This window comes from Rattus norvegicus, chromosome 4, assembly GCF_036323735.1.
Source record: "Rattus norvegicus strain BN/NHsdMcwi chromosome 4, GRCr8, whole genome shotgun sequence".
Lineage (NCBI taxonomy): Eukaryota > Metazoa > Chordata > Mammalia > Rodentia > Muridae > Rattus > Rattus norvegicus.
Genome location: NC_086022.1, coordinates 36,873,283 through 36,945,371, shown reverse-complemented (window position 1 = coordinate 36,945,371; position 72,089 = coordinate 36,873,283). Strand labels below are relative to the sequence as shown.

The window sequence follows — 72,089 nt, the reverse complement described above, 5'->3', positions numbered from 1 at the left end:
TTGTTGCCATCAATGACCCCTTCATTGACCTCAACTACATGGTCTACATGTTCCAGTATGACTCTACCCATGGCAAGTTCAATGGCACTGTCAAGGCTGAGAATTGGAATCTTATCAACAGGAAGCCCGTCATCATCTTCCAGGAGCAAGATCCCTAACATCAAATGGGGTGATGCTGGTGCTGAGTATGTCGTGGAATCTACTGGCATCTTTACCACCATGGAGAAGGCTGGGGACCACTTGAAGGGTGGGGCCAAAAAGGGTCATCATCTCCGCCCCTTCGGCCGATGCCCCCATGTTTGTGATGGGTGTGAACCATGAGAAATATGACAACTTGCTCAAGATTGTCAGCAATGCATCCTGTACCACCAACTGCTTAGCTGTCATCTGTGACAACTTTGGCATTGTGGAAGGGCTCATGACCACAGTTCATGCCATCACTGCCACTCAGAAGACGGTGGATGGCCCCTCTGGAAAACTGTGGCGTGATGGCCGTGGGGCAGCCCAGAACATCATCCCTGCATCCACTGGTGCTGCCAAGGATGTGGGCAAGGTCATCCCAGAGCTGAATGGGAAGCTCACTGGCATGGCCTTCCGTGTTCTTACCCCTGTGTATTCACTGTGGATCTGACATGCCGCCTGGAGAAACCTGCCATGTATGATGACATCAAGAAGGTGGTGAAGTAGGCATCTGAGGGCCCACTAAAGGGGCTACACTGAGGACCAGGTTGTCTCCTGAGACTTCAACAGCAGCTCCCACTCTTCCACCTTTGATGCTGGGACTGGCATTGCTCTCAATGACAACTTTGTAAAGCTCATTTCCTGGTATGACAATGAATATGGCTACAGCATCAGGGTGGTGAACCTCATGGCCTACGTGGCCTCCAAGGAGTAAGAAACCCTGGACTACCCACCCTAGTTCAGCAAGGATATTGAGAGCAAGAGAGGCCCTCAGCTGCTGAGGATCCCCATCCCAATTTGGCCCCCAACACTGAGCACCTCCCTCACAATTTCCATCCCAGACCCCCATAATAACAGGAGGGGCCTAGGGAGCCCTCCCTACTCTCTTGAAACCATCAATAAAGTTTGCTACACACACACACACACACACACACACACACACACACACACACACACACACACACACAAACAGTCAAAGCTAAACTACTATTATCAAGCATGTGGCTTTAATATACAAATTGAAGTGAATACATTTACAATGTTTATGCTGTGTTCCACATGTAGCATGCCATGCTCTACTGATTTGTTTACATGGCATTGCCCTGGTAAATTATCTGTTTCAGAGGGGTCTCTGAAACTTCAAGATTCAAGCTGAGCCTTGCTCTCTGGTCCACATTTTAAGACTGACTTTACTGACTGGGACCAGTCACAGTTTCTCTCATCTGTAGCTTTCTGTGAATTTAAGTCAGTTAAGTATGCAACTGAAGCTCTCTGTAGGACAAAGAATGAATGATATTAAGCTTTCTCAGCTCCTGTGTTCTCAATTTAATTTTGGAGTCCACTGAAGTATGACTGCTTAGAGATTAAATGTATGTTTATCCTCCCTCTTAAGACCATAGAGTTCAGCGCATCCCCAATTGTCTAAAGTGTGAAGGATTTTTCCTGGGCTGAATACTAACCAAGGTAAATGAGTGTTCTCCCCATTGCAAGAATAAGAGTGGGCCTTGCTTTTACTTCATTTGTTACCATGAGGACAATTTTTTGCTGAGTTCTCTCTAATTTCACCATGAAATTGGTAAGCAAAAGTCAGATCTCGGGCTGTCAGTCATATCACGCCACGGCCACAGAACTTTGAAATGTTATGTATTATGGAAAGTACATATTACAGCCTCTGTAAGATAGGCTATTGGGGTTTTTTTTCTTTTCTCATCAAAGGGTTTCTGAGAAGTATAATATTCCTGCCAAAAGACAGCATTTAACCCAAAATAAAATAGGAAAATACCAATGAGTACCCAAAGAAATAAAAGACAGGAAACTCAGCAGTAAAAGATCCTGCTGATAACATCATTTACATGCATTCTATGATTTTATGCTTAATATTTCTTATGCTTAACATTTTTTATATTTTTTTATTTTATTTTATTTTATTTTTTTGGAGCTGGGGACCGAACCCAGGGCCTTGCGCTTCCTAGGCAAGCGCTCTACCACTGAGCTAAATCCCCAACCCCCTATGCTTAACATTTTTAAGGGAATAAAAATTAAGATGAATACCAGCAGAGACCTTAAGATAGTTTTTGAAGTATTCAAATGGTATTTCTGTGCTTTAAAACTTAAAACAAGAAACAAATAATTCAAAAAGGACTTTACAGTAGACAAGCTTTGCCAGGAAAACTCTATGACAAGTCACTGCCTGGCCTCCCTTAGGGAGAATGAGGATTTTTTTTTTTTATATTTGAATCATTCTTTGCTTCTAAGCCCTGGCCCTAGTTGCTCAGGCTGGCTTGACATATTAAATAATTCTCTCCTTGAGTTGAAGGACTCATCTCTGGGCATGGAGTTCTTGGAACCTTAGCCTTCTCTCTCTTTTCAACCTCAGGAAGGGAGATATCCTGAGGAAAGGAAACATTCATTTATATGGTCATAAGAATGACAACTGAAAAGCAGAGGGAAACTGAGCAAAAGATTGGTAAGAAGAACATCAAAGAAGCAAGCCTTGCAGTATGCATCCCACACAATTGTCTCCTGGGTGTGGCTTTGCCTGACATTAAAGCTGGCAAAGGAAAGCAAATGCTTGCTAACTTGTGACGTTTGGATATTTGGGGTGGATCTTGGGTGGAATTCCTGTTGAGAGTCTGAAGAGACAGTGACACTAATACCCTGTGATGCCATCATGCCAGACCATGCGCGAAGTTAATCTTTAGTGCTTTAAAAAGAAAATGATTTAGCATACTGTCACATAACACAGAGTCTGGGGAAAAGCTTTGTCAGTTCAAAGGAAGCTCCTACTTCAAAAAAAATCTTATTAAAAATTGATGATCTCATTGATGCTAACAACAGTGCTGCCGGGTGGAAGTCACTCCTAACATGTTTTGCAGACTTCTCTTTCCTTGGCTTCACTTTTTTAGTTTCAGTAGAAGTAGGAGGTTTGAGTAATTCGGCATCAAAATCTTAAATTCAGAAAAAAAAAAAGGTAAACTTATTTGTGATTTTTTTAAAAAAAAGTTCCAAACATTGTCCTAGAAGAATCAGAGAACAAATTTAGAAAACTCTCCGAAAGCCTGGTGTCTGTAGACTACGGAGTGGGTAAGAATCCAAGCAAACCAATTTCTACTGCTTACCATAGAGTGAATTTATATATTAAACTACTAATTTGCATTACCACAATGAAACTGGCTATGGGTGAAGTTATTTGTGATTGCACATTGAAATATAAGGTCACAGTTTTTGATGGTGTTACACTCCCTGACTTACATAGTTTCCACCCCAGAGAAGACTGGGTTCTGCTTTGTTTTGAAACCTCAGACTCAGGTTAAATTTCTGTTTCGTTCTGCACCATGGCTCTCACTGATTCTCCCAGCATCTGGGTGCCAGCTTTCCATGGGGCAGGGTTCTGGGAGGATTTGTCCAAGCTGACTGATTGTGTCTAAGCAGAAAAAGACACATGGACTCGAGGGCTATCTTGGTAAGGATGGTGATTTCCACACAGAAGAATACCGTTTATCTCAGAAATTGCTGGTCCTATGTCTAACTTAGGCTCACTTTAAGAGGGTGATTTCCCTCATGCTTGCAACTGACTTTTCCCCTTTCCCTTTTTAATTATTTGTGTGTCTGTGTGTGTGTGTGTGTGTGTGTGTGTGTGTGTGTGTGTGTGTGTGTGTGTGTGGTGAGCTGGGCATGGCTTTGTCAGTTCCAATGAGACACAGGCTTACTGGGAGATTTTTTTTTTCTCACAGAGAACATAAATCCAAACCGTAGGGCACAAATGTTTTCGATGTTGGCCTCACAGGGTGAGGTTAGATTGTCAGCAGGAACGAGGGCTGGGATGAGAGGACATCTTCAGTACGCTTGGCAGGCCAAATTAGCTCAGCATCTGAAGATGTGATACCTGGTCTGTTTCTGTACTGAGACAGATGAACAGCTACTCAATTATCCGCTACTCTAGAAACAGATGGCGAAGAAAGTCAGGAACCAACCTGATACTTGGCGACTCTCATAAGGGCGTACCTGGTTTCTTTCCCTACTCTCTGGAATGATCTGGAAAAAAATGTAACTATATTGAGGTAGAATGGGGCAAAAATGGTTTTTCCCCAAGGCCACGCAAGCTATAGGATAAAGTTACCAGTTGAAGATTGCATGCCATCCTTATGGCTGTTACCAGACGGACAACCTGGGAGCTAGGTGAGACAGCAACATCTGTCTGGATACAAATGACACTGGGACTTTCTCAGGTCAACACTTTTGGTGGCTTCCTTTGGTAGGAATACTGGAAAGAGTTCAGGGAATGTCACAGTCTATGACATAGTCATGTATATTGCCTGCACAACATTATTCTGACTATTGTTATGACTCTGAAAACTGTGGTATTACAGAAGAAATAGGCAGGGGAACAGCAGTTCACATATACTCTTAAAAGATGAAGTCATATACGGTGCTAAGTGTTTTCAAATAAATTTTGAAAGACTAATAAAACAATTTGAAAGAAATAAGGAGCCACTTTCTAAAATCTTCTCCTAAATTTCCTAAGTTTAGAAGAGAGAAAGAAAAATATAAACATACAAAATCATATATGCATGAGTAATGGATGGAAACATGAGATTTGTTTTTCTGAGATTTCCTTTCGTAACTACACTGAATTTACATGATTCCCCTTCCCCCTCCACTGCCCTAGGATTCATAACCTCTTTTTCTCTAACTACTGTTACATGCGTATAAAACCTACCGAATCCATGCTGTGTTGGCTATTTTTAGGGCTGAGCACTTGAAACTGGCAAACCTGTCAGGGGACTCATCCCTAGAAAAGACTGGTTCTCCCTCTCTTGGCATCCACTGTCTGCCCATAGGAGTGGGGCCTTGTGAAGTTTCTCCATTCTAGTCAGTACACTGACTGACATAATCAGTGATCAGGTTTTATTTAGGTGGCCATATCGTTGTAATTCATAGGTGCAAGTTCTCTGTCGTATCTAGAAGACACTATCTTGCAGCAGGCTTCCTGGTTCTTTTGGTTCTTACGATCTCTCTGTCCCTACCCCGACCATGTTTTCTAAGCTTTAGGTCTAGGGGTTGTATTGTAGATATACAAATTGGGGTTAGGTAACTTACACTCAGTTATTCTCTGCATTCTGACTAGCTGTGGAATTCTGTAGCAGCCTTCTCCTATAAAAAGAAGCTGTTTTGACGAACATTGAAGGCTATTCTTACCGAATGTGTATAGCATAGTCAGGTGTTTTATTGATTGAAAAGAAAATGGTGGTAGTTTCTTCTCTAAGATCCATGAATTCTCCAACCCTGGGTAGGGTTTCTATCCATTCCCCTGGTTCTCCACTGCCTTGGGATTCATGACATTTTCTTCTCTAATTACTATTACATATGTATAAAACCTACTGAGTCCCTTTTGTGGTGACCTAGTCACATGGTTTTAGGGCTGAACACTTGGACTTGGCAAACCTATCTAGGTTACAGTACCAGGCATGAACTGTATTGAGCACTTCTAAGTTCTATTAGAACTTAGATGTTGGTTCCCCTCAGGAAACAAGCATCGTTATTAACTCCACTGGGGATATCTTACCTAACTGGACATTGTTGTGGTTCACAGGCTTAAGAGCTGGGTAAGTCTACTGATTGTCTTTTATCTTTGGCACCTTGAATAGCACTGTTGGTGCTGAGGAAGACAGACCCCAGGAAGGAGGCTCCCAGGTCAGTACCAGCTAGATACCCCCAAGCCTTGTGTCTAGAGAGTGCCTCAGCTAGAGGGTCTTAATCTTCCTTTTTTTCTGCTCTATATTCTTTTAATATAAATATAATGGTTTTTGCCTGGTGGTGGGTGTGTGGAAGCTCAATTCTACATATTTTGAAGTAGAAAACCTGTTTGAGGGATCCCTGCAGTCATAAAGAAGATGTTTGGGCTAGACAACTCCATATATTTGGAAGAGAATAAAGTAGGGATTACACATTAGCCTCAAAACTTTCTTTAGAGTGACAGGGTCTCATAGTTTATTTCTACTCATATACATGTATGTATATTTCACATTATTTATCATACAAAATGGAAAAGAAGGTATCCAAACCCTGCCCACACAGGACACAACATTCTCACTATATAATTTAAACGCTAATCACTTAATTGGTTTTTCTCTGAGTAGTGACAAGGGAAGTCTGCGGAAGAAAGCAGTGCAATACTGAAGAGAACATCTGAAGAGAGAATGGATTCTGGAAGGACACATGTCTAAGAGTCAGCAAAGTGGGGTTTCTGGGCTGCAGAGTCAGCCAGGAAGGGCAGCCACTGTACAGCATGTTCTTCATCATTCCCTAGAGCTTGGGAGTCATGCCTCCAACTGAACCCTTTAATGGCTGCTTTCCAGACCTTTTGCAATAAGCTCTATTTATTTTCAACTGCTGTAAAACTAACCACAAACTCGAAGACCTAAAACAACAGAAATTTGTTTGCTCATAGTTCTGGAATTCGAAAACGCGAAATTAATGTGCTGGCATGGTCACACTGTCTCCAAACGTTCTCGATGGAATCCCTTCTCCTCTGGCATCTAGTGGCTCCTTGCATTCCTTGGCTTGTGGGAGCTTATCTTCACTCTCGACTCTGTGCTCATGTGGCTTTCCCTGTTCCTCTCTATGTGACGACTGTCCTTCTCTCCTCTTTGGAAGGACATCAGAATTATCTCATTTTGAGAGCCATAGTTAAATACTCCAGGATGGAACTAGAAAATAGCATCCTGAGTGAGGAAATCCAGACCCAAAAGGACGCATGCATGCATGGTATATACTCATGATAAGTGGATATTAGCTATACAGTACAGGATAACCAGGCTGTAATCAACAGAACCAACGGAGCCAAACAACCAGGAGGGCCCAAGGGAGGATGGTTGAATCCTTCTCAGAAGGGGAAATAAAATAGATATCAGAAGTAAATGGGGGAGGGGACTGAATGGGGGAGGGGATGGGGGAGGATCTGGGTAAGAGGGTGCTATGAGGAGGGGGGGTCCTGATACTTCAATGTAAAGTGAATAAATACATTTTAAAAAAACGTCTACAGCTGTCCTCCACCACAGGCAGCTATAGCACCCGTGACTGAGGGCCAGGAGCTCCTTTCTCCTCTTAAGCAGTCTTTGCTCTCAAAACATAATTAAAAACAAAACAAAACAAAAACTGCAGAACATAACATGCCAATTAATCTGCTTCTAATCCTAATACATTTATGTGTGGGGGAGGGGCTCACATGTGTGTATGTGTACCTTTACGTATGTCTGAATTCTGTCGTCAACTTACTCTTTCCCTTTTAAATGTGTTATCCTTTGCCCCATGGCCTGTTAGCTTCATGTTTGCATTTTAATAGTTAAGAGGCTTACATTTGTGGCTATTTTGGTAATTTTATGACCATTTATTTAGCATATTCTCTTTCTGTTTCTTGAAAGATATATTTCACAAAATTTCTAACTTCTGAAACTTCAAAGCAATTAGGGCCTTCTTCTCCATCTTCAATTATCTCAATTTTTTTTTTTAAAAATCAAGACTTACAATTATGTTCTGCTATTTTAATTTTGTATTGAAATAATGGGACAACCAGCACACACCCTTCATCTTTTGTCCACTCCTCGTTTTAAATGGGTATCATCAACCAGTTTTCATCACCATGCCCCCTTACTCTTCGCGCTTGCCTTTAAGTTTGGGATCCAGTATGGCTCTCCTTGGGAGAGTGTTAGGGAGAACTCTAAAGGCGTCTGTTAGCCCTCTGTCCATTCCTTCCCTCCACATATGTGACTTGAATCTGTTTGTTAGATCTTGGGCTATCTGCGCTCTAGATCAACCGGCAGGTTCTCAAGAACTCTATTTTAAATATATGTATAATATAGTAAAATAGTGTTAACTATACATTTAGGCTACTGGTCTACTGTTCTGTTATTGATGCATAATAGATTCTGAAACTAGTTTTAGATAATAAAATTTAGAGTTCTATTGTTTGAATTTGAATTTGAATTCTTGAACCTTAATGTCTAATTTTTTTAAAAAAATTTATTGACCTCAAAATTTACTAAATAGATTTACTGACCCATGGGTGGCGGGGGGGAAGGGGGACTGCCAGGGAATATGTAAATGGTAACACAATTTACTTTTGAGATGGTGGCTAATTTCTTGACTTATACCCTTCTGACACAAAGGAGAGGGAAGCATTGAAAATGTTTTAAGAAAAAGCATTTCTTAGATAGACTTCACTTCCCAGTCTTGACAGCTTGGATGGAATGTTGGGTAAGCCAGAGAATCAGAATTCCCCTCTCTGGGCATCCAGAGTCAGGCTAGTTTGTAAGCTCACGCTTTCTTGGTGTTGTGAGGTTATGGTATAAAAAGCACTGAGTGCCACAGAAGGAGAGTTTTCACAGAGTCGTCACATTTATGGCTGGGTATGGGCAAGAGGGGCTCCGGGGATGCTGCTCAAGGGCCTTACTTATATTCTGTTTCTGTCTTTCCGATGCAGCATCTTGTTCTTTCAGTTCCCTGTTCATAAGTGCTTCCCAGTTAGCAAAGAAAGCACTCAGTTCTGGTCCCAGAGATTCTTTACTAAGTCTCATTTCCAACTGAGGAACTCCAATAGATAAGACTATCGCCACTGGAAAGCTCTTGTCTCTCAATGAATTTCCAAGATGTTCTACTATTATTGGATGAAGAGCTCAAATGTGTCGATGACCAATCACTAACTTCATTGCATTCTTAGGTCACCCGAACTTGTGGGCTTCTGCTCAACTGTTTGTAATACTCATACAAACTTTTTCTTCCGCATTCTGTGGTCATCTAGAAAACACCTTATTTTAGGCATGTCAGGCTGTAAAATCTGGGTTAAAAAGATCACCCCAGGAGGAGTCAGGAGGAGTTACAAACTATTCGGTAAGATCATCTGTGAGAGACAAAACTGAAGCCATGACTAAACTCCACAACTGAGAGTAAATTTATTTTATTTTTAAAGGATTTAGAAGAAAGTAAGTATGCACTGATAGGTGAAGTAGGACATTTTTCTGCACTGGTCACTAACAAGGCACTGGGTGTCCCTTCCAGTGTACCAAGACCAGCAGATTCTCTCAGAGAATTCTATTCACCAGGACATATGCTGTACCAGGCTGTGACTCTAGTGAAATAGCAAGGGTGAAATTTTGATGGAATATTTTATTAGTTGGTTTAGATCCTGTATGCTGACTTTCCTTTCCCCACCCCCCCCCCGGAGCTGGGGACTGAACCCAGGGCCTTGTGCTTGCTAGGCAAGCGCTCTACCACTGAGCTAAATCCCCAACCCCGTGTGCTGACTTTCCAAGTACTAATGTACCAATGTCATATCAAAACACAGAATATGGCTGAGAAGAAAGAAACTTCTTATGACTATTGATCCTTATGGCTATATGGAAGAGATCAGATTCATTTACTAAAACCCAGACAATAAAAATGGGCACAGTCATTGCATAGAACTTACCAGAAAGAAATAAAACAAAACACGCTCAACTGGCTAAGAGTTATTTTTCTGCTCTTCCTTTTTTAACCTTACAGTACATAGTAGTGATAACTGACCTATTTTATTGACGTGTTGAAATGTTGATACTGCTCTGTCATTCATATAGACTTGGATAAATTACTTCAACTATAAACAGGTTATAACTACTGCCAAGATTATGATTATTCACTCAACAGAATAATATAGTGTAAAGTAGCCAGCACACTCACCACCTTGATATCTATAACCTAGTGTATTTAACTACCTTTAAGTTATTTTCACTTTATACCTCATAAAAAGTGAGATCTCTGAGACCATCAAAAAATTCATTTACCTATTATATAGCTCTGTGCTTTACTTGAAATAGGTACTCAAGTACTTGTTAAAATGTTTGACTGGAAGCTGAATGTGTGCTATTAAATATTTGGTTAGTATGTATCAGTAAACAATAAAGGGATATTGGTATGATCAGGCTGTTGGGGACCACAAAATCTTAAAATACACTGAAATTCAAGAGGTGGTAACAGAGCTGGGCCTGGTGACATAAGCTTATAATTCTAGCTACTTAGGAGACTAGGACAGGAGACAAATTCACACTCTGTCTAGACTACAATTTTATATTTCTCACTTGCCTCCTGCTCAACATAGGGAGAGCCCATCTCAAAATTTTAAGGAGAGATGGTTTGGGGATATAGTTCAATGGCAGGACTTATAGGTGGCAGGCTCTAGTCTCAACCTACAGTGAAAATAAAATGAAGTGATAGAGCAATGAACTTTGGTGTGGTGGGCTATTTTAATACTGTACTGAAACAACTTTTGTCTACAAAGGTGTTTTTCTCTCAACTGAGGTGAATTAATACACTTATTTCTGTCCTTTATACCAAGAGATGTTTTACTCTGTGAAATACGTATTCTTTTCTGATTGTTTGCCAGTTCTCCAAATACTCTAAGATTAAACCTAAGTTGCTCCATAATGTTAGAGGTCCAAGCATCTCAAAGAGATGACAATACCCTAGTTAAAAAAAAAATCTGAACCAATTTAACGGATACGTAGCTCCTAAAGACCACTTACTTTAGGCTAATACAAGATTCTGAATCTGCTTCTTTTGGGTAATTTCACATATCCCTTCCCAATGCCTTGCCTCTATATTCCTCAATCCACCTGGGATTAAATCAGTTAAAATGCCATTTGTAATACCCAGGAGACAACCTCAGGTCTTTTGTTACCTTCCTACCCTCTATCTGAAGGAGCAAGTCATGTTTCATCTCAGCTGGGAAACAATTGCTTCTCAAAATAACAGGGTTTGAAGTTTTGTTTGCCAAAAATGGTTGTCAGCGTGCCAAGAAGTGTCACCTTCCTGAGACACCTGTTAAGAACGCTAAGCACTATTTTCCACAATGGTGTGAACCTCCCCTCCAGCAGACCGGAAGATATTCAGTCTCATTGTTTCAAAACAAGTGGGAAAACATGTCTGATTATGTTACTAAGACATTATAGGCTAAGACAGTGCCAGTCCAAATCTCAAGTGCCAGTTTTGCCAAAGAAGATAGTATCGATTGTAGTTGTAAATTAAGTTTATCTCACTGGGTAGTATGAGTTTACATACAGAAATTTTACTAGCTTAGGTTTTAGAAACATTTGTGTAGGGAAGAAAAATTCTAGGTCATGTTAACATGTATTTTCAGTCATCTTCTTTCAGTAACATATAGGAAATGGCTAAGATTAACTGAGAACTGAATTTCTCTTTTAACTATCCAATAAGGTATAATTTCAAAACAGTTTTTCCAAATGTGGAAGTAAGTTATAAAGAATATTAGCAATGAGAAGACAACAATGGTGTGAGTGAAAGTGGAAATAGGCTGTGAGGTTTGACAGAGCAGAAACCAAAAGGCAAAGGGCAGAGAAATTCAACTGGGCAAGCAGTTTCTAAAAGTTATTTTATAAGCCAGAAGTCATCTCTGTGACTAATTATTCTAAGCACATACTTTCACCTCACTGAGAAAGCTGTTTATATTCACCATAAAAAAGGTGAGAGTTTTAATGAGAAATGGAATCATTAAAACTATACCCACATTTTTGGTGGTTTGAAAGAGAATGGCCCTCATAGCTTGTATGTTTGAAGCTTTTGACCCAGTTGATGGAAATGTTAGTGAAGGATTAAGAAGATGTGGCCTTGTTGGAAGTATGTCACTGGGAGTGGGTTCTGAAATTTCAAGACTCCTGCAAGATTCCTAGAGCTCTCTCTGTTTCTATTGTACCAGGAAACTTTGAACCCCCAAAAGACCACCAAGGAGCCAAATCTGATGCAATCACATTAGGGTCTCTTTATTCAAACTTGAGTTTGGGTTCCCTGCCAACCTTGACACAGCAAGAGGGTAGAGTCCTGAGCCTAGTTTTAGGCAAGCATTTATGGGAGCAAGAAAGGGTTATCTAGATAGCCTGGTACCACGATGGACTCTATCCCTCTGAAACTAGAAGCCAATTGACACACTTTATGAGTTAACTTGCTCATTTGTGTCAATTGCCTAGGAAAAATACTGAGTCAATTTTGATTTATATCCTAAATATACCAGATAAATCTAACATTACCAGACCTGAGCACCAGATGAATTGAGACTACAAACACCAAATATCCCAGCCTATCATCAAATTTCAGTGAGTTCATATATGTGCCCAAAGCATGCTTAAGCAAATAAAGTAGCCTGTTTTTATATACCAAGAACAATGAACTTCAGAGGCATGAATGGCTTCAGAAATTCACAAAATGTCCATCATTCTGGTCAAAGTTACCTTCTCAGAGCTCTCTGACGCACTGTTCAGAAAATTGCTGTTTCATAGGGCTTTATTTTCCTAATATCACTTCCCTTGGTAAATGTTCACTCTACTAATGAATTTCCTGGCTCTAGAATGACAAACTGGATGACAGTGAGTCCTGCTTGCTACTATATTTCTAGCTGATGCTTATTGAATAAACAGATTCCTCAGTTTATGGAAAAGATAAAAATAACAAACAGGACAGCAATCTTTCTTCCCTTTCCTTGTTTTTCATTATCCCCCCTCCCTTCTTTCCCTATTAGCCTTCTCTGTAGGACTGTAATGAGTAGCTATTCTAATTTTATATATGCATTATTGTAAGTCACATGTGGGACACTTTGTTTCCTTATATAACATATATTCTAGAACAATTATGAAAAGTTATACAAACAGAAGGTTTTGATAGAGAAAATCCCCTCAAACCCTTACAGCAGTTAAACAACACGCAGATGAAGCAATTTTTGAACATGGTAGTTTATTTTATGCAGTTGTTTGAATCAATTGTTTAAAAATTCTCAAAAGGCACTTTAAAAAACATTTAAAAATACATTTTTTCTGACTTAATGGTGATCACTTAAAATAAGCAAGTCACCAGACATTTTTAAACCCTTCATTGACACTACTACTTTAAATAATTTTTAAATTCCCAAACACAAACATTTACTGTATAATACAACACACTGCTTAGCAGTAAGATTAGTTTCCCTCTAATAATACACTTCATGTAGATCATTAATTTATAGAGCCCTGCAAAGTTACTCAAACTTAATTAATGTAACTGAAAACTTTAATGTAACTGAAAACTCAAAGGAGGTAAGGGAGTCGAAATGAAGTACATTCAACTCTGATGCTGATTTTACAGTTGCTTCTCTAAAGAGAATCTGTACAAAGTTCTCACTTCCATTGGTGTTAAAATGTCAATACAGCTGATATAGAACTGTAAATCATTTTTAATCAAGAGGTTACATTAGTGTAAAATATACCACAGCTTGTCTCCCATATTTCTCATGATGTTTCTTTAAGTCCTAATACAAAACAATAGAAACGAAGGCAATGTGTTTGCCTTTTGCTTTTAAGAGGGGGGGTAAATAACTTTGCTTTCTTAATTATAGATGTAGAATTGTTTTAGGTTGTACAAGTTCAATTAGGGCAAATAGCCTGAGAGTCAGCAGACTATTGTTGGACTTTTAGTCTCATGGGAAACCTGTGCTAGGTATAAAACTATCTTAAAGGATAAACATTCTGATCACCCAAATCAACTACTCCAAGTAACTAGAAGTTAAGCATGAAGGAACTATCAAAAACAGAATGAAACTGAAAGTGCAAGAACAAAGCTAGGTAGGATCTGACAAACCAAGTGCAGATGTCTTTCAAGTATAACAGGGCCTCAATCTAGCAATACAGTTTGACAGGCTAAGAGTGTAAAAACAAAACAAAAAACAAAGCAAACCTCAAAAAACAACTATGAACACAACCAGTTAGCAAACACTGTAATGCTCAAACCCAATTACCATATTCAAGACATAGTATGAACTGGTCAGTGATTTATTTTTGAATCCTTTTGTAGTAACAAACTGATCTGTGAAATTTAGATATGTTCAAACAGCCAAAACTCTGGGGTAAAAACCTGCTTCGTATCTATGAGCTGCTCACTAGAAAAACACAAGCATATTATTAATAGATAACATAAGACTTTACTAAAAGTCTTATGTCTTCTTGAAACCACACTACAATCAATTATTCATGTGACAGAGATCTTTATCTAAAAGATAGTGAATTAATCATTTCACCATAAAATCTTGTTTTATGTGCTCTATCAAATATTTGGGAGAATTTTTTTTTTTTTGCTTCATTAGATCACAGGATAGGTACATAGGTTTTGAAAGTGACAAAACTTACTTATACTGACAATATAAATTAGCAGAAAATACTTGGCATATTATAAAGTAGCATTTTTCTATTTCTATTGGAAATTTCAGTAACTAGTGGACATTTTTTTCATGATATTCATTTACATATGTTTTAATGAATTCATATGTACATATTAGTACTCACTGAACCCTTTCTACTCAGTGTGAAATGACTAAACTTGTAGAATTATAGATTTTTTTTAAGGTCCTGGTAATAACAATTAGAGTGAAGGGAAGAATTTTGCCAAAACCAATGATGCATGGACCCATTAAACTTTATAAGATTTTTTTAATATAGTATGATCCTGGACTACACTGATTTAACACATATTTCAGAGTCTTTGAAAAATGCCTCTCTCCTGGGCAGAAATCCTGAGTGTGTTCCAAAGACTATTTGCACCAAAATCGTGTAGGTAAACAGGCAATGGTTCTCAACATAGGATTAGTAAAATAAACCTTCAGAGCTTTTTCAAACCAAACTGACTTAGGTCTGAGCTGGGGTGAAGAGAAGAACAAGCTCCAACAAGCTCTCGGCAGTGCTACTTTAATAATTCTCACTAGAAGTCATCTGGTAAGAATGCATACTCTAGGGCCCCATGCTAAAAATCAAACCTTGAGATGTTCATCTCGACAAACTTATAGCTAGAGTACGAGAATCACAATTTAACAATCAGCATGCCCATTTAGCTGTCTGACCAATGTTTACTATTGCTGGCCAAAAGTTCCAGAAGTTACGTACTATTCATACGTGTATGTGTGTGTAATTATTCCACATACTCATGTGACTAACCCTAAGGCTAACATAATACAAACAACACACAGGTTTTGATTACAGATCCCAGCCTTCTCACTTACTAGCTTTGTGACAGTGGAAACATTACTTGAATTCTTTGAGCCTCAGTCTCCTCACCTATAGTATGGGACTAACACCCAATTATAAGGATTAACACAAACATACAGAATAAGACCAGCATCTGGCACACAGCAGGTACTAGATGAATACTACATATTACATATTGTAAGAAATGTGCAAACCATTTCTTCAGATCTCAGTTGATAATTTCATCCATCTAAATCAAATTACTTACACTCCAAGGTAACAGAATAAAACTGTATACTTAAAAGTCATGCCCTTTTCTGAGCCAGTGTTCTAATAACTTTATGTATATTCATTTATATGATCCTCATTAAAATCCTGTGAGGTAGGTAGTATCATTATCCCTAATCTATAGATGAGGAAATGGAGGCACAGAGAAATTAAGTAATTGTTCAAGGTTACATAAATAGTGATGGAGGAGGAACTTAAAAGCCAGGCTGCCTGGCTTTGCAGCCCAGGATTCATTGCAGCGTTCACTTGCTATGAATGAATGTTAAGAATTTTGGATGATTATGATAAATCATTTACTCTGCTAGTAAAGAAGAGTAGCCCATATGGAATACAGACAAATTCATATCCAAACCATGGTAAAGAGCTGTGCAAAAAGCAGACTAGAAAGTAGGATACTGGTAGATGGCACCACCATAAGAACAACGTAAACCAAATTAAATCTGTAAGTTGGACTTTGTAGTTTCATTACAGGGACAGCGTAATCCATAACTAGCCAATGAAATACATATCCTGCCAAGCAGATCACCTATAAAGGTTATGATTTTGGCACCATAAGTATAAATTATATTTATTATTTAGCCAAGATATAGACTCAGTGGTGTATTGATCAGGCAAAATTAGCATGAGGAAATGTAAATCATTAACAGTTAAAAACAATCTTATAGGAAATCTGTAAAATATTCTGCTCTACATTCAGTGTTGATGATGACACAAAAAAGTTAAGGTTCTATCCTGTCGGAAGCTCTTTAAGCAGCCAGTCAATCTGGAGTGGTACAGACTACCTGACAGCAGACTGAACGGGGCTGACTCTGCTCGCTCTGACGGAGTTACTGCTGGCAGGACCTATCCCCAAATCAGAAGTCAGCAGGAAATATGTCCGGATTTCTAAACAAAGCACTCGACGTTTTAGCTTCTCTAAGTACCCTTTACTTGCTCATGTTTTAGATTTATTCTGGCCAAAAGCTGCAATTAAAAATTTTTGACGGTGTTACCTGTCACATCAGACATAAAAATTAATTTTAAAAGTGCTTTAAACAAGTTATGAAAGGCACAAACAAGTCTCATCTCCACAGGGTGAAAATAGAAGAAACAATTATGTAGTTGGGAAAGACTTCTAAATAATCAATAGTTCCTGAGCGTGGTGCCAATACAAGAAAAGTTTGTCCAAGCAGCATTAAATTCAACTGTTACCTACAATTAACAATGGATGAATCTGGGAACAAAATATTTAAAAATGCATTATTTTACAGAATGCTGCCAATGCTTTGAGTAAATAAGTATTAATAATGAAAATGGTATTCAAGAGTCAAACATTTCAAAAAGAGACAATGGGGACTTGGTGTAAGACTGATTATATAGAGAACTAAGTATGGAATGCAGTCAAGGCCCATAATTATCAGAAATGTGGTTCATTAGTGCACTTTGGGGTAAGTGCCATTTTTACTCTATTTTTTCTTGCGGAAACATTGCCAATTATAAGTTTTCATCCAGCAATTGGAAGGCTGGTTTGTAGCATATACATATTAGCTGAGAAACAATACTGAGCAATAGTATTTCTTTCTTTTTTAAGGCAGATCTGTTCAGCAGTGTGTTCTAACTTGTGTGGTACAGAAGGTGACTACAAACTAACCAACTTTAGTGGAAAACCACATACACTGTCAGGAACAGTCAGTCTTTCTAGCTCTTCTGTCACCATTTAAAAACACAAATTCTTCATATAGATTTATTTATATTTATATATTACTGTATCAAAACACATTTTAGCAAACTTCACAGCTCTTTAAATGCTTCAGTTTATAGTCATCCATTTGAAAACTTTCTATACGGAATGTCCACTTCAGATGAGTTCCTCACTGGGATTTCAGTGTTCTGTCACAAAGGCAGGAGTCCTTCAGTGCAATGTAGACCATTTGACCACAGTCCACTCCTGGTCTGCTTTCAGGGGTTGCCTAATTTTATTTTTGTATCTTCCTTTTTGTTTACTTGATTAATTTCTTTTAGTATATTCTCAGGTAAGGCAGGTTGATATCTATATAAATAACCATATGGACGAAGATGATAAACGAGGTATTCTAATTCATACATAGTTGTAGAATCAACATAGTGAAAAGAAACTGCAATATCAGAACAGCAACCAGGACCCTAAAAAACAACAGAAGGGGACATTGTTAATGAGTGGCACACAGCCCACATTTCGCATATTCACACTAGTTTTAAAATACGAAGCCATCGAAGCTTGAGGAGAAGGCCGAGGTATCTAACCCATGAGATGGTGTAAGAAGCCAATAGTTCTTTCAGGTCCTAGGTATTTAAACCAAACCTGCAGCCGCCAAAGCAACAGCAACTGGAGCTGTATTTTCTTATATATATTCTTTATTGCTCAACCATGAAAAATTTTGATTTCCTGCACCCAGAGCCAGGGCTGTCCTACAGCCCTTGAACACAAAATCTGCTTCTCTTCCAGGAGCGCTCTCCCTCCTAAGCACACAGCCCACAGGTGGAACCCCACTTTTTCTTCACTGACTGTCCAAGGAGAAATACACCAGGAGCACTCTAGGCTCAGGAGTCGCAGGGCGGCCTAGGACAGGATCCTTCCAGTCTCCATCTGCATCCAAGGTGAGGCTTGGGCACAGCTCTAGGACCTAAAACCTGCCCTGAGAGACCTGGTCTCCCAGGAGCCCTCTCACTCCTAAGATCAAAGGCTCAAAGGAAGGACAAGCTCCAGTCAGAGACAGCAAGGCCAACTAACATCAGAGATAAGCAGATGGCAAGAGGCAAGCACAAGAACCTAAGCAAGAGAAACCAAGATTACTTGGCATCATCAGAACCCAGTTCTCCGACCAAAGCAAATACTGGATATGCCAACACACAGGAAATGCAAGGTTTGGATTTAAAATCACGTTTCATGAAGATGACCAAAGGACTTTAACAAGGACATAAATAAGTACCCTACAGAAATACAGAACACAGGTAAACAAGTAGAAGCCCTTAAAGAGGAAACACAAAAATCCCTTAAAGAATTACAGGAAAACACAAACAAACGGGTAAAGGAATTGAACTACACCATCCAGGATTTAAAAATGGAAAGAGAAACAATAAAGAAATCACAGAGACAACTTTGGAGATAGAAAACCTAGGAAAGCAATCAGGAGACACAGATGCAAACATCACCAACAGAATACAAGAGATTGAAGAACGTATCTCAGGAGTAAGAGATACCATGGAAAACATCGACACAATAGTCAAAGAAAATACAAAAAGCAAAAATCTCCTAACCCAAAACATCCAGGAAATTCAGGGCACAATGAGAAGACCAAACGTAAGAATAATAGGTATAGAAGAGAGCAAAGATTCCCAACTTAAAGGGCCAGTAAATATCTTCAACAAAATTATAGAAGAAAACTTTTCTACCTAAAGAAAGAGATGCCCAAGAGCATACAAGAAGCCTACAGAACTCCAAACAGATTGGACCAGAAAAGAAATTCCTCCTGTCAAATAATAGTAAAAACACCAAATACACAAAGCAAAGAAGGAATATTAAAAGCAGTAAGGGGAAATGGTCAAGTGACATATAAAGGCAGACCTACTACAACTATACCAAATTTCTCACCAGCTATACCACTCCTGGGCATATACCCAAAAAATGCTCCAACGTATAACAAGGACACATGCTCCTCTATGTTCATTGCAGCCTTATTTATAATAGCCAGAAGCTGGAAAGAATCCAGATGCCCTTCAACAGAGGAATGGATACAGAAAATGTGGTACATTTACACAATGGAGTACTATTCAGCTATCGACTACATGAAATTCTTAGGCAAATGGATGGACCTAGAAAATATGATCCTGAGTGAGGGAACCCAGTCACAAAAGAACACAGATGGTATGCACTCACTGCTAAGTAGATATTAGCCCAAAAGCTTCAAATACCTAAAAGAAATTCACAGATCATATGAAGCTCAAGAAGAAGACCAAAATGTGGATGTTTCAGTCCTTCTTAGTAAGGAGAACAAAATACTCACAGTGGGAAATACAGGGACAAAGAGTGAAGCAGGAACTCAAGAAAAGGTCACCCAGAGATTTCCATACCTGGGGATCCATCCCATATGTAGCCACCAAACTCAGTCACTATTGGTGATGCCAAGAAGTGCTTGCTGACAGGAGCCAGATATGGGTGTATCCTGAGAGGCTCTGCAAGAGCCTTACTGATACAGATGAGGATGGTTGCAGCTAACCATTGGACTGAACAAAGGGACCACAATGGAGGAGCTACAGAAAGGACTGAAGGAGCTGAAAGGATTTGCAACCCCATAAGAAGACAACAATATCAACCAACCAGACCCCATCAAGGCTCCCAGGGACTAAACCACCAGCCAATGAGTATACATGGAGGGACCCATGACTCCAGCCACATATATAGCAGAGGATGGCATTGTCCAGTGTCAATAGGAGGAAAAACCCTTGGTCCTGTGAAGGCTCGCTTCTCCAATGTAATGGAATGCCAGGATGTTGATGTGGGAGTGGGAATATCCTCATAGAAGCAGGGGAAGAGGGAGGGGATATGGGAGAGGTGGGGAAAGGGATAACATTTGAAATATAAGTACATAAAATATCCAAGAAAAATAAAATAAATGTTAATAAAATTCAATGTGTAAAAATAGAAATTTGTAAGATGTCTAAGGTATAATTTGATCTTAAAATCTGCAAAACAATGCTGACTTATTTATACGCATGTCAACATGTAGGGAAAACAAAAGCTTGCAATGGTAATGAATAACATTTAATTCCTGGAAGTGGTGGTTGGAGGAAAAAGATAAGAGAACTAGATACAAGGGCACACAGCCCTTGACTGTCTACAATACTTTTATTCTGAAAATATTTGAGGCAAATGTGGCGATAGTTTTAAACTTGGGAAAGTTAGACGTATACTTTTGAGACAGATCATAGATATCAGTTCTGATTTAATGTACATTAAGATACAAACTAGAGTCAAGCTTGTCATTAAATACTGTCCTGGACTAGACTACACCGTAATTACAAGTAGATGAGAGACAGATCATATCCATTTTACAAATGAGAAGCTGAGACTCAAAGATAAGCCAGATCTTGCACATTAAGATCATCCAACTACGAAATGGAAGAACAGTAGTTGAATCTAGTCTTTCTGAACCTTATTTTTGTCCTGATAACTATAAAACTCATTGTCTAGATCTTACACAGCTTTCTGGCCTTACCCAAAGTTTATTCAATGTCACCTCCTTAATCACCAAAACCATGGTAGCCTACTCCACCTCAAGTCACACTGTTTCACTGGTTTTCTTTAGAACAATGGTTCTCCTTCTTGATGCTCTACTTTTTAATACAGTTCCTCATGTTGTGGTGTGGTTCTCCCCGCCCTCATGGATCATTTGGCTGACACAGTCCACATGGGCAAAGGGAGCAGAGATGATGATGAAGGGTGAACGAGTGGAGGGGAGTTTGGAAGTCCTGTGAGTATGTATGGTGAATAACATACCAGGACCAGCTGGAGGGAGTCATATCAATTTTACTTTGGGTGATTCAAGTCTTATGAAGTTTGGGAGGTGGGTAGAAACATCCAGGATAGGGTACCAAAATGCCTCATTACCATGGGGAAGCATTTCAGGATTCTCAGATGCTACCTGAACAGTTTTGTATCAGGAGACAGGAAGTTGATCCTATAATCTACCTGAGGCTATAGTAACATTCCTCAGGTAGAGGCATGTGTTGGAGCTTAGGATTCCCCAGACAAGGTCAGAGAAGGAAAGTCCAACTAACGAAGGACGTCTACCATTGTGTGCTGAGCCTCAGAGTCTATCTATCTGGTCAGTGGTGGATTTCACCCTTAATTAGCAGAGTTTTACTACATTTGTGGTGATCCCTAAGCCTAAAATTATTTTGGTTGCTAATTCGTAACTGTAATTTTGCTAGTTATGAATCATAATGTAAATATTTTTGCAGTTAGAAGTTTGCCAAAGAGTCATGACCACTGGTTTAGAGCAGCTGCTATACTCTAGTCACTTCTTTATAATATGCTTATTTATCCTGTGCCGCCTTATGTAGAACATAAAGAAACTCTAAGTTGACTGTATTAACTTCTTTATGTCTGTGACAGTATGCTAGTGGCTGGCCTACAGAGGTATCAACTGATAGCTACTAAATGACTGGCTGGGGCCCCTGTTCTCATCTGCTTTGTTAAACTGTCAGGCTATACATTAAAAAGAAGGAAAAAAAACAAGCTCTAGTCATTGGTACTAATGAAACATATACATATTAACTTTTTTTTTTAATTTTCAGGTAAACAAAAGTCAGTCCCAAGTAACTTCTAGACTTACCTCTACGGGAGGATAGTAGTTGTAATTCCAGTACCAAAATGTTTTTGGCAGATAGCCTTTGATTAAGTGGTGTTCTGGTACAAAGGGGTGGAAGGTTTCCTTCCCAGTGGGATCTCTGGAATCTCCAGCTTCTACCTTTATAATCTCCATGCACCTTCCCAGGGCCAAGTCTTCAATGGAGGAACTGTGCGTACATTTTTCTGTTTTAAATGCATCCACAAATCTTCTCAAGGCTTCCTTGCTTAGGACATATCCTGCTCCTCCACTCATGTATCCCTGCTTCACATAGGGCTTAAATCTTCTCCCAAAGTAAATGGGCTGTTCAGGGTTATACTTTGATAGAAGCCATCTCAGATTGTCCAGTATGACATAGGTGTCATCGTCTGCTTTCATAAACCAGTCAGCATCTTCTAAGTAATGGTCATGTACGTACTGAAACGCTTTAATTGTTTTCCAGTACAGTTGCTCTCTGCCTTCTTTGGTTTCCAGCCCCACAGTAGGGAAGTCTTTATTTTCTTCTGAACTCATAAATAACACTTTATTACAACGCTGGGCCCATGTAGCTTTGACGTGTTTGGCCTTTTTCTCTAGATTTTGAGGGCTTGTCATAACCCAACAAAGAACTTTAACTTTCTGATAGAGGTTCTCAGCAACGTCTGTGTTCTCATCTATCAAACAAACATTTTTACAAGTTACCTTTACACAGATGTAAAGCCCAAATAAATCACACCAACGAAACTTTTTATAAATAACTTCCAAGACTCAATTTACCCATCATCATTAATGACTTTTAGAAAAGGGAACAAGCTAATATGACTTGACACTCTAATTTCCTGTCAATCTTATCCACAGATCTTTAAATCATCGCCAGCTCCTAAGTGCTTACTACCTGAACTGACTCAAAGTATCAAGAGCACTGGAAATCTGTTAGCACTGAGGTGTGCTAAAGGTCCCACCTCAGACCTCGCAATTCAGCTTCACATCCTATCTTACACTGTCTCTCCTTGCTACTTAATACTACAAAGAAAGCAGTAATTCCCAATATCCCTGGGAATTTCACTGTTGTGAAATGTTTCTAAAAGACAGAAGAATAAAAAGGAAAACAAATCAGGAAAACCATGCTGCTAAGTCCAATTCGTTATTTTTGAAGCCCAGAAGCCAATTGTTGTAAATTTGTACAAATACTCTAAGGTGTTCTTGAAGACTTTCACAATAACATCAGTTCAAGTTCAAAGCAAAAGAGTTAATGAAGACTTCAGAGTGCTTGGACAAAACTATATTCCTCATTCCAAAATGCAAACCCAGCAGTTAGAAACAGAGCAGAGCAATGGGTAGAGGTTGGATTCCTGAGATTCTCTAGAACAATGCTTCTGTAAACTATCAGTTTGTAAAGAAATAGGAGGTTCATGTCAGAATATAGAGCAGAATACCACTGTCATCAAACCAGACTTAATGAAAATGCTTACTAAACACAATAGTAAGCTTAGGATCTGAAACCTGGTCCAAAAGCTTTTTACCTGGGTGGAAACAATTCTCAAGCTATCAGGCACACAATGTGAACAGCACTGGTTTAGATGAAGTGTACAACTAGAAGATCTAGATTAGTGCTTTTTAAAAACATAGTTTTTCTTCTCTGAAAGATGTATACATTTATATAATATATGTTGATCATACCTTACTCTGTCCTTCCAATTCCCCCTAGTGTTACAGCTCTTTTGTCCAAACTTCATAACTTTATGCCCTCTTTTTTCCCCTAAAAGCAGGGCTTCATTTTGTGTCCCTTGCTGTCCTGGAACTTGCTCTATAGACCAGGTTGGCCTCAAACTCGGAGATACACCTGCCTCAGCTTCCTGAATGCTGTCGTTAAAGGTATGTGCCACCACTCGACTGGATTCTCTTCTGTACTTTTATTGTCATTAATAACTGAAGTCCAATTAGTACTGCTCATGAGTTATTAACGTGTGGTCATATGCCAAAGCTTTCCAAATTATACGTGGTGAAGGAGCATGCTTTATTTTCAATTGCTAGAGGCCTACCTATACTTCTATAAATCATTACAAAACACTCAGCTTTAGAAGATATACAAGCCCTGCATCTCTATTTTTATATCTATACAAAATTACTTTGCAAATTAGTGTTCTACTCCTGATTTCAACTTACTCAATTACAGAACAATATAATCTATAAGCAATACTTGATAAGAAAGCTCTAGTTGATCCTAAAGTACAACACTTTTAAAGTTAACAGTCAACTAGTTGTTGAAGCCTGTAAGAGATTAACAATGAGGTAGAGTTAACAAGTTAACCGACTGACAGAAAACAGAAGAAAAGGTGATGAAGGGCATGAAAGAATTTTCAAGCCATGGAGTAGCAGGAACACAGTTCAGAGAGAAGAGCTGCAATCTGTAGTTAGGGAGCATCCACTGCTCATGGAATTAAGGAATCAATCTTAGCCACACAGACACATCAAACCCTGGACGAACAGCAAAACATGGTGTAGTGCATGGAGGAAGGTAAGATAGCTTTATCCTCTCAGTTGGGGTCTGATAGATCCTCTCACTGTATGCACATATATTTGATAAATATGTGTTACCTTTATGGACCACAAGATGTGCATAATGCTAAAAATTACTCACCCCACTCCCAAAATGTATTCATTGAATTCCTTTTTTCCCCCACTCTCAGAACATTACTTTCCTTGTTTTCTCATATATCTAGCTTTCATTTATTAGTTACTTTGTACTAGTTATGTGCTAGCACAGGAGTGGAAATATGAACAGACACATTTCTTACCAGAACAAAATCCAGTTTAGCAGGAACTTCACTAGTAAACCAGGAATTATTGCATAGTAAGAAGTACTGCGACAGAAGGACTTTTACAATAGATATATTATTTATTTCAAGTGTATGGGTGTTGAGTGTGCATATGAACCACATGGCATGCAGTGTCCAGAGGCTCTGGAATTGGGGTGCCTGCTGTAGGCCATGATGTGGGTCCTCTGGAAAAACAGCTAGTGCCTTTAAGTACTGAGCCATTTCCCCATCCAGCTGGCAGGTGAATGTTGAAAGGGGTGAATGTTGAAAGAGTTCTGTATGCTGAAGAAAAAGCAAATGTGGGGACTATTAAATGAGAGGCTCAAGAACTTGGGCAGAACAGAGAAGGGAGAAATGTAGGCACTAGAAAGATGATGTAAGACATGGGTCTCCAGGAAAAGCTCACTACAAGAAAGGGCAAGAGAAGGCGTGGGCAAATGTAATAGAATGTAGGTATGTGCAGGCAGCTGCAAGCCTGACTTAGGGAAAACATATTTGAGAGCAAAAGATCTTAGAAGACAGTGATGTAGAATTGTTAAAATTCAGTAGCAATTGCAATGTAAAAAGACACGTCCCCAGTTTCATAGTTCCCAGCTTACATGGATGGTTGTTGGATAAAATGAGAAAATAATGTTCTGGGAATGGGGAGAAAAAGGAGTTTGATTAATTTAGGCATTTTGAGAGTGGGGTAATTTTTAGCATGACTCAAATGTGGTTCATGAAGGTAACAAATATTTATCAGCTATGTGTGCATACAGTGAGGTGCAAAGCAGCTTCCCAGTGATGCAGACGTTTGGAGCTGTGCAGTAGCGTAACTCCTGGGCAGTGAACTGCTCTGTAAGAACACAAAGCACCACTGAGCCGCTGTGCATAAACTGTCATGCAACACAACAATTGGCTACACTGCAAATATGTGTGTTAGTCGATAACACATAATCGGATTCAGATACCCTCACCCTCGATCTCTGTATAAGAGGTAAGAAAGAAACAATTTACTACTAGGAAGATAAAGCAATCAACTCTTAATTGGAGAAGCTTTTCCATTTTGCAATTTCAATTATTTCTAGGCTACATGTGTTCTGTTCTGCCAAATCATTTTGCAGAGATGTATGCCTGTGTTAATAAATGCCTTCTCTCAATGTTCAGAAATGGGCGGTAGATAAACTCAGTAAGGAAAGTGCAGAAGTCAAAGCTTTAAGACTTGGTGCTACACACAGCCAAAGGTAAAGGCTGAAACTCAGAGAAACCAACATGCCAGGGATACTCGGAAGACGAAGATGCCACTGAAAGAAGTCTGGTTTCAATGATAAGAAAGAAATGAAGTCATTTTCAGGAGAAAATGAAGTCATTGTAACACACACTTAACTTTTGTTACCTCTGAACCTCCTTGACCCTCAAAAAGAAAAATGATTAATCACTGACAAAAATGCAAATTAAATATACATCTTAATGTTTCTCTATGGCAGCAGGACTAAACAAAAATAAACAGCCTATATAAATCATAACAAAACTGACCCTAGAGAAAAATTTCCTCAAGCTTGTGCCTTTCTCCGAGTCATGGTTTATGAATCATTTCCATTTACAACTAATTTTAAATTTAACTTCTTAAACAAATCATGGGTTTTTCTCCCAAAGCAAATCAAAAATCATCATCATATCTTAACACATAGGTGTCATTTTAGTAGAGAGAGCAACTCTACTAGTGTCATTGGTAGAGAGAGCAACAAAATTTCCCAACATACTCAACAACTAAATATTTATTACCACAGCCCATACCTTTATGTTGGCTAGAATCTGCATTGAAGTCCATCTGTCCTTTGAGGTGATTATGTCCACTGTCGTCTGAATGTCTGGCATGAGGATCATTATGAAGCATGTTAGGCTGAACGTCAGCCTGTTCTTGCAACAAAATATTCAAGAGTTGAGAACATAAGAAAAATCCTATTGCTGATCCACAGAGGAAAGTTAAAAAATTCAGCCAAGATTTAGAGGCCATTTCCTGGGAATGTATTTCTGTTAAAAAAAGAAAAAGAAAAAAGAAAAGAAAAATAGTAATAATTATAAAATAAGTAACAATAAAAGAAATAATAATTTTAAAATTAGTACCTGGTTATTAAATTATTAAGTGTCTACATTATCAAGAAGAAATATTCTGAGGTTTAATTTCCATGGCAAGTTGATCCCTCCCTCTGTAAGATAATATGTCTAACAGTAGTAACCTCTCATCTATAACTTTACCTCTTTATGTGTTGTTTTAAAGGCCCTTTGTGGACAATTATAAGCAAGTACAAGGTGGAGTCGTTGTTACTGGCCCAGAGCCTGGGATCCTCCTCTCCCCGGGATCCTCCATGAACCAAGCTTGTTTGCTGAGATAGTTTTCATTCTTGGCTGTCAACTCTAGTGCCTTCACCTCTGTATCAATCATCATGTACTCTATTCCTCAGTATGGGGTGAGCAAACTCTGAGAAGAACTGGAAATAAAGTGCTTCAGGCTTTGTGAGCTACAGAGCTTCTCTGTTCTCTAAAGTGTAAAAGCCATCTCTCTCTCTCTGAGTTGGAGAGCCTGGACACTGGCGCCAGCTCCATTCAAGAAGCTGGTGGGGCTATGGGAAGAGAGAGGAGACTGAAGAGGATCTGTACTTCTGAGAGAAGACTACAGAACACCATGGCTATTCTTGAAGAAACGACATGAGGATGAACTCAAGCAGCAGGAAAAGGAGACGGAGCGTTTGTACAACCATAAGATGAAAAACCTAAGACAGGGTAATTAAGTGCATGCAGCCTCCCAGAGAATGGCCTGCGCCACTGCCTACTTCAATGAAAACACAATTAACACTTGATCTGTGTGCTATGGACAGATAACAACTTATCTACAGAAATATATATGTAGCAGAACTTCCCTCTAATTGATTAAAATAATAAAGATAAGAAGCCAATCACTGGGGGAGAAGAGGGCCTGAGAGAGGAAGAGAGAAGGCAGGAAGAGGGGACGTCCTTTTGGATACTGGGAGCAAGGTGAACAAGATGTAGGCCGGGCGCTATTAGTTAGGGTGGGGAATCCACCAGGATCCGGACCTGAAGATTTCTAACACAGAATAGTTGATGAACTTAGGATGTTAGGTTCCGCGCCCAGCGACTGTGTTATCTGTCGATTCTAAACAGAAACTGTCTGGTGTTTTCCATCGTTCTGCGACTCAGCTGAGCTCCAGGGAAGGGTAACCACCGCAGAGTGAGTGAGCCCTAGGTAGCAGCAGAAATTTGGGAGTGCTGAGTGGGTTTGGCAGCAGCCAGCTGCCAGGAGGAGAGAGCTATCTCAGAGCTCTGGAGAGGCAGAGCCAGTGTTGGTGGGAGAGGCCTTGTCAAGGGAAAACATGTGGTCTCGGGCTTGGTACCATGCTGGAAACAGACAGAGACCAGCTGGTGCCTAGCCAACGATAGTGTGGATTGTTTCTTAATGTTACACGCTATATATAAAGATAGGTAGGTAGATAGATAGGTAGGTAGGTAGGTAGGTAGGTAGGTAGATAGATAGATAGATAGATAGATAGATAGATAGATAGATAGATAGATAGATAGATAGATAGATAGATAGAGCGAGCGCCAGGGAAGGGTAGGGAATGGGCAGAGTCTTGGGATATAGGTTCCTGTTTTTCCAAATGTAGTTTTATTTTAAAACATCCATGTTTATTCCTGTGTATGATGACTGTGGCTGGTTCCAAATCAGAGCTGAATAACTACAACAGAAGTAACATGTCCGACGAAGCTTCGCCTAGCCCTTTCATAGACATTCGCTAGCTCCTACTCCAAATCCCTGTTTTGTAACGTGGCTGGACGTAGACTCTGGATGCTCAAGGCTCTCACTGCTAACATCCTGGCTCACAAAGCCCAGTGCATCTGTCTAGCATCAAATTTAGTATGGTACCTGGAACAGTGGGGCTCCAAGAATACTTACTGCCTACTTCACAACCAAGTTACTCTCTTTTTAACATTTGTTAACAATCAACTACATGGCAGTTATAAACCTGTATGAGAGTGGCCCGAAGTATACTTTCTCATTCTCTAAGAGAAGTTCCAAAATGCTAACCATCTGCCACATTGCTAGTTCACTTTCCATTCTCATAATGTGCGTTTTACAAACAAGAAAACAGAAAGTTTAAAAAGTCAAGCTGGGGAAATAGTTCATTGTGAAGATCAAAGTTTAGACACTAGCACCCATGTAACATTACATACAAGTACCTTTCCATTTTCTATAGATTTTGCCATCTGTGGATTTAGATATTCTGGAGAAACCTAGAACCAATTTTCCACCAACAAGCTGGCAATTTTGACCACAAACACCTATAATTCTGACTGTGAGGGGTCTGATAGCCTTTCCTGGCCTTCATGTATGCATACTCTGTATGTGTATGTGCACACACATGCGTGTGCACAAACACACACACACACACAATAAATCTTTAAGTCAACAGGTAATACAGACTTTCCCTTGATACTATTTCCAATACAATATAGTTTAACTTTATTAGGCAGTATAAGTAACGATACAACGAAAAGGTATTTGCATATAACATCTAACATCTTCCCATGTTGTGTAAATGGTTAACACAATTACAAAGCAGAGATGTGCACTCCCATCTACCTGCTTAAGAAATGTCAATGTTTTTATTCACTACATTTCTCATTCTTTCAAACAATCACCATTAATAGAAAGGGCAACATACATATAGGGAGTCAGGAAGAAGTCAGTGTTCTATTAAATTAAAATGCAAAAGCCAATGACCACCACTATCACGACACCCCCCCCCCACACACACACAGCTCTACCACTGTTTTCATGGAATACTCACTGGGTTCACCCCCATTAGTCATCAATGCAATGAGAACAGATGAACAAAGTCTAACAGACTGTGTGAAGACAGTGGTGAAACAGAGACAGGGATAATAGTGAGGAGGAAAAGGGAGTAGTCAGGATAGGTGAGCAAGGAAAATGATTGTATATGTTTACTACACATGCACCTTTCTAATAGCTTTACTCTATCGTTGGCTCAATTTATGGATATGGCTATAGAAGGCGGAGTTATACTGACTTCGAAAATAAACAGTTGGGGCTGGGGATTTAGCTCAGTGGTAGAGCGCTTACCTAGGAAGCGCAAGGCCCTGGGTTCGGTCCCCAGCTCCGAAAAAAAAAGAACCAAAAAAAAAAAAAAAAGAAAATAAACAGTTGAGGTGGCAATAACACTAAGCAAAACTCAAAGTTAGCATCTTCCTGGGAGAGATGCAGAGAAACACTTGGTGCTGTATATAATGTGTTTTCAATTTTAAAATGCTTCGGGACCCTGACTGATGCTGCCAGCCTCACTTACTCTTCTCAGAGCCGAGTCACAGCATATGAAGGCTCTTCCCCACTGTAACCCTTCCTGCGTCAAGGACTCCTGCCTTTATGACTACTCGTGAACTCCTATTTTCTTTCCTGTTCCTACAATAAAGCGGTCATCTTGTGAAGGTGGAATGTATCCCCAAGGCCGGTTGGATTTCCTAAGAGCATGCCCACCTCTCAGAGTCTTCAGTCCCTGCATGCAGTAGACTAGGCTGGAAGAAGACCACTCGGCCATGTTGTACATTAATTATGGAAACTTGCTTACGTGGGAGAGAGTTGCCTATTTCAAGGTCCATATATATGAGAATCACTTGAGGAACATTTTAAAAATTCAGATCTTTGGGCTTGTAAACTGTGACCTCATATGCAAAACTGAGAAAATTAAAAATCATTTGGATTTTAAAGAAAGGGCTTTGTATTGTTGTTGTGAAGAAAAAAATTCAACCAATAAGGATCTGTATAAAGGAGGAAACAACCCGAAGTTCACTACTCAAAAGTAATCACTATTAATATTTGGTGAGAATGGACATTTGGTAAGATCTAGAACTGTGAGGAGCAGGAGAGAAGAGAAACGGTAACTATGGCAAACATGTCAGAAATACTATATAATAATAATTCCATACAGAGGGAAAGCAAAATGGCGTAGTGCGTAAAGGTGCGTGCAACCCATGTTTGATGCTAGAGACCTGTGTGATGGAAGAGAACTGACGCTTGCAAGTTCTCCTCTGACCCCCACAGAGAGGGCACAATGCACATGTATGTGTGAACGCACATACATAAGTAAGTGCAGAAATGTGGTAAGAGCTTTATATGGATAAACTGATGAACTTGTTTGCATTTTACAGATGAATGCAGACAGACCAGTAGCACCGTATGTCACACTAGCAAACTGAACTAAGAATTCTGACTCTTAAGCGCTTTGTTAGTTTTAAAGAATTGAGATTACACTGGTCATACAATTTCAAAGATTTAACACTGTGAATTCTATTTCTTTGAACTTATAAGAAAAAAGGAAATGAAATTAATTGAAAGAAGTTAAATATTTGGAATTATCTTTCTCTAAATGATCCTTTTTGAAGACAGAGAAATGTATCAAAAACAGTTTTGTTTTCTGTATTTGAGTTATAGGCAGCACTGTTTTGCTGTGGGAAGTATGGAAATGCATATGTGTTCTATGCACACACTCTTTATTCGTTTTATTTGCTGTTCGTTGTGAATTGAAATTGTTCCATTGCCACATCGTGGATCTATATAAAACTGGGCTCCAAGTGCATCAGCAGTCATTTTATCAGAGCCTTTCTCACTCTTGTCCCATGTCAACATCTGGAAGTCAGCAACCAGTTGTGCCAGTGCCAACTGGTACTGCAACTGGCATTCCCAAAAGCTCAAGTATGCTTGCTATTGATTCCATAAAGTACAACTTGATACAATACATTTTCTCCTCCAAATTTTGTAGATATAATTATACCCTAGTCTTCTCATATGGGTACTATACAAGTATTTAGCCCTTGTACAAGTGTATTATCTTTGCTTTCTGTAGACACAGGTGTGTATTCCTGATAAATTGAAGGCTGTGACAGTCCTGAACTAAAAAGTCTATTTTTCCAAAAGCACTTTCTCACTTTCTATCACTGTCACAATTTAGTAATGTGCCCAATTCTAGGGCACTAAAATTGCAGGAGCAGTGCTAGGAACCTAGTTGAAGGTCTCATGCATGCCAGGCAAGACTTTCACTTCTTTTGAGACAGTTTTACTAAGTAGTCCAGGCTGGCCTACAACTCAGATAGGGTTACAGGCCTGACTCATTGTTACTATATATTATGGTGATCTGTAATCAGTGACCTTTGCTTTCAGTATTAGTAGTGTTTGGGACAGCATGGAACACTCTTGTTTGAGGCTGTGAACCCAATAAAGATTCTTCTTGTTCTGATTGGTTCACTAACTTCTTGTTCTCCATTCCTTCTTTCCTAGGATACAACAATACTGAAATTATGTCAAACAAGAATCTTACAATGGATCCTACGTGTTCGAGTGAAACCAACTCTAAGACACTTACCAGTTTAAATTAAAAGCTGGAAATCAATATACTTAGTAAGAAAGGCATGTCAAACCAGGATTCTTATACCAACTAGCTAAGTAGTAAAACCAAAGTTCTTGAAGCATAATGACATTTCTACTGCTGGGTATACATGACTGACAAGAAAACTTAAGTCTTATTGCTGGTATGAAATAGTGGACTGGATAGAAGATTCACTGTGCTATTTACTAAGGCAAAACCTAACTCAGAGCAAGACCCTAACTTAATTTAATAAATGCCAGGTGAGTAAGGAACACAAGGAAAGCATAAAGCTAGCAGAGGTTGGTTCCTAAGGCCTAGCGATAGTATGAAATGAAGCTGAAAATGCTGGTGTGGAAACTGTAACTTATCCAGATGATCTGGCCAGACGATGCTGGAGGGGGCTAAGTGACAGCATTTTCAGTGTAAATGAAACAGCCTTATACTAGAAAAAGATGTCACATGAGACTGTCATAGAGGGAGAGGAGATGACCACCCTGGCTCAAAGCTTCACAAAATAGGTCTGATCATCTTGTTAAGGCTGAATGCAGCTGATGACCCTAGGATGAAGCTGGTGGCACTTAACACTCCCACAATTATTTCCCCCAAATTACCTTTAGAGTTAGACCAAATGTTTTCTCCCTGTGCTGTGTAACTGAAATAACAAAACCAGGTTGGCAGTTCTTCCTTAAGCATCGCTTACTGAAACCTGCTTCTTAGGAAAAAGGCCTTCTTTTTAAAATACTACCATTCGTTGCCATGGTCCCCAGCCCCCAGGACCTGATGGAGATATAGCAAGCTTAATGCTGCTGTCAACCTAACACAGCATGCACTCTGAAGCCTGTGGGTCAAGAGGAGCTCCAGCTCTGACTTAGGAGATACAGCTTTTAAAAGAATGATCTGCTTTATACAGTGACTTTCCTGATTTGTTTTGCCAAAGGGAACTGAAAGCCACTTGGAAAGGATCAAGGATTCAACATTCTCAATGTAAACATGAACATCTGTGCTTTGTGGAAGGCATCTTATAAAAGGCTGATTTGAGCACTCTGGGAATTCCAAGGATTTCAAGACCAGTGAGGGCAGCATCTGAAGGTAGGGTAGGAAGAGCAAGAGAACTACAAGTGTGGACTGTAGTTGCTGAAATGTCACGTTAGAACTGGAAATGCAGTCTGACTGTGTGACTAATGACTAGATCATCATAAAACTTTGAGGAGTAATTCTTACAGAAGGACAAAGAGTTTCTAGTGATGGAAACTAATCCTGATGAAGGAAGACCGCTATTCAAATAACAACACAGCACTCTGAATATTCATCAATACAGCTGACAATGTGTGAGGCAGGGGAGCCATGGAGCTAGGGATGGCGCAGGCTCAGAGCAAGACTGGGCTGCGGTGTGTTCAAATCCCAGAACTCCAAGATCAGCAGTTCTGAGTTGGTTCCCCACCCTTCCCTGGGCCTGCATAACCCAGGGCACATGGCCCTGTGCCCCCACCTTTGCCCACAGGAGGTCATATTAGTCCGGTTAAACTTCCTCTCCCCCTTACAAGGTCATGTCTGGTAGCACCAGGAATTCCTCCTTATGCAAATGTGGCATCCCTAGTACTGTGACCCCTGCCAATGACACACAGTTAGCCCAAAGCCTCTATCCAACCGCCAAAGGTTTAAGTAGCCTTTGTGAAGCTGCCTCCCAAGAATCTGTTTTCACTCTGCTCACCACCTTCTGAGGTCTCCTCAGCTGCCAGTCATTTCCACCCTGCTTTCCCTTTCAGGATCCCAGATTGCTATGCAAGGCTGATCAGGCCATTATGGGCAGGAAGGGGAGCCTGAACAGCAGAGTGGGTGGCAGAGTTTTGAGAGGGCTCAGTATAATTTTGGGAAAGTCCAATAAGCATCAAATGCTACAGCTTCCACATGACTGATTTTTCACAAAAGTGTCAACTGATAAGGCAACCTTCATTGTATTTTGCTTTCAGAAATAGTTATATTACCCCTCCCTAACCTTCAGCAACCCACCCCCATCCATGGGCAGTCAAGAGGAGTCCTCCATCCACTAAGAGTATGACTCATTGAGGTCACTGAGGGCTCAGGAGGCTATGGTTGTTTTCTAGCAATAAAGAATATTTAAAATTTGTCATGGCATATACTTTTAAAGGAGAATGTTATCGCACATTATAGTACTATGTAAATGTAATACACATTTAGTTCCTGGGAAACCCAAACTTTTTTGATTCATTTTATGCTGTGATATTTGCTTTACTGCATTGGTCTGGAACAAAACTAACAATCTTGCTGATGTACACTTATCAATGTATATCGGCTATGCTTTGTTTTCAGTTACATCAGCAAGTTACTTTCACCAAGACATCAATGACTACTTTACAGTAAGAGCAAGTCCTTATCCAATTCTCAGGCTTTCAGAATCCCTCTGCAGTTCATAACAAAGACCTTCCGATTTGTCTTTTGTTCCTTCAAGTATCTTGCAAAAGTTTCACTTTGGTATTTGAACTTTTGCTCTGAATTATTATACTTATGTGCTGTATTTACATATTCACAATATACGTCTCTTTCCAAATAAAATATTCCAATCTTTCAAAAACCCTTTTATACTTAAGTATTTATTCCAGAAAGTCACATAGCAAATTCTTTTAAAAGTTTGACATCGATATTAATGGGAAAAAACCTAAAATATATAGTACAAAAAATACACTCCAAACTTCAGCCTCCAAAACATACTAGGAGCAAAGAGAATGCAGAATTCACAACAATTATTTTAAGTTATGCCTCCTAGAAGAAAATCTCAAGCTAAGGTATATGGATGAAAGTGATTTATTGAAAAGAATGGACAATTTAAATTAAAAAGATATGAAGTTATCTTACTGAGGTATCTCAAAATACTAGGTCAAGAGGATGTGAGAGACCAGGTTTTAATCACATCCACCCGCCAAATAAACTTTTAAGAAAAACCAAATGAGAAAAACAAAACAAAACATTTTTCCCCAAATAAATTTTGGGCATTATCCAGCATCTCCGTTCTGTAGTTTAAACAGTGAGATCTAAAGTCTCATCTGAGTGAAGAACTCTTTCTTGAGAGTTCCTTCCTGTTGCCTGCTTGAATAGGTACTGCACAGGGCAGGCTGCCGCACTTGCTACCTAGTGAAGGGAGGACCAGCTTGAAACTCCCAACTGCACTCCCAAGGGCTGCGGGTGCGTGCACCAACCATACCCCAACATTTGTTTTGTTTCTCACCCATCTCCCTTGTTTTTTGTTTTTGTTTCTTTTTTCTTTTTAATTTTCTCTAAATTATCTAATTTCTTCAGGACAGTGCTTCTATGCCAGCTCAAAACTTCTGGCAAACAACTGAGGTAATTCCTCCACCTATGTGGGATTTTGTCTTTAAAACTTGTTTGAATTTCTATGACCTAAGATAACATTTCAGTCTGTGTTAACTCTTTCTTAGCCATTTTGTACCCTAATTTCTCTTTAGAGTCAACCAAAATATTCTCTGGAAAAAACTTTTAAGGAAGCTAAGGGTCACATGGAGGGCCATTTAATTCCCCAAGGCAGCACCTGATCACTTCTTGGAATCAGCCTTAGGAAGAGTGTGTGCTAGCAACTTCTACAGCACATACAGTGGCAATTCAGCTGCAGACACAGGGAGGGCAGCTACATTCCACACAATACAGGAGGAACCAGATATTGGAACTGAGCATCAGGAGCAAAGATCAGGGCAAAGTAAGACCTTAGCAGGCCTTTGAACAAAGCTACCAAATTTCATCTGCTACCATGATTCTGGGATAGTGAATGGTTGAAAAGCTAACTAGTTTGGATTTGTACTGTGGAACTACCACAGAGAATGGCACATTAGATCATCTTACAATTGAGGCTCATTGGTGATTAGGCCCAACTGCCCAGAGGTTACAATTAATTTTTAGCACCACTGTAAGTTATGAAGACAGCTAAGGATTAGCTGACATTTTAAGGAAGGCTCTACATAACTAATGAACCTAAGGATCGCCACAAGTCCAGAGTTCACATTAGGAGCAAGCCATTAAGCAGCACAGCCCCATGACCTCAGCATCAGTTCCTGCCCTGCCTGCCTTCAACCATGAACAGTGATAGGAAAGAGTGAGTGAAACAGACTCTTTCCTTCCCAAACTGCTTTTGTTCATGCTTCACCACAGCAACAGAAACCCTAAGGCAGGTGTTCAACTTATGATGGACTTATAGTCCAATAAACCCACTATAAGTTAAAACTATTCGAGTAAGGAGAAAATTTATTTAATACCCTGATAAACACATCATAAAATTTGAAAAACCACATTGAACCATTCAAAATCCAGATGCACAGATGGCTCGGTGGGTAAAAGTGCTTGTTCACAAGCCAGACCATTGAAGGACTCCCAAAGAAAGGGAAAACTGACTTCTGAAAATTGTCCTCTGGACCTCTACACATGTCCTGCAATAACTACAGGCCCATACTCACACACCACATACATACCATAATAATTTTCTTAAGTTTCTGTATTACCACTAAACATAATTCTGGTGCTCACTGACTCCCCATGAGGTTATGTTCCAATAAGCCCATCATAAAGACAAAAAGTTAGAATCCATTTGTTCGACCACAGAAACATAATCACTGGTGAATTTCTCCTGTCCAGAGTAAAGACTTCCAGAAGCACATATCAGTGCAACAATACAAGAAAATAACAGGTATATGTATTTAAGAAGGTGTCAAAACCATCATGGTAATTGATAATTTGACCAACTGTGAAGAGTTGGAAAAACTTAAAAGAAATAATTTAAAGGTGGCTATTTGTGAAGTGAATCATATTTTATATACAGAAAATAAGTAATTATATAGAAAATAATTGTAATAGAAACCAAAAAACGCTATAGGTAACAAAGAATAACTATCACTTTAAACGTACAGACTCTACATCAAGGAAAATATAATCCCTTTATGTAATATAATATGAAGGATCAAAAATAAAAATTCAACAAAGGAAAAGCACAACACTGTGTGACATATGAGCCATCAACAACAGCTTCTGAGGAAAGGGTGCCTTAGCTTAGGAATAAGTTTTCCCGCTCAGACTTCACATAGACAGAACCCGATGTTAACTATTTAGAACACTGAAAAACCATCAAAGGCTCAAAAATTCCTGTGAACGACTTGGAAAGTAAGGTGAATGGTAGGTGATTCTAGTTAATTTCACTCTTAGAGTAAATACCCACCTTTCCCTCTACTGGGTCTGCTTGGTAGGCAGCTGTTTGCAGAGCACACATTTGTGGAGCAGTTGTTTGAAGATTATGGGAGCAAAGGTGGGCAGTAAACCTGTCTTCTGAATCCCAGAAATGGCTGACTGCTGCTTCTGATCACAGAAGTAGATTCAAATGGGCAGCTACTGATGATACACGTACCCAGATAAACCCTCCCAGCCCCACCCCAGCTGTAGTGACTTCCAGAGAATTCACTCCTTTTTATTTTGTCTCCTCCACCTCAGTTTGGGAATTAGACTACAACATCCAAAAGCCACTGCATGCACAAGGGCAAGCATGTACAAGCCAGTGTATCTGACCTGATAAAACACAACCTCAGAAACACCTTGGTTATACTTATCTTTGACACAGAGACAGACTACAGCAATCAAAACAAACAACAACATCAACAACAAAACAAAAACAAAGCAACAACAAAGAGAAACACAGAACACCGACACCAGGGAATGGAACATTCTGATTTCATGATCACATTATTAAATGGAAACAGCTGGGGTTTGGATTTTTTTTTAAACAACACATGGCATACAAAAATGATTCGTTCAAAGCAACAAGGAAGCAAAACCTAACTATCTCTAAGTCAGACCTGACAGTAATCTAGTAAATCAAGACTTTGAAGAAATAGAAAACCTAAAAAAAGAAACAAAACAGAAGATCTAAAGCATAACTGCATAGCTAACTAAATTTAAAAATCTACTAGCAAGAATAAACCCAAATTTGAGTGGGCAGGAGAAAGAGAAACACTAAGCCTCAAAGCAGAACAACTGAAAGGCCTGAGTCTGAGGAGTGGAGCAGAAAGGATGAATGTGAGAGTGTGCATGTGAGGTCTGGGACACTGTGAAGGAGTCCACAAAGACTGCAGAAGTGGGAGGGAGAGAACAGCCAAAACAATCACTAGCAATCCCCAGACTCAAGTCAAGACTCCAATATCAGCACCCAAGGGGCTGACTAGACTCTAGGGAGTGTGCACTCAACACTTACACCAAAACATGTGTCAATCAAACTGTAGGCCAAAGAGACAACTCTGAAAGCATGAAGATGTGATTCATGGCCTACAAGTGACTGTCAGTAAGATTATCATATTTCTCATCGGAAACTTTGGAGGACAGAAGGTAGTAGGCTGGAATATTTAAAGTGCTAAAAAGAAAAAGTGTCAACCACGAATCCTACATCTGACCATTTTTTTCCTTTAAAAGCGAAAGGGAACTTAAGACATTCTTGTGTGAACACCCCCGATGCAGTTCACTACTACAGTCCTGCTCTGCAAGAAATGCAGAGCATTGCAGAAGTACAGTGGACAATAGAAGTAAGTGAAAATTAAACACACAGGTGGACAGAACACCTTATACTATTATAGCTATTTTTTTTTAGCTCTACACTTGGTTTCCACATAATTTAAGAGACAGGCATTAGGATGGTTTTGACACACAATGTATAAAGATGTAACTGTGTGGTAACAACAAGGGAACTGGTGGAGTTATAGCAGAAAGGCATTTTGTATGCTACGGAGATTAAATGGGTATAACTCAAGCTAGAGTACTGTACTTAAGGATATCAAGTATAATTCTGATAACCAAAGAAAACAGCTAAACAACATACTCAAGGGAAATGAGATAGTAACACAGGAAAAGAGTGCTAGGAAACTAGGACAGGGGTCCCTCCTGGTAACTACTTTAAATTAAAATAGATTAAACTCTAACCAAGAGGCAGAGAGAGGCAGAATGAATAAACATGATCCAACTCTATTGTAACCTTAAGACTAACTTGAGACCCCAGTTGGAAAGTAACAGAATAGAAACGAGACAATGCCTGCACACAGTAACTGAGAAGAGCAACATAAAACAATTATGTCTCTAATAATTGATCCCTAAAACATAAAGCAAAAAATAAGAATAAATGTTTTATGTTCACAGACTGTAAGACTTCACACTGTTAAAATAGTATAGTGTTCATCTCCAGTCAATATCTTTAACAAAATAATCTATAGATTCAATAAAATTTTTAGTAAAATCCCAACAATGTTTTCTAAATTGATATGGAATCTACAAAGGTCCTAAATAGTCAAAATAGTATTGAATTTAGCAACCAAAACACAAAAAACATAAAACTTTTTGCATCAAAATACTTTATCAACTGTTTAAAAAATAAAAACAAGCCACAGAATGAACAAAACACAAATCATGTAAGTAATTTGGGATAAACGGGGGTGGGGTGAGGTGGGGTGGGGAGGGGATGTTATATGAAAAAGTTCTAAAAAAAAAAAATCAACTAAAATAAAATTAAATCCAACTCAAAATGAACATGTGATTATTCAACTATTCAAGTTCTCCAGAAGATACACAACAGTTAGTAAGCAAGTAAAACGATTCCTCATATGTTCATCATTGGTTAAATGCCAGTTCATAACTCATAATGATAGCTACTACCAACAATCAGAAGGTAACAGGTGCTGGCAAGAACATAAAGAAATTGGAATCTGTGTACACGTCAGTAGAAATGTAAAACAGTTCTACTGCTGTAGACAGTTTAGTACAGCAGGTCCTCAAAAATTAGAACTAATAATCACTGGATGTGGGGGTGTTCAATTTTAATCCCAGTGCCTGGGAGAAGCAGGCACACCTCAGCTAGCTCAAGGTCAGTCTGGTCTACATATTGAGTTCCAGACCACAGTTATACAGTGAGACTATCCTGAAAAGGGGCCGGGGGTAATTATCACATGACCACTAATTCTACTCGGAGGTACATACTCTAAGGACTTGAAAACAAAGTCCCCAAGTGGTACCCCACTGGTATTCACAGCAGTATTAACATGGAGTAGGAGTGCATCTATTGACAGTAAATGAATTAGTAAATATGCAAAGGATTTATTGACCAATCTTTAAAAAAAAAGTGAAGAGAATTCCAATCTGTTACAACAGATAAAAGGAGGGCATTTTGTTAAGTGAAACAAGCCAATAAAAAGAAGACACTGTATGGCTTCCCTTGCTTTAAGTAAAACTCAGTAACAGGGTAGTTCTGGTTGACAGAGGTGGCAGGGAGGTAGAATGGGACTTGTTTAAATGGGACTGAGTTTCAGTTTCACAGGATGCAGGCTCTAGAGGAGGACAACGATGATAGGGACACATAATATAAATGCAATCACCACTGAACTGAACTGCATGGTTAGGATTAGCATTTTAGGTGTGTTTTATCTCACACGCACACAAATCAGATGACTGTTTTCTACAGATCAATCTGTGTGTATAATGTGATTCCAGCCCAAACATAGAGTTTTAAAAGTTAAATAAATATGTAAAAAGAGTTTTGCGTGCGTGCCTGTGTGTGTGTGTGTGTGTGTGTGTGTGTGTGTGTGAGTGTTGTGGTAAAAATAAAAATAAAAAAGTGGTGGAACGGGTTCCCGCACGTACCCTGGTGGTCACTAGTCCTGGCTCCAATGGGCCATTGGAACGAGTGCTAATTTATCTCAGATTAGTATCTCTCCTGGCAGCTCTCTGCTATCCTTGAACTCTCTGGTTTCAGTCACCCAGTAAAATCAAGACTCAACAAACTGTAACCCAACAGATTTATATATTAAATTGTCAATCCACAACACATCCATACAGTAAACTTACAACCAATTGATAACAATATAATTTGCCCATCTAGACAACACAAAATCCTATACCCATCCATCCCTTAAGAATAGTCCTAACAACCTGTAATATGTGCAGAGAGGAATCTGAACATCCATGTTCTCTCCTCCTCCTTGCTCCAGCTTCCTCTGCCTCTCTAAAACTTTTCTCCCACCCATCCTTCCTTCTCATCCAATGACAGACCTCGTTCTATTCTGTACCTGCCTTCACCTGTAAGATAATGACATCATCCTACACATATGTAAGTATTGGACCACATCACTACGTACACCAGGCTGTCCTGGAACCCAGAATGTAGACCAACCTGGCCTGGAAAAAGAATGAGTTCAAATTTTTTATTGGATCAATCACTATGTACCCCAGGCTGTCCTGGGCTGGAACTGGCTCATAAGTGCTGTAATTAAGGACCTATGCCACCATGACTGACCAGAGAATGGGTAATTCTTGAATGGTGAATGGGTGGGGAGAAAATATGATGTATGTTGCATATTAAAATATTTGCATCGAGGCATGGTGGCACACACAAATAATCTTAGCACTTGGGAGGTGAAGATAAAGGGGTGTAAGACCTGAAGGCCAGCCTAGGGTCAGCCTGGGCTACCTTATCTCAAATACACGTACACATACTTTGTCTTTTTCATAACCAAACTAAAAAACAAAACAAACAAATCAGAGGTGAACTGAAATGATTTAACAATTTAATGTTGAGACTGACAGGCCAATCACTGTGTATTTAAAAGCATGTCAATTAATGACAGAGATTAGCTGAGCAACTCTATGATTGCTACAAACTACGCTGTTTCAAATGCCATCAGTGAGACTTATCTTGCACTTCTTGCATGGATGACTGATCATTATGTGTCTAAAGCAACCTCAGTTTTCAGTGGAGTGTCAGATAAGGGACTACAGACATAACATTCCACAATCATCTTATCTCTGAGGTCTCCAAACACCAGGCCGGATGCTGAACCTTTTGACACCAGTCTCTGTACTTTTAAAACTATTAAATACTGCAACAGTAGAATTTTGCTCAACGCCACCCTTCCCCAAAACCTTACAGTAGTGCTTTCTTCCTCCCTGAGATCTGCTGTTTCCCCAGCTGTACAGTCTTCTTCACTGCAGCACAGGAATTACCCTACTCTTGTCAACCCCCAGACAGACACTGAGGCAGTTTTTCATCAGATTGAAATGGTTTGTGGGGAAGAATTGCATGTGGAAATGTTAAGACACAATCCACACAGCACATGACATCAGGAAGAGATGGCTTACTCAAGGCATAGTAGGAAAATAATTAATCCTTTGGAAAACGCAAGAGCAACAAGCTGGATCCTATGCTAATAATTAACAACTACAACTTCTACAATTTCAATATTTTAAAAACAGGCTAGGAGAAGACATCGTTTTGCATATTTTTATGGTGAACTGAGAGGTTCCTAAAACTCAGAAGCTGTGTCTACACAAAAACAGTTTCTTCCGTGGGCAAGTTCTGGAGGCAAAGCAGGTGCAAAGGAGTGTTTCTTTGTAACATGCTTTAAAATGTGTATGGGTAAAGACAAATGATTAACACCATACAAGAAACGAACACAAAAGACTCAGAGGAAAACAAACACTGTAGTCAAGGCTATTCAATTTCACCAACAATTAGGAGAGGCAAATCAAATGAAGAGGGTCTGTTTCTAAGCTAGCATCCTGGTAGAATGTCTGGTTTGTTAACACAATATTAACTGACACCATACAATCTTTCTTACAACATACTTTTACTGTCTTTTCAAAGAGTATTTGGCAATTATCTTAGAAGCTTAACAATAAACCCTGAATAATCATTTGATAATCAGAAATTTAACTTATGGGTAAATTCCTAGCCACCTTCCAAGATGTTCAGGACAGTTCAGCTGTTAGTTCTAGGCTGTTACAATAACCCACATGTGTGCTGAAGAAAACATTTGCACCTGTGGCTAACCTTTTTAATTGCTAATAGGTTGTTCCTAGAAGTAGACCGTGAAAACGAACCAAACCAAAGAGAAATGAAAGGGGGACAAACCCTCAAAGGACAGAGGGAGGAAAATACTCAAAAGAGCATTAGAATTCATTACTTGCTCTTACCTAAGCTCTCCCTCACCATTATATGGAACCTGCCCCCCTCCTACCACCCTTCAGAGTGGCAAGCAGCATGGTGGGTCGCACCTGTAACCCCAGCACTCACTCGGGAAGGCAGAGATACAAGGTCCAAGGCTGTCCAGCCCACAGGAGTCTGGTCTTAGAAAAATCAAACAGCACAAAATGATGCGTGTCACTCCTAGTCCCTCGATGCCACCCTGCAGCAGTGCTGAAATGTAAAGGGCTCTACTCCTCTCCCTTTCATCACTACCACCTTGTTCTCCCCAACTCTGCCTCACTCGCTTTAACTGTATAAAGGACTTACTTTTAAAACAAAGTAAGTCAACATAGCACAATCTCATTGTACTTTTAAAAAGAATATATATATGCACACATGTAAATTTCTCTATATGTAAAACAAAAAAGTTTTTACTTTTTCTTACAAAAATCGAAGGTATTTATCTAGAGAGAAAAATAAAAACATATGAATCCCCCTTCCCATTTCATCTCTTGACCCTTAGAACTCCTTATGATTCAAAATCACATGGACTCAAATACACCGTGACCACAGGCAACTCAAGCGCAACAGGCCCCAAAGTGAGTCAATGCCTTCCTTAAATACCTTACCTTAAATACAGGTAATTATCTAAGTTACCAGCAGTGCTCCTCTGTCACTAAGATTCATCCCATTATTGAAACCAGTAATTAGGAAAAGAAACTAGCGTGTATGCTGGGGTTGTTGTGGCTCAAACCCAGGGCCTTATACATGCTAAGCACATGTGCTACCAGAGAAGCCCCACAGACATTCCTAATGTTATACCTACTCTCACCCACTCCCATGTACCAACTTCTAATCCATCCTCTTCCCAGTCTACTCTGTCAGCTGTACGCTAGGGGATACTGAACTTGTCTCCCTCCAGATGTACTACTCCTCAATCCATTTCTACTTTACCAGAATGATCTCTAGCATGAAAAAGTAGCCATGCCACTCCATGATCCTCACAGAATTCTATAGCCTACACTTGTGAACGGAAGCATCCTTAATTAACAAGACATATAAGGCCTCTCCTGAATGACTCCTTAGTCCAACCTCACTGTTCACTAACCCATTCAATAATCCTATCAATAGATTCTTAAACGTCCCAGTTGAGCCAGCTCCATATTTCTCCTGTTATCTGACTAAAATGCCCTCCTCTCTCCACTCCCTGTTCTCACCTCTGCAAGTGCTTTTAAGTCATATTTTCTTAATCTTGGTACAAGTAGCAGTGTGAGCTAGCTAGTGGCACTTTTGTGGGGGCTGTCCTATCACTCTTAAGACATTTAGAAGCTTGTATTTAGTAGACAACAGTAGCATTTCTTCTAGTGGTGGCAACCAACATTCTATTCGGACAAGGATCAAAGTCCTCTTAGAGGAATAAATCAGCTCTTTAGTCAAGAACCACTCCTCCAGGAAGGGGCAAGGGGCTTAGTGAGGACCTGAGTTCAATCACCCAGATCCCATGTAAAAACAGCAAGGTTAGTAGGGAAACAGTGCCACAAGGGCTCCCACCTCCTAGGGGCCTGCCAACCAGCTAACTAACCTCCAGGTTCAGTGAGAGACCAGACTGTCTCAAACCACATGGAAAGCAACTGAGGAAGACACCTGATGTTGACTCACAATGGCAAAGGCACACCCCTTTTCTAACCTGTTGTAACATATTTTCTCATATATATCACTTCTGAAAGATTATATCAAGACTATATTATCATCTTTAAGGAACACTGACAAGGGGGGTACTAAGGGGAAAGCTGACGGTTTTTGCACTCACTGTTTGTCTTGTGTACTTAGCTTGTGTAGTTAGCTTGTGTCCACTGCCTCCACCCTGGTCTGAGCTGTTTTACAATTACTGAGACAGCCTTCCGGCCAACACGTCTCTTCCTCCCACCCTTCTTTCTTCTATTTTTGCTAGTATGCCAGAGTCATCCTATCAACTGAAACCAGACCTTGTCACCCATTTTCTCAAAAGCCTCTACCACCTGCCTAATCTCATGTTAAAAAGCCAAAACCTTAAGATGACCTTTGTTCTATACTGCCTAATACTGTTTCCTCGACTGTGTTTTAACTTTGGACTCTGCTTTCTTCCTTCCACTCACCAGGGTTTTGCTGGTCTTTGCTGCAAACACTCTGCTCTCAGACATTCCTATATTTCATTCCACGACTCTTTCAACTCTTTCCTTACAGGGCTCTCCCCTGGACATCCTACAAACTCTAGCTGACATTAGCATCCTAGCTGTTTTTCACTTATTTACCACCTAAAAGCAAAGCATCTGATCAGATAGCCTATCTAATACGATCTGTCACGTCACAAGCTTCCAAATCAAGAGAACTTTGAAAAATTCCATTTCTAACAACCAGGGACAACGCCTTGTGATAACCTGGGCAGAGGCTGGAGTGATATAAAAGAAAGCAAAGGACAACCTTAGAGACAGAAGCCTAGAGTAACAGTAGATTCTAGAACCTCTGCAACACAGCTTTGCCAACACCTCAAATGGTCCTTTGTTGGTAGCCTCAGAAAACTAACACAGCAAACAAGAATGCAAGCGACGACGACACAGAGCTCTATGATTTCAACCCCATAGTTAAAATGTGCTTTAGCATACAGCTTTCTCTGCAAAATAATCAGGTTTCCAAATTCAGAATCTCTCAATATTGCCTCCTCAGGCCCTTACTCACTTCACATTGCAGGTGCAAGATAATTTGTTTGAAGTTTCTTCTTGGGGTGTCTCCCACCTTCTTTCTAATGGGGCTCCCTGGTTCATAGAGAGCTGCTTCCTGTTTCACACCTAACAGATCTATCAGTAGTGGCTGAGTATCCTACCCTCCCCAACGACAGTAGGGGAGTGGCATTTCAATTAGGTGCAAAAACGCAAGTATATTTTGTCATTTGTTTCTTATTGTATTGAAAGATAAAACGCTAACTTCACGTCTTATGGAGCAAGTCTTGTCTTTATAAAGAATAAAGTATAATGACAAACTGTACATGGATCTGATTACTTTGCATGTTAATTTAAAATTTTAACTTTTAAGAAGGCCTTAGTCCCACCAGATTTAGTATTTAAAAATGGGTATCTTTCTTTTAGCCTTGCTGTAATTTTTAACTAGCTGTTTTACTCAAATCTCACAAAGTTTTTAAAATACTTGTACTGAAAAGCCAAAACTTTTGAATAGGTAAACAGGAGCATTAAGGTAACAATTTCTATTTACATTTGACTCATAAATACATTTTCACAAAAATTCCAACCACTACTTTCACCAAAGACTTGACTTTATATTATCATGGATAATATAATTTTCATTTCAGCGAAATCACCATGTAAGCAGTATAAAGCCAACATATGCACACGCTTTTGAATACTATTAGCCAAACATTTAACTCATGATGTGTACTTTTAAACCGCTTAGAAAATTCTAAAATTGTCTTAATATTAAAGTTATTCACAATTATAGGCTGATTTGTTTTTTTAAGAGCCCAAGGCGGGAGGGGTGTTTAAGTGGGAAGTAACCACAAAGCATTTGTAAAATGCTGAGTCCTGAGTAAAAAGATACAGGAAAACATAAATTTCAAGCAAATCTGAGACACGGAATAGATAGTTCTCCACTAATGCTGAATTTTAAGTGAGTCATACTTGCCGGCCTAAATGACTGTTTTACTTAACATATGGTGAAAAGAGTTCGGTAACTTGAAACTTTATATTCATTTAAACTGTACAAAAAATATATACTAAGGCTGGCAGAAATGCTACATACAATGCTTACAGTACACAATATCGTGTGCATAAGGCTTATATGACATTTATCTGATAAGGGGCTGGAAAACTGTAGTTTTAAATACCTTCTAAAAACTCAAATTTCCACTTCCAAACTTACACCAGAATCAAATAACTTGTAATGTACACAGCATTTTTTCTTGGCAACCAGGCAGAGTATCTGTGGTCTACGCTCAACCTCCAGTAAATTACCATATTTCTGTCCCTTACCCATTGCCTTATTACTCAGTCTGATGCACTGAAGTTCTAACTTTGTAACTTTTAAATTCAGAATACGCTTTCAGTCTGTATGTACTAAAAGGCAATACCGTGAATGCAAAAACCTAGATTGGAAAAAAATTTTTTTTCTTCTAGAATGTGAGGGATCTTAAAACATTCTAAGCCCCCTCGCCGCTTGTAAGAAGTGTGTAGATGGAGCTCAAAAGAATTGATTCCCGAACCTCACTCTTAAATTAGTTAATTTAGGAGAATATCTAAAGCCAAAGCAGTTTGTTTAACTAGCCAACATCTAGGAAGCCCATCACACTTTGTTACCAAAGCGGAGAGAAAAAAAAAATTTTTTTTTCCAATCCTGCGCGTAGCAAACCCCCAACACACCTGGTCAGTTCACTCAAGTCAATGAAGGGCAGGGAAAGTTTCAACCATAATCAACCGGCTCCAGACAAAGCTGACGGTCCAGCGGCGGCCACAGGCACTAGGGACTGGAGCGTCCGGAAGGTGCCCGCACCTGAGTGCAGGCAGCTGGCGGCCGCTGGGCGCGCGGAGGCCGGGGCGGGGCGGCGGGCAGGACCGCTAGGCGCTGGCCCGCCTCGGGCGCCTCCGGTCGGACACGCCGGGCTGAGGAGAGCGCGAGGGCTGCCGCTCGCCCGCCGCCCGAGACACCTGTTTGGCCGCGCCGGGCGGCGTTTCCGTAGCCTCAGTCGCCCCGCCACCGGCAGCCGAGCCCCGGGACCCGAAGCCCTCGGGCGCCTCCGCCCGCCGTACCTGACATCAGCCGCGGCTCTCTCTCGCCCCTCCCAGAGGCGGGGAGGAGAACGACCCCCAACCCTCGACCTTCGCTGCCCTGGCCCGCCGCAGCACCGGCAGGGGCTGCTAGCCAGGGCCGCCCGCGGCCGCCCAGATCATCCCCCGGCGGCGGCGGCCGAGGCGGGCCCGGCGCGCGTTCCCGCCGCTCGCTCCCGCAGCTCGCTCCGCCCCTCCCCGCCGCGCGGCCTGGCCACGGCCCGCCTACAGCGCAGCCGCCACCCACGGGTCTCGGAGAGCTGACGTCGCGGCTGCTGCAGCGGCCCCGGGGAAGGGCGGGATCTAGGTGGAGTGGGCGGGGACAGGGCGACGTGCGGATGCAGGGATTGGCCGCCGGGAGTTCGCCCCGCCCTCCTGCGAAGGGGGCTGGGAAGTCCTGGCTTCCCCGAGGTGAGTGTTTAGGTTCAGCCCCCTTCTGGTGAGATTGAGTGTTCTCTTTAATTCTCTCTGGGATGCAGAAAGCGAAATTAGCAGGGACTACAAGTAGAACCGCCTTATAAATTGTCTGTGGAACAAACCCTAACGTCACGCTGACCTCTAACCCAATTTTAGCCCCTTCATCTTTTTTTGCCGTTTGTCCTCTGACTGCATCTCTCTATCCTTAATAACAAGAAATTTGGCATAGTGAAGAGTGCTGTGTAACCAGATGTGTGCCTCAGAAGAACAGAAAACTCAGAGAATGGTAACTGAAAGACTCTTGGAGGAATTCATGTATAGCACTTCACTTCTGGGCAAGTACTTAAGAGCTTTGCAAACCCGTCTGCCTTGCTTTGGCAAATGTCCTGTGTACCAGAAAGTTATCTTTGTGGCCATGGAAGTTGTTTGCCACCTGTTGAGGCAGCAAAGAGTGGAAGTAAGATCTAGGGACTACAGACCTTAACCATCATCTACAAGGCCAGGCCCTGAGATGGAAAAACTGTGCCCTGCTTCATAAATGTTCAAACTAGGCAGGTCTGAGCATACCACAGCATAGCTATTCAAAGTAAGAGTTTTGAAATAAGAAACTTAAGCTTTATCTGAATCTACTTTATGCCTCTAATATTACAGATACTAAGTTATAAAGAGCAGGTATATTTTGGTTATGATTCTAGACAAGGAGCTGGGTGTGATGATATCTTCGTTTATCAAGTCCTGAACCAGCTGGAAATCGTGGCAGGAAACAGCTTATTGGAGACCTAGCCAAACTCGATTTTATAGCAGTCACTGAATAGCCCATTTATTCATTAATCCATTAGTCACAAGAACGAATTGAGCCTTTCGGTAAGGGGAGAGTCCTAATCAACAGGTTTACTTAGCCTCGCCCCCTAATACATGATAATAGAGACCAAAGAGTCTTGGGAAAGAAACGCCACATTCCAACCATAGTAGGCTAGGATCACCTGATGACCCACCCATTGGTTGTGTAATTTTAGGAAGCTACAGAACGGCGTGTCTGATAGGAATAATAAACGCTGGCTGTTGCTGTTACTTGGCCTTCAGTTTACTTAGTTTCAGCTTTAGTGCCATTTGCTAGGACATAGACAGCACCAATATATCCAAGAAAAAATTTTCCCCAAAGGAAGTTTGAAACTTGAAACAAAGTTAGTGATTTTAGTTCAAAGGTCTCCTTTTCAGATGAGAAAATTGAGGAAAGAATGAGAAATGGATAGGACCCGGCCAGAAAAGAAGGCAGGTAGCTAAGTGTCCTTTCTCTGGTCCATGGCCCTCCTACTTTTCTCCCAGACATCCTTACCTCCATTCTTTTTTCCTCAGCTCTTGCTCAGCCTTAACACTCCGCAAAAATCATTTTGCCATGCATAAACGTAAAAAAGAACCACCCGGAAGTCCAAGTATTCTAAATATAGAACCAACCTCAGGAGTCCTGAATTCTATTAAGAGTTATAATGGCTAAAGAATAACATTATTTTATCAAAGGTAAGAAACACCCCCAAGAATAAACTCTAAGTTTATAGTCACATTTAGCAAGATTACAGGCACAAAGGAATGAGAATAGAAACAATATTGATCAAATGACCACTCCCTTCCTTAGTTTTTTTAAAGAGCCACCATTTTATGAAAATAATATATGCATACACAAACAGATTCAAAACATGTAAACCAATTCAAACAAAAAAGCAGATAAGTTGTGCAGATATAAGATGAAATTATCTCATAATCTAAATATTCTGTCTTATTTTTTTAGACTTTTCTCTAAAACTAAAACAAAAAATATCCCACAAGAGCACATACCAGTTCACATATATATTTGACACATTATTTTTTTATGAAAGGATCCATCCTAAGTCCCTACTGGTATAAACAATTCTTTGATGAACTTACCTTTGTACAACCGTGCAGTTATCTCCTTGGAAGTAGAAATGATACTCATGTCAGTAACTTTCATTCCTGTTAAGTAGAAAGGATGATTACTTGTGAAAATATACTTCTTATTTGGGGCTCAAAGCTGACTGAATTGTGCTATTTAAAACAGATAAATCCTAGCCAGTATTGTCTGTCTGATATTTAATGTCTCAAAAAAGTGTATCAATGCACATCAAAGCTCCTTGGAATAAGAAGACAGCTACTATTAGTTGTCTGAATAATATCCTTTTTACCTTTCTAGCACAGTCTCGGTAATTTGAAGGGTGCCGATGTATCCAGCTAAATTTGTTTACTTCCTTAGACTCTTGGTCGTTATGTCCTTCCATGTGTTCCTAGGTGAGCATAAGAAAAGTTTTATGGAAGAAGTGTCCTTTAAGCACTCTGACTTACATGTATCCATTTTCTCAAACAGGGAGGTTGTGATGGTAACTTTGATGTTCGGCTTGATTAGATCAAGGAACACCTAAGATTCTTTCTCTTGGCCTTATCCCCTCCCCTCTTCACCTCCCTTTTCAGAACTTGGAGAAGAGTCTCCTTTTCGCCTGTGCTACCTGAGAATTTCCTGGAGCCACCCCTTGCCATAGAAGAGGATCTGGAGCTGTAGAGAAAAATATCACGATTGAAGACCTCAGTGGCTGAAGGCAAGAGGAAGACAGCCCAGGAAATGGTTCAGGCAGCTGGAACAGATAAGACAGCGTGTGACATTTGTACCGCACAAGGAGGACCACACACTAGGAAATTGTCTGCGGTACTTAATCATGAAGAACCCAGAAGTGGAATTTCGCAGTTACTCTGTGGTCCATCCTTCAGAGAGCAAAATTCATTTGTGAATTCAGAGGTAGATGCACTTCCAATTGTTGAGCCATTTCAAAAGGGCCTGATTGAGCTCTTGAATATCTGCCAGCATGTGCTTGTCAAGTTTGAGGTTGGCATAAAGGACTTGAAAGATCAAAAGGCAAGTGAAAACCAAACCCACGTTCTGGTCACACCTGTAGGGTACAAGCAGGACCACCCTCATGATGGTGCAGAACCCACACCTAGAATTTGTGATTGCAGCGTGTTCTGTCCTACAGGAAAATATGGTTCTAGCTGTTGACCCATCACAGCTGTTGGAATCTCTGAAAATATATTCACCTAATAAATTCTCTGTTTTGTTTTCTTTTGTTTTTGTTTTTTTAAAGGAACACCTACGTGATTACTGGAGCATACTCCTGGGTGCATCTTTGAAGTTATTTCCTTAAGCAATGTGATACTGAGGGTGTGATTCCTTCATAGATTCATAATATTGTGGCATTGTGGTGGTGATGGAAAATAGGGAGTAGCACCTTTTAAGGAAGTGGGATGCTGGGGGGTGTCTTTGAGGGGTATAAGTCTCCTTGACCCCTTCCTATGTGCTGTACTTTTCATAGTCCAATAAACAAAGAAGACTCTCTAATGTACAGTCCTGACGTTAAAGTACATGAGGCCAGGCGACCATGAACCAAACTCTCTAAAGTCATAAGCCAAGGTAATACTTCGTCCTTTAGGTCACTTCTGTCCTGTATTATGTCACAGCAGCAACAAAGTGTTTAAGACAATGCAAAGACAGAGCAGCCATCTTTCCAGTTCAATAGTGAAAGTTACTGGCACTATTATTGCTGTTGGAAGTGGAAGGTACATGGGTCATTTTTGCTTTGGAGAGCCACCTTTCCATGTCTGGCCTGCCTCCTTGTGGACTGTTGTTACACAAGGAAAAGCAAACTACTCTTATAAAAGGTTTCATTAATTGAGTTTGCGTCATAAACATTGAATGGAGTTTTTACTTGATAGAATAAGATAGGTGATCGCTCGTCCATCACTATAAAGAGAATTTTTGCATAGAGATAGGAGATGGAAATAAGAGACTTACAATGTAGATAAACAACAGTACAACATTCCCTAAAGATTTACTTTTATTTTACCCCAGTGTTAAACATATTAACCTGGCCAGGTATGATGATGGCACACACACTTAATCCCAGCACTCAAGAGGCAAAGGCAGGTGGATCTCTGTGACTTCAAATCCAGCCTGACCTACATAGAGAGCTCCAAGCCAGCCAGGGCTTCATAGTAAAACATTCTCTCTAAAAATAAATAAGTAAACAAAAGTAGATCAATAAATAGATTAACAAATGATTTTGTAATGCTGAAGTTCACAGTTTAAGTTAACTTATATCCACTCATCAGGAAATTGTAAAATACATCCTCAAATTCTATAATGCATCTTCCACAGTTAACTCCCTTCCCCTTACAGTAGACTGTACTTAATGACTTGTATCGTGAACAGAATGAGGTTGCAGTAATGTGGTGTGACTACTTGGAGGAGTTTAAACAACGAGGGCCAGCTTTCATCCTGTTCTTTTTCTTGAAGCACTTGCTGGGGAAAGAGCCTGTCATAGAATCATTACAAGACTTCTGAGGCAACTTACTGAGAGGCCACCTCAGTAAGTAATTAAGTTCTTAAGGATAACAGTTAACAATCACACAAATCATCTTAAAAGCAGATCCACCAGCCCTAGTAAGCCTTCAAATGACCAGACACATGTCACTTAATGTTCCTAGCCAACATCTGTACTATGAGTCACCCAACTAAACTGCTCCCAAGTTTCTACCCCACAATAACTGGGATAATCCATGTTTAAATAATTGTTTTACACCAGTAAGCTGGGATGACTTGTTATGCAACAATATGTACATAAGAGCTGGGTATAATAGGATCTCCTACAATCCCAGCATATAAGTAACTGTTTAATCCTTTGTTGTTTGAAGGGCTAAACCAATGAATGATGTAGAGTATATCTACCATACTGTAGTGTAGTCTGCACAATACGGGCACCGTCTTTGATCCCTAACACCTATGTTCTATAATGTTTTTAAAATAAACTCATAGAAATCAATTGAGAACCTCTGTGAAATCTGGTAGTCACAGTTCTTGAAAATGCCATGGCAAGTGTAATGTACAATCATCGAACCTTACATGCTATTGTCTGAGTAATCTAATCCTTCTTAATCTCATTTTTCCTTCTCTTTAGTTAGGGACAATAATCGGAGTCTGCATATGCTACACATACAGACAAGCAGACAAACACATAAATAAAAAACAAAATAGTAAAATAAATTCTTTTTACAAATTTAGATTGATCAAGTTTACTTTTTAAAAAATAAATGATCATTAAATATTATGTGTGTGAATGACATGGAGACTTTCCCTGAAGAGGAAGCATCTTACTTACTGATTCATATATATTTGTACAATTATTCATAACAAGCAGGTTGGATTTAATTGGGTGGTAGGATGATAGTTTATTATGTGGCAGACTTCATTTTATTAGCCTGTTGAAAATTTATTGTGCTTTAAAAAGAATACCTAATTATGACTGGCTGCTTTTCCTTTTGAAAAGTTAATTTGTAACAAGGTCCTGTGTCTGCCCTTCTTTGCTGTACAGTGGTGTGTAAATATTCCTAGTTATAAACAAACGTTTAGCCAGTCTGAAGAGTTTATTCTGGAACAAAACTGTACCCAATAAAAGAAGAGGCATGCGTTGATGTAGTCGACTGTCCTCAGTGCTGTGATGTTGTGACAATATACCAGGGATCTGAAAACAATACCCCCCACACACCAATATTTCAAATTTCCCCAGGAATCCCATGCTGGGATCAAGAAAAGCTAAAGCCCTGTGCCAGGGGAAGAATCCCCCCTCCAGAAGAGATTTCATGCTGTTCTGAGAACATCTCACCAATCAATACATGCAGGTGTCCCACCTTCTGTTCCATGCTTCTGCGAAATCATAACTGCTATAGGGAAAAGTGGAGAGACTCTTAAATTTTTTCCTCTGGTTTTGGACCAAATTATAAATAAGTCTGTGTTCCTACTCAAAGTTTTACTCCCTATTTTCTTTTGAGAAACGAAATGTTAAGGTGTTGGGTTTTCAGCCCCAGGTGCCTGGTATCAGCAGGAGTAAGCTAAATCCTTCAGATACAAGTTCTTTTGCAGTGGATTAATTCTGAAGTCTCCCTGCCTTTGTCCTATAGGTGACTCCCCTTATCAACAGGAAATAGGTTTCAAGACCTTCAGTGCTCAGCAGAAATAGCACACAGTACCAAACCCTGTGTATACTATGTTTCTCCCACAAATAAACAGCCACGACAAATTTTAATTTATAAAGTAGGCATAGGAAGAGATTAATAATAACTAATAAAATGGAATAATTATAATAGCATACTATTAAAAGTTGGTCTTCATCCCACAATCTTATAGTACCTTAGAAAACTCAGCATGCAAGTCTCTCTTCTTACTAAGAACTTTCACCTTTCATTTAAAGGAAACATATCTGGCTTTTCTTTGCTGCATTCACAGAGTTAGAATCATTATCCTGGAATTTCTGAGGCTACTATTGAATGCAAAGAGGGTCCCTTCAAGATGAGCAGTGTGTATGGTGGTGACCTGACAGACATCATAGCTATCAAGTGTATAGTGGGCAACTGGTTTGCACACTGTCTGCTAGACAAAGATGGACGAGGACAGCAGGAGATTTCATCACACTAATTAGGTTGATGCACAAAAAAAAACATTTTAATAACTTATTTCTGGGAATTTGCACTAGTAATTTGGGGCCATATTTGAGAAGAGGTAAGGAGGGCCCCGCCACCACTATGAAATGGAGTAAAGGAAGGCTGTTCTATACTTGTTTCTTGCCTTCTGCCTTTTAGCCATCTGCTTAACAGCAAACCTGTCTAAACTACTGCCTCACTAACACTGGATTGTTTGTGGCTGTGGGTGATCTCTGCCTAGGAAGGAGCATTTTAAGAAAGAGAGAACTTCAGTACACCTTTGCAATATCAAAAACAGAAATAAAAGATGAAACTAGGGGCTGGAAAGATGGCTCAGCAGTTAAGAGCACTGACTGATCTTCCAGAGGTCTTGAGTTCAATTCCTAGCAACCACATGGTGGCTCACAACCATGTGTAATGAGATCCGATGCCTTCTTCTGGTGGGTCTGAAGAGAGGGACAGTGTACTCACATACATAAAATAAATATAATTAAAACTAAAAAGATGAAACTGAGGAAACCAAGGGGCAGTGACAGAATCCTTCCAACAGGTCATCCCTTCCCCTCTAGAAAATTCTAAATGATATTTATTCCTAACAGCCATACCTTCAGGAAATCTACCAAGACATTGAGCAGGGGAGGCTAGTGTACTTTCTAACTTGACTGACACAGGAAGTGTTAATGTGGGGAACAGGGCAGTGGACAGGATAGACTAAGAACATCTAGAAAATACTCTCAACCCCAAGGGAAGTGACTGAGCATGACTCACACACTAGGTTGACAGCAAAGTCTGTCACGTGTGCACCAGAAACTGGTGTTGTCTCTGTGTCTGCTGCTCCTCAGGGCAGGCTCCCTGACATTATGCTGTACTGTCTAGCTTCCTGATATAAGAACCACAGTGATCCTCAGCTGTTTTCATTGGTAGCTCACCAAAAGCAGAATACATTTGTGGTAAAGGGAACAGGTGTCACTTTGGTTTCAAATCCTGTTTTGAAAGCAAAACAGTAATGTGCATACTGACTGGTTCTGTCGTCGACACAGTCTCACAAATTTCAGTGCATAGCATGGGGACTGTTTTTTCTTTTCAGTATGGGTTTTTAGATATAAAGAAGGATAGCTTTTATCACATTTATTCAATTACATCGATTTCATTTTTGCTTGTATTAGTGTGGTAGCACCCACGTACCATATCATGTGGTAGGAGTCAGAGGACAACTTGCAAGAGTCATTTCTCTTCTTTCACTGTGAATCAGACTTGGCCGGGAGCCCCTTCATCCACAGAGCCATTCAGCCAGCCCTGTAGTAGGCATCTTTAGGGGATTCTGTATCTCCATTGAGAAGTACCCCATTCCTCAGCTCTTCTTCTCTATGTTTGCCTACAAGTTGGTTCCCATAGTCATATCTGCAGAGAAGACTTTCTTCCTATTTGCACTGCCCTAGTAGGCATATATTTTAAAATTTGTTTGTTCTTGTTAAACCAATTTGAATGGATTTTTTCCCCCATTCTTCCACATATATTTTGGCAGAAACAGGAAATCACCCTGTCAGCAGGGGGACTGAGAGAGTTTGGAGCCAGTCTGGATTTTGTATGAATATAATCTAGAATATACAATAAATGTAAATGAGTTAAACAACAACAACAACAAAAAACTGAACAGATTTTTATTAAAATGAAAATATATGTAACGATATATCTAGCACTTTATTTAGGAGGGATGTGAGTAGTTCTTTGTAACGTCTGTGAGACAAGAAGTGGAAAGCACTGGTTTAAGGAACAATACAAGGCTTAGGAAGAGCCCGGAAGCTTAAGGGCAATCAAGCAGCACAAGAAGAAGCTCCAGGTCCTTGTCCTCCTGTAGAAACATCAGAAAACTAGGAACTGTTAAGGCAGCTCAGGGGAAGCCCTAGCAAACAGTCCAGCCTTCACAGCAACCAGCTAGGCCTGGACACAAGAGAAAGGCAGTCGAAAGCCCTAAGGACGTTTCCTGGTGATTTTGCTGCCCTCCCTTATTGCTGTCCTCCACAGGCTGAGCCATTAGCAGTGAGTCAGATACAAAGAGGCAACAGTCTTAAAACTGTGGCAACTCTGCTTCTCCTGATGACGTGCCAGAAGGGACAAAACAGACTTCCTTCTCAAGTGAATGAGTCTGTGTGGTCATCAGGAGACAGGACCTACTAACATAAGTAAACCACAAGGGGCAGGCCTCTGAAGGTTATGCCCACTCTGGTTTTTCCTATTTTTTTTCCTGTGTTTTATGATCTACCATAATGTGAGTACTCCCTACTACATACTCCCATCCCCACAGACGGATTCTGCCGCCCTGCTCTAGCTATCACAATGGACTGAAATTTCTCTGCCACCATGAGTCCAAATAAACCTTTCCTTTCTTACTTAGGTTGTTCCTGCTGGGCACTTGGTCGGAGTAATGATATCAATGAGTAGTACAAATACTATTCAACACTAAAAAGAAAGAAGCTGCTGAAATACGAAAAGATATAATGGAATCTTAACATGCATATTTTTAAGTTAAAAAAGTGATGTCAAAAGACTACATGCTATTCGATTTCAACTAGATGACTTTATAAAAAAAGAAGAACTATCCAAAGTGACCAAAGTTTGCTGGGACTTTGAAAGGAAGGTGGCATGAATAGGAAGCATGTAGGAGATTTGGAGCAGAGCAGAGTATATTTATGATATTTTATATAGTATGATATATATGATATATTTATATGTACATATATAATATATTTATGATATTATAATGCGAGTATGCATCATTATACATTTCTCCAAACTCATGGAATGAACAACAGCAAAGATTCCACCTAATATAATCCAATGAACTTATAACAGAACCTATAAAAGAGACGACAAATACAAGGGGCCCTTATGGGATATTAAGGGAAAATCCTCGACAAAGCATTGGTAAACTGGATCCAAGAGTTAAAACAGGAACAGCCTGAGCAATCAGTGGGCAAAGAACTAGAGTAGACCATTCTCCAAAAAAGAAAGACGTCCAATAAGCACAGGGAAGAGATGCAGTGTCCTTAGTCATTGATTTAATATAAATCAAAGACGAAAAGGAGGTACTATTTCACACTGGAGAGATATAAGGTAAAAATATACAAAGTAGCAAGTTTAACAAGGATGTGGAGCAGCTGGAATACTTATATGTCACTAGTAGGAGCATACAGTGGTCCAGACACTGTGTAAAATGAATAAGCGCTAACACAGGACCCAGCAAACATGTCAACTACTTTTGTGTCATCTGTGACGTTACCTGACATAACACCTTAATGGAGTCCAAAGTTATTTTGGCTCTTGGTTTCAGAGGTTTCAGTTTGTCATAGGTGTGGGGGGGGCAGTGGGGACTGGTGGAGAACTCACCCATGGTGGATCAGGCACAAAGATGAAGAGTGGAGTGGGAGTCAGTACAACTTTCAAGGGCTGTCCCCAGTGACTTACATCTTCCTGCTGGACCCCACTTAGGATATACTCCCACTGTATCCTAAAAGTGCACTGCTAGCTGGACACTAAAACATTCAGAACACAGCACCATACAATCCACTAATTCTTTAAGGTGAGCGTTAAAAAGTGAAAGCATTAAATGAAATTATATTAATTAATTCCTAAAAAGTGAAAGCAGAGACAAGATGAGCTATCTGTCTATGAACGTTCACAGTGACAGGATTCATAAAAGCCCAAAGGCAGAAATGACCTAAGCACCCAGCCAATGATAGCTAAATAAACAAAATGTGATGTGTTGGACATTTGGTCGCCATGATGAAATAGTGACCTGACACAAAAAGCTCGAGGGGTGAATAATTCCTTCTGGATCATGGTGGCAGAGATTCCATTTCGCACGAGGCTGGATCTGTTTTCCTGGGTCTGAGGTGAGGCAGTACACCATGACAGGAAAGCAAGGTAGAACAGGACTGCTTACTTCTAGAGCCAGGAATTCAGGAACAAAATATAGCCCTCAAGACCACTGCCCCATCACCTTGAAAGCACGGAGCCACGGAGAAGATGGTAGTGACTGTCGAGTGTTCAGCCCTGTCACCCTTGCAAAGCCTAGGGAACAGGGAACTCTGCAGAAGGAAGTTCAGAAGAATGTTAGAGCCAGAGCTCAGGAAGGAGTGCTGCAAAACGCTGTCTTCTAGACATGATGTAGCTGTTGTACCCACAAAACTCTGCATTCGTAATTACCTGTACAAGATCTGCTCAAGACTGCAACCATCATCACTCCACGTAACCTAGATGGGCCAGGAGCTCACAAGACCCCAATCCTTTCTGAGGAGCTACAGGCAGTAAATACTTTCTAGGAGAGGGGAGTCATCTTCTTTAGTGGTACAACCACTAGTAAGTTGTCCTCACTCAATCCCCCACTCATGTTTTTGTAGGCAATATCCGGTAAAGGAAGCAACAGTCCCACACAACCACACACAAACATTAAAACAGAAGAGGTTGTCGAGAAGAAGAGGGTTGTTTGGACTATAAGGGAGATATGAGATGATATATATATATATATATATATGTATATGTATATGTATATATATATTTGTGTAAATATGTATATATGTAAATGTGTATATACATGTGTGTGAAATTGTGGGAGAATTTTTTATTAAAAAGAATATTTTCTAATAATCTGTTTCTTTAGCTGGTCCTCACCTTCTAACAGGTTCTCAGTCTTCCTAACATTGTGACCCTTTATGTAATCCTCATGTCGTGGTGACCCACGTAAAATTATTTTTATTGTTCCTTTGTAACTGTAATTTTGCTACTGTTATAAATTGTAATGTAGACATCTGTGTTTCCTGATGGTCGTAGGTGACCCCTGAGAAAAGGTTATGTCCCCAAGGGGGACACAACCCACAGATTGAGAACCACAGTTCTAAAGGGTTTGGTTCCTTCGAAAATAGCACCACCAGCTGGACACCATGCCCTAGACACATGTGCCTGTAAAGAAAAATACTACCCAGATGCTTATGTTCCAAACACACTTCTTGTTTGGATCATGTCAGTGATTTTCCTTGAAGGAGGACTGCAAGCCTGCATAATTCCATGAAATGGCATCTTGACTGAATAGAGTAGGATGTTAATAATTCATCAGTCTTAACTGCCCTCTTTTGGGAATGAGCAATTGAGACTCTAGTAGTTCATATAATCTTATTTTTAAAATTTTGTCTATAATTTAAGATTAAATGTATGTGTAGCATGCAGCAAGATATATTTTTGTTGCTGTTTTGATGTTGAGACATCTGGCTACATAGCTGGTATTACAGGTATGTGTCACAATGCCAGGCTGCAATACAGCATTCTTTTTAAAATTATATATACATATATTCATTATTTTATTTATTTACATTTAAAATGTTACCCCGTTCCAGGTTTTCCCCTCCACAAACCTCCTATCCCCTCCCAAACTCCTTCTCCAATCCCCATCCCCCTGCTTCTAAGAGGGAGACCCTTCCCCCAACTCCTGCATCACTGCCCTAGCATTCCCCTATGCCAGACAATGCCATCCTCTGCTACATATGTAGCTGGAACCTTGGGCCCTCTATGTGTACTCTTTGGTTGGTAGTTTAGTCCCTGGGAGCTCTTGGGGGTCTGGTTGTTTGATATTGTTGTTCTTCCTACCGGGTTAGTCTTTCCCCTAACTCCTCCATTGGAGTCCTGGTTTTCAGTATGATGGTTGGCTTCAAGCATCAGCAACTGTATTGGCTCTGGTAGAACCTCTAATGGGACAGCCATACCAGGCTCCTGTCAGCAAGCGCTTTTTTTAGCATTAGCAATAGTGACTGGGTTTGGAGTCTGCAGATAGGATGGATCGGTAGGTGGGGCAGCTCTGAATGACATTCTTAACAATTGATTAACCCACTAATCAACTGTCACACATACGAAGGGCAGTTATTCTCAACATGCCATTCTTCTCCATGTCAAACTATAGGCTGGGCTATGGCAAAACTTTTTAGAAATAAGAGCTGTTGCTTTTTCAAGGAACTGTGTCGGTTGTACCTGGCATGTCATCTCATGGGTATACCCGCACCTTTCGGAAAATCCATTCCAATGACTAATCAACACAGATCGTTGTAAAAACCAGTTCCCAACTCCCAGACTATGGTACATTTCGATTTTAAAATATTTTGAAGTCAGCAAGATGTGTCATCAGATAAGGGTGTTTAGGAACAGGTCTGCCAACCAGAGTTCAGTTTCTGGGATCTACAGTGAAAGAAGAGAACCACCTGCCAAAAATTGTCCTCTATCCTCTACACATGTGCATTCACACATATATCACAAACATACACACATACATACCTACACACATGCTAACATACACACATACATGTCAACATGCATACATGCTAACATGCATACATACATGCTAATATACATGCATACATATATGCTAATATACATACATACACACATACATACACACATGCTAACATGCATACATACATGCTAATATACATGCATACATACATGCTAATATACATACATACATGCTAACATACAAAGTAGTAAATAAAATCTAATAAATATATTTTGATACATGGTCAGTTAAACCCATGGATATAGAACCTACAGCTATTGAAGGTTTACTACATACAAATATAGCACATACATGCGTGTATGCATTAAATATGTATATAACAGGAGGTATCTCTAGGAGGTATGTAGGAATCTTTGCACTCAAACATGGAAACTGACGTGCAGACAGATTGAGAGCCCTGCTCAGCCCACCTGCAATTAAGCACTAAAGCAGCAAAGTTAAGGAGCTGGAGACAAGTCTCAGTAATAGAGATCCCTCACTGCTCTTCTAGAAGACCTGACTTTGGTTCCTAGCACCCACATCATGCTTATATATCTTCTATAGATTGTAAATATAGTTCCAGGGAATCTGACCCTCTTTGGCCTCCATAGACATATGCCTCCATGTGACCGATGTTGGCTCAGGCAAGCCAAAACACACACACACACACACACACACACACACACACACACACATGTATGCATGGAAGCACGCACAGACACACATCTCTGTACCCACAATTTTTATAATTACAAAAAAAAAAATTCAGCTCAGAGCTATGTCTAATGCACCTGGGAGGGTGATTTCTTATTTGCCTTCATGCAACACAAATTGTAGCATACAGTCATGGAGGGCTGGGATGCAGACTTAATTAAACTAATCAGAGTCAAGTACAGGGCTCTGCAATAAGTCACTGGAGGTTAGAGATGGCTCCTCTAGCCTCACGCTAGCCTCCCATTTAAATTTTAAATTTTCTGACTTTAGAGAAAAGATGTCATTTTAACATTCTAAAGAGTGAGCGAAGCTCTACAAATGTTCAGAGAAATACAATGATTTCACACCATTCTTCAGCTCTAGCAGGGACAGAGTAACTGGCTTGGAGATTCCAAGTTTCGTTGGAAAGCAATGTGCAATGGAGTTAATTCAATAGTAACACATGGAAACCGTTTTCAATTTATCAAGCCTTCTGAAGAGGCCTTCTGGCTGGGGCTTGGGGAATAGAGAGAGCAGTAGGATCCGTGCCTAAGAGGAGCACGCTGAACGTTAAGACAGTTCTCAGATGAACTGCTTCAAAGGAAGGAGAATATCGTGAATTGAAGAAATTGCTTAAAATGCACATGTCCGTAGTCTAACTAAGTGTAGATAATGAAGAGAGACAAGATTTGACAAAGGTTGGGGAAGAAAAGGAAAGCAATATCAGAATATGGGAAACCCCAAGAAAGAGGCTTACTATGCTTAAAAAACAAATAAAACAAAATAACAAGAAGTCTTTCCATTCCAGAAGATGATAAACACTAAGCTAAGAGAAGCAGAAGCTGCATTATATATAAGTAAGCACAATCTGGATTATAGAACAGTGACACATCAGAGACTTCATGGACTGGATTGCTAGGCTCATGGTTTAAAACTAAGCCCATCTTCAGGTGGAGATAAAATTACAAATTGCCCCAAATGTGCTCCTAAAAACACACCGAACAACTAGAATAGTAAAAACCATAATCATAACATTCTCCAGGAAACTAACTGAAAAAAATGTCCCCATCACGTCAGAATGCCAGAAGCTTTGGCCCTGCCCCAAACCACAGGCAACAGTTGAAGCTGTACAGGGTGCCCATATAGAGTTAGCATCTAGAAAGGAAAGAGCAGTCGTGTGAGCAGTGCAGTATGGAAATTGCCAACAAATTGTTAAATCAGAGAGAACCTCACTCTGAGGATCGCAGCAACCATTGTGAGAATGTTGCTGGACAGGAAATGGCTCCAAGCCCTAATATATCAGTGAATGAAATTTAAAAGTTCTCAACCAGACACCGAGCAACTACAGAGTGACCAGTAAAAAGTGGGATGGTTTGAGTACTCAAAAGCACCCTCGGAAAAATCCAACTAAACCTCTTTATTGTGGAAAACAGTATTGTTATTCTTTGTTATGAAAAAGAACACATGAAGAGAATTTAAAGTGAGGACAGCCGCGCAAGGGAAGGAAGACAACTACTAGACACTGGGAGGCAGAGGTAGGAGTTCAGAGGAGGCAGAGCTTTGAAAGTGAGTATCACTACACAGAGAGCGCATCTACATCTGTATGAAGTCCATCTATTAATCAGTCACCCTATGTTGTGGTTTGCTGGCTTTTCTGCTCCTTCAAAAGGGGTGCCTGTACTCAGGTGAAATCTTAACTGGTCAGGTAAGGCTAGAGCCTGTGATTGGGCAGTGAAAGGAGGGGACCCAAACTGAAAGTTTTAGAGAGCGGAAAGAGGAAGAAGAGGTGGAACCGGAAAGAGAAGATGGAGCTGACTCACGTGGTCTGTAGAAGCCGGAAGTAGCAGGTGATTTCATAGATGGGAAATAGAGTAATATAAGGTACATTTGCCCGATCTAGGTATGCAGCTTGAATTTGTACCAATTGAGTTTTGTGTTCTTTGCGTGGGCATTTTGGGGTTGGGGATCACCTTGTATATATCAAGTCTCTGGTGTTAACGTTTTACTGGACTGAGGGAATCTGAGCGAGCAGTAGCTGGCTTTCTGCAAGCTAGCCACAGGGGGATGGATGGCCTGGGAAGTGAGAGCCGCTTAGCAGCAGCTGGCCCCTGGAAACTATGGGGACAGGCAAGACTGCCAGTGCCAGTACTTAGCCTAGCCAGCATAGCATGGTTGGTTTTTTTTAAACGACACACTACAAACCTACCTACCTACTTTGCATTAGTGATAGGTGGGAACCTTCAAGTAACAAAAAGCCTCCGTGGTACCCCCCAGTCCCTCGTAAGGAAATCCTTTCGTAAACGAGCAGCACACCTGATTTTTGTTGATGCACAGTAGAAAAGGGGTTTGTGATTGCTACTTCTCAGTGACAATGAGAAAATCACCATGGACAAGCTACCTGAATGAGCATTTCTGTTTCTCTGCTTCCTTGATGTGGATGCAATATGACCATTCATGTCATGATCTGGCTGCCACATCTTTCCCCACCACTGCGAGACCAAATAAACCCTTCCTAAGTTGCTTTTGTCTGATATTTGATCCCAGCAACAAAAAAGGAAACATATCCAATACAGATGTGGTAGAATAGGAAAGACATTTGCTCGACCCACCCCCAAATAAAACAATGAAAAATACAGATAAGTTGTAGAGGGCCGCAATAACATTTGCCACCACTAGATGGCGCTGGCTTCCACTGCGCCCCACGTGGAAGGCCGAGCTAGACAAGATGGCGCTGGCCTCCGCCGTGCCAAGCCAACTTCCTTTCAGGAAGTTAACTGTGTGCGCATGTGCAACAGTGCCTTCGTGCCAGGTCTTTGCCCATTCCGGGGAGTGCCTTATGAGATCATGGGTAAGCGACCAATCAGGTGTGGATGTGCCGCGCTAGGGTGTATATAGCCGCGCCATGTTGGCGCGCTGGGGCTTCTCCTTAAGATATTAATGAAGTTTGGTCGCAGCTAGGATTCTTATGTCCCCGCGTGTTTTCTTGCTGGCGAGAGGAAGTGCGAGGGACATTTGGTGCCGAGAACCCGGGACAAAAGCCACACCATCGCCAGGCGCCAAGGAGGGCCTCCGTTTCACGGAAGGGATCCAGAAGCTGCAGAACGTGGGTGAGACTCTGAGAGACTATGTTTAGCCTTGATCTGTTCCTCCTCACTCCTCTGCCGGATGCGGCGGGAGCCTCGATTGTTGTTTTGACCGCCCTCGGGTTTTTTCTATTAGCCTTTGAGCTTCTAGTTACCGCCAAACAACGTCAGAGGTCTCGTGGGAACTGCCCAGTTGTAACAGCAAAGCAGAGAGTGTTGGGGGAAGGGCAAGGCGGCATGTCAGAAACAGAGTGTAGTGAAAGGTTGCAACGAAGAAATGATACTGATCGATCTCAAGCACCAGGCCCGTCTGCGGTCTTACCACCGCCAGAGGCGAAAGGTTGGGGAAAGAAGGCCCCAGGAGAGAAAAAGGGAGGAGATAAAAGGAACACAGTATTTTGGGAGAAAAATTTTGTCTTTGTGCTTGTAAAAGGTGTGATTAAGCTCCCGCGCCAGCCCGTGGGGCGCCGCGGCGTCCATGCGCCGACGCGACAGCTTTGCAGAGTCATACTGATTAGGCTTGATAAAGGTAGACCGCCTGAAAATTTATTCAGGAGAATCAAACAAAAGGACATCTCAATGCCCATGCACAGCTTGATGGAGTTAATGTAATTAGGTTGTGAGTAAAAATATTCAGGACTGTTTCACTTCCATACCATTGGCGAATGTCAGTCATGCTGCTCAGATAATATATCTCAGTATCTTACAGGAATTGGGTTTCAACACGTTGATGGACTAGTCCAGGAATTGAGACAATCCATCCATCGTCCATATCGACTCCACTCGAGTGGATAGTCACCGTGAACACCATCTGGTTTTTTCCCTCTTTGTCTATTGTTTGTCCCTGGTGCACTAGGATGTCCCCATGTCTGTCAGTGTATGTCTGTGGTTTTCGTTTCTCGTTGTTTAAATGTTTTATGTTTCATGTTCAAAAGAAAAAATGGTAAAAACTTTATCTGCCGGTTGTTTACACCTTGATTTGGCTTTAACTCATTTCAAAAAGGGAACAAATGAATAAAAAACAGTTTCAATCAGGCCTTTAGAGCCCTACACCTGTAGCTAGGAACATAGGTCAGCTGGAGAAGCTGCCCAGAAGCTAAGCGTCTGCACGAGCTGATCCTAAAGGCGCCAGCAGCTTCTCAGCTTCTTTGGTACAAGAGTTGAGAGCTGTTTCTCTTAGAGAAATCCCTGACTTATTATTTGACTCAACAGGTAACAAAGTGCTTCTCTTAAATTCATAGCTAAAAAGGTAAAAATGGTGTTTGGTCTAAATATTAAAGATATGTGTAGCCACTTCAATTTGTTTCTCATTGGTTTTAAATGTGTAAATATGCTCTACTTGCCTTGGTCATAGATTGTTGGCTTTTTAGTTATTGGATATGGTTAAAAGGGTATAATATTGATAACAGAAAGTTGACATAAAGCTGGTAATTTGGATGAAGTCATTCTAGATAACATGTGACATGGGCCAACCCAGGGAAACAGATCTAAATTGAGAAAATATTTTTATGGAATTCTTATCCTAGAAACCAGGCTTCTAAAAGAATTTAGGACAATGTTTCTTTGTTGAGGTACTAGAGACTATGCCATCGTGCGTTCATATATAGGAATTGACAGTCAAACTTTGTACTAGTTTGTTGGAGGTCGAGTTTTGCTTTCCAAAGTTGTGGTTTGCCCGGAAGCTATCTGTATTTTAATGCTAATTCCACTGGCCCGAGGACAGCTGCCTAGTCACGTACTCAGAACTCAGGTGACCTTGTGGTTGTGCTCTGTTGTTACAAGGAGAATTTAAGGATTGTGATTTAGGATTGCCAGTGTTACATTGACTAACTCAAACTTATTTTTAATTAAGAAAAAATCAAACAGGTAGAGATTGTTACAAGATTTACAAAGGATTGATGAGGTTTTGGAACTTGTGAGAACATTACAGCCAGTTTACTTACTCCAACTGCCATTTCAAGATAGATTTAGAGGATTGATTTTGAGTTTTCATTTCATGAGCTTGCTTATAATTTTAGAGAGCCCATGAAGTGATATCATTAAAAATTTTACAAAATGGCTAATAGCCTTATATTATGTAATTTTGTTGCTTCTTCAATGTAAGAAGTTAGAACTTTGAATCTTTCGGTGTATATGGAAATTTTTACTACAAACCTTTGCTCTCAAAATGAGCTTTAATATTTGGGGAGTAGCTGTTACACTACTCCAGAAAAGAATATTTGAAGCTAATTTTAAGCTTCTAAGGATATGTTAATTGGCTAAGTACCTCACCCTACCAGAGGACTTAGGTCTTTGTTATGCACATTGGAGATAAAGCTTCAGCTGTGTTAATACAGAATTGTAGTCTAGAGTCATGGAAGTATTTTAAAAAGAAACCTGGTAAAACATATCTTATTCCAAACAACAGTTAATTGGTTATTACAAAATACTGATATTTGGCCTATTACATATACAAATTTTTCAGACAAAATTAATAATTTTACTCTTTACATGCTTTTGTACTTCCTGTATATTTGTGCATATAACCCATAGGAAATGCGCTTAGTGTATTTATAGGCGGTTCATCTAATGAAAAGGCTACATATATGATTGGATCACTTGTTTATTCTCTTGAGTTTCCCCTGCTTCAACACAGACTATTAAATTACGTGCTGTAGCCACTGTTTTAAAAATGTTAAAAAATCAAGCCTTCAATTCATATACTGATAGCCAATGTGTGGCTTGTGGTTTACAATTGATTTCAATTACTTAATGCTTTATTAAAGACAGGTTTTCTACTTAAAATCAATGAGTGATTTCAGTATAAATTGTCTGACAACTCACTGTCCTTTCAGTGCTCTGGCTCAGACAACTAAAGAAAACCATAGACCCAGTTCTTTAAAAATGGTAATGGAGTTGATAACACACCCTCATGAAAAGAGGAAGACTCCATTTGCTTACTTTCAACTCCCAGCCTCACACTGCCAGTTCAGGGATTTCTAGTACTACTAAATCTGGACAATATTTACAAGATTTGACATTTCTAATTAATGCTTATGTTTAGGTAAATAAAGTTTGTGAGGTGCTAGAGAAATGGCTTAGTGGTTAAGAGCACTAAATACTGTTCCTTAATAGACCATTTAAGAACTCAAACTGGATTGCCTGGGCTCCTTAACAAGGGAGGACAATGATACCAGACAGATTGTAGGCCTTACATAGGAACAATTAGTCAAAAAATCTCATTCTTTATATATCCAAAACAATAATGCTGGAGACAATAATTTGATATACAAGTCAATTTATAAATACAAGTGCTCAGTGTCCTCAATTTAATCCTCGAGGACTTACCTTAATTAATAATATCTTTAATATATCTTAATAAATAAAAAGGGGGAGTTATCCCTGTACGCTATATAATGCTCCTTTTATTTCAATTTTAAAATTTGGATGCCAAAGTTTATGGCACCCTACAACTAGGCATACTTCTGCCTAGGTGAAATAGAGAGATCCACATATTGACATGATCCTGTCCAGATATTTTATATGGGGAAGAGGGAATGTTTGTGTTTTTTCTACAGGATGCTACAAGAGTGTGCCAGCTGCCTGAGTGGTTGCTGAGACTTGCTGATCCTGGTTACATGAAGATTCAGCTCTCGTGGTTCGGGTCCCTGGAGTCATTCCTCTGCCCTGAGAGGAAGATAGAAGATTCCCCTTCACCTTTTGTCATCACAGAGATTTTGCCGTTGCTGCAGTCAGTGTTACTGCTACGTGTGTCCCGTCCCACTGTGGTCCGCTCTCTGACTCTCTGTGCACTGCTGCTTGCTGGAGAAGACTGGACTCCAGCTGTTGCTGCCTCCCTCATTTCCCTGGTGACTCTTGCTGCCTTAACTGGTCATTTTACAGACTGTAGCTTCACAGGAATGCTACCTGCGTAAAGCTGCTGTGGACTGGGGAACTCTGCCCTGGTTGTACAGATCTCAGAAATGGTTCCATTGTCTGCTGGTTGTTCCAGAGAAAAATGACTGATCCTGAACTGTCCTGGAAAAGACCTTGACACTTTCGCTGCTATTGTAGCAGCCATTATTGCTGCAGACATTGTGTCTGCAGTGTCTGGAGTTATCCTCCCCCAATCTATTGTTAGACAAGCACAGTGGGTAAACTTTCTGGAGTAGTTACTAACAATTGGAAATTCTAAATTCTATTATAGGAGCGGCTTGACTACAGCCCTTGGTGGTAACAGCTGAGGTGAACCAGATGAGGTGCCCACTACTTATTGGGAGTGGCTCCGTTTGGTGCAGCCCTATGCTGTGGATTAGTATTCATGCTATGGTTGGTTTGCAAACTCAGATCTCAACAGAAACGTGACAAGGCCGTTATCACTCAAGCACTTGTGGCCATTTGAACAAGGGGCCTCCCCTAAAATTTGGTTATCTATCTTCAAGAATTAGTTGGTATCTGAGTTCTCTGCTCTTGCACCCCATGGATCTGTGGATCCATTGCACTGGGATGAGAGAGACTCAATGATCCTTTGATCAGCCCTTCCACATCGCTGAGGTTTCCTCATTGCATGCGATAGGGTGATCAGGACTGTTATAAAATAATATAAAATAAATCAAGACTGTTATAAAATAAATAAATAGGGGATGTAGAGGGCCGCAATAACATTCGCCACCACTAGATGGCGCTGGCTTCCACTGCGCCCCACGTGGAAGGCCGAGCTAGACAAGATGGCTCTGGCCTCCGCCGCGCCAAGCCAACTTCCTTTCAGGAAGTTAACTGTGTGCGCATGTGCAAGAGTGCCTTTGTGCCAGGTCTTTGCCCATTCTGGGGCGTGCCTTATGAGATCATGGGTAAGCGACCAATCAGGTGTGGATGTGCCGCGCTAGGGTGTATATAGCCGCGCCATGTTGGCGCACTGGGGCTTCTCCTTAAGATATTAATAAAGTTTGGTCGCAGCTAGGATTCCTATGTCCCTGCGTGTTTTCTTGCTGGTGAGAAGGAGCACGAGGGACAATAAGTGGATGCAAGAAATTAATTAATAAAAAAATGTCAGGTGGAAACCAATGTAACAACATGATGTGAAAAGGCAGCAAACAATTGAAACTATCAAAGGACAGCAGTGTCAGGGGTAAACCTCAATCAGGAATTGCCATAATGTAGAACTGGACTGATTCACTGTGTTATGACATTGCTTCAGTTTCCCTTTCCTGAAATACCAGGGTGTTTCATGGACCCCACCTCTTTCCTGGGTTAAGCAGAACTTTTCTCTCAGCTTCCTGAATCCATCAAACGTTCTTTTCGATTTCTTGCCCTTTCATTTATTGTTTTCAAGTAGGCAAGTGCCTCCAGAGTAAAAACAACAAACCCCTGTTCATTCTTCTGAATCCTGGCCCTATACTCCCACACTGCCTGTTTATTCAGTACTTTTGCATTGTTCTTAAACAACCTACTCTACAACCATCAGGGGGAAAGGTGTTGGAAATCCATTTTAAAGAGAAGGATAAATAAATAAATCTCAAGAGGAGAAGTGACAAAGAAGACAGGGAAAAGAAAGCCTGGCCTTGTGTATCTTACAGTGGAAAGGGGCAAAATGGAAGCAAAGACCAAAACAGACACCAGCCTGAGTGCCTTGTGAGATAAAATAGAGCAGCTGTACCACAGGATCACTAGTGACATGGGGAAACACGAATCCAGCACGCTAAGGGCTGAGACATACTTGACCAAAGCTGAACACTTCAAACAAAAAACAACTCAAATGAAACCTCTTTGTGCATGTAAGCATTCAAGACCGCCACTATCAAAATAAATAAATCATACTAACATCTGACTTCCTTTTCTCATAAAACAGTGGGACAACATGCTTATGATGTTAAAGAAAACATGAAGCCATGCATTATGCATGAACTACTTAGAAGTATATGTTACGTGGAAAGCAAAGCTGTTGTGAACATGCAACAGCACGTGGCCTGTAATTCCCGAGAGAACTACCCTGGAGGGGATGTGAAAGAATGTTACTTTTTAGAGCAGCTTCCTTGAGAAGACCGTGGAAGAGGCCCCAGCTGAACTTCAGACACAGATGAGCCTGCTGACAGGTAAAAGATCTTTGAACAATTGGACAGCTAAACGAAGTTATATGTGGAAGGAGGTTAATGCATTTCCAGGTACAGATAGAAAGAAAAGGAAACCCGAACATTGTCACTGACCAGCATAGAATTGAGAACGTGGTGTGAAAGAATGTTACTTCTTAGAGAAAAAGCTTAGATCTAATAAGAAGACAGTTTCAGAGTGTTGTAGCTAGGATGTGCACATGGTCCATGGCTGAGCCAGGAAGGTGATCTAGAGGGTTTTGGTGCTTGGTGAAGTTTGCTTTAAAAGATTATTCAGTGACATTTAAGTACCATTACTCACCCCCCAAAAAAACAAAAAGTCCTGTTCCTTGTATCAAATACAACATAAAATCATTTCACGTACTTAAAATTTGCCCCAACTTAGGTCTATTAGAGAAACATTAGAAATACGGTTTATTACTTATAGTCCAATGATCTAGAAAAAACTAGTATCGATTATAAACTTATTTTCTATAACTTTTCTATCTTTAAACAGCTATATACTCATGTTCAAAACAAAACCAGAATTATATGACATATAGGTTGGCCATTTTTTTCATTATTCATTTCTTATTTTTCATCTTTCATTATCAATAAATACTGTACTATATCCCAGAGACCTCAAAACAGATTTGTTATCAATAGAAACGGAGTTTTGTATGTTGCCTTGTATTTTATTGTCTTGATGCTTCTGTACCTTCATTTCATTCAAAGCATTTTTAGGTAATCCTCTCTTATCTGTCTCCGATTGGTCTTTGGATTTGGATGACATATTAGCGTAAGTTTAGACTTGCCAAAATGATCAGTTGCAGTCTCTCCAAGCTTCATAGAATCTGGATATAGATTTTTTTTTTTTACCCTTGAGTGCAGAAGAAAGAGAGGAGATGCAAGGGTCAGAAAGGGAACGGTGGATGCTGAGAAGATAGTAGCTATTAGCAGGTGAGTGCGACATGAATGTATTGTATACACGATGTTCTCGTCCTCTGGAGGAGAAAGGTCATTTGTTCATGACTAAGGATGGAGAAGGCCCACTAGGAGCGGC

The 72,089-nt window shown here is 40.2% G+C and overlaps 2 protein-coding genes, 1 non-coding gene and 2 pseudogenes across 6 annotated transcripts; 3 read left to right on the top strand and 2 right to left on the bottom strand.

The window, feature by feature from the left end:
* LOC134486877 (glyceraldehyde-3-phosphate dehydrogenase-like) overlaps positions 1–631 on the top strand; it is a 786-nt pseudogene extending 155 nt beyond the window's left edge.
* An 8,558-nt stretch (positions 632–9,189) lies between these two features.
* Positions 9,190–9,311, bottom strand: LOC120102629 (small nucleolar RNA SNORA3/SNORA45 family). The gene has a single exon (XR_005504256.1). It is a non-coding gene; the product is annotated as a small nucleolar RNA SNORA3/SNORA45 family (small nucleolar RNA).
* Positions 9,312–12,937: 3,626 nt separating this feature from the next.
* C1galt1 (core 1 synthase, glycoprotein-N-acetylgalactosamine 3-beta-galactosyltransferase, 1) lies at positions 12,938–50,932 on the bottom strand. 3 transcript variants are annotated; one of them, XM_063286669.1, is made up of 6 exons: positions 50,852–50,932; positions 50,534–50,632; positions 50,259–50,324; positions 26,440–26,676; positions 21,851–22,518; positions 12,938–17,639 (listed from the first exon to the last, which is right to left on the bottom strand). In XM_063286669.1, the coding sequence occupies exons 3-6, from the start codon at positions 50,320–50,322 to the stop codon at positions 17,436–17,438; spliced, it is 1,173 nt and encodes a 390-aa protein (XP_063142739.1). In that variant the 5' UTR covers positions 50,323–50,324; positions 50,534–50,632; positions 50,852–50,932; the 3' UTR covers positions 12,938–17,435. The 3 variants fall into 3 exon arrangements, with proteins under 3 accessions (XP_063142739.1, NP_001385639.1, NP_075239.1); NM_001398710.1 differs by lacking the exons at positions 50,259–50,324; positions 50,534–50,632; positions 50,852–50,932 and adding an exon at positions 47,901–48,056; NM_022950.3 differs by lacking the exons at positions 50,259–50,324; positions 50,534–50,632; positions 50,852–50,932 and adding an exon at positions 47,514–47,667.
* Positions 47,521–51,459, top strand: LOC134486726 (tRNA (guanine-N(7)-)-methyltransferase-like). 2 transcript variants are annotated; one of them, XM_063286913.1, is made up of 3 exons: positions 47,521–48,329; positions 48,552–48,670; positions 50,817–51,459. In XM_063286913.1, the coding sequence occupies exon 1, from the start codon at positions 47,535–47,537 to the stop codon at positions 48,180–48,182; it is 648 nt and encodes a 215-aa protein (XP_063142983.1). In that variant the 5' UTR covers positions 47,521–47,534; the 3' UTR covers positions 48,183–48,329; positions 48,552–48,670; positions 50,817–51,459. The 2 variants fall into 2 exon arrangements, with proteins under 2 accessions (XP_063142983.1, XP_063142982.1); XM_063286912.1 differs by lacking the exon at positions 48,552–48,670.
* On the top strand, positions 50,466–51,459 carry Polr1d-ps1 (RNA polymerase I and III subunit D, pseudogene 1; annotated as a pseudogene).
* Positions 51,460–72,089: the final 20,630 nt, after the last annotated feature.

Excerpts from the sequence above, each read along its gene's own strand:
- LOC134486726 (XM_063286912.1), top strand. The coding sequence starts at position 47,535 with ATGAAGGGCAGGGAAAGTTTCAACCATAATCAACCGGCTCCAGACAAA.
- C1galt1 (XM_063286669.1), bottom strand. The coding sequence starts at position 50,322 with ATGAAAGTTACTGACATGAGTATCATTTCTACTTCCAAGGAGATAACT. Across the intron at positions 22,519-26,439 it reads AGATTCTAGCCAACATAAAG|ATGAGAACACAGACGTTGCT; the intron begins GTATGGGCTGTG and ends TTTGTTTGATAG. Across the intron at positions 17,640-21,850 it reads ACTACTATCCTCCCGTAGAG|GGTCCTGGTTGCTGTTCTGA; the intron begins GTAAGTCTAGAA and ends GTTGTTTTTTAG.